The sequence below is a fragment of the Rosa rugosa genome, chromosome 7 (assembly GCF_958449725.1).
Source record: "Rosa rugosa chromosome 7, drRosRugo1.1, whole genome shotgun sequence".
In the NCBI taxonomy this organism is placed as follows: domain Eukaryota; kingdom Viridiplantae; phylum Streptophyta; class Magnoliopsida; order Rosales; family Rosaceae; genus Rosa; species Rosa rugosa.
In genome coordinates, this window is record NC_084826.1 from 1804986 (window position 1) to 1876001 (window position 71016).

Consider the following 71016-nt stretch of genomic DNA (forward strand, 5'->3'; position numbering starts at 1 on the left):
AGAGTTTGGATAATGACTCAGGAAAGCATTTTCCCTCCTATTTCCTTTGCTTCAGGAAAGTATTTCATTTCATTTTGTATTCCAAACGCAAGAAATGAACAATTCTTCTTTCCAAATGCTTATTTTCACGAACCAAACGAGGCCTAAAAGAATGACAGAGGGGAGAGAAAGAGAAAGTCCATGAATGATGCTATCTTCATCTTGTATATTGAAACTCATCAGTTCCCAGCATATTAGCCTGCAAATACTCAATATTTCAAGCTATTTTTTTCTTCTTGTTTAGTCTCAGATAGACTCATAAAAAAGAGCAGAGGGGAGAGAGAGAGAGGCGTGAAGGAAGAGAAGAAAAATAGACTAAGACAAGCTAATTAAAGCTTGTTGTAGACCGTTGGATTCTTTATTTCCACGTGTCACTTTCTAGTCAAAAGTTTAGGTAGGTCACTCTCCGTTAGATTCTTCTTGTCGAACCTTTTCATATCTCGAAATGTATCACTCTCCGAGTGTACATAAATTTGATGACGCCATGAGTTACGTGTTATCGTTTGTGAGACCACATGTCAGCAAAACTTAGTTAGTCACAATTTCAAAAATTGACCAATTCATTTAATGAATTTTATTTTCATTAAATTTTTTGTCTGTAGTCTGTTATCAACGGAATATTTTCATTCACGTAGGTGAATATAAGGTGCAAAAGAATTGAAAAAGCTATGCATGTGTAAATGGAAGATCAACTGCAAATCATTGGCATGTGGATAACACGTGATATACCGCCTTAAGCATAATTACCCGACCAATGATTTCTCCAAACCGGAGCTTGGGTCATAACCCGGACCGTAAAAACAAACCCAAACAGTTATCTTGGTTGATGATGGTTAATGTCAAATTGTCAATCATCATTTCATCTTGAGTATCGTTATGGCTTGGGCAGTTGACCCTTGCCAATTTTGTAATTTTTTATTTTATTGTTTGTTAAATCATTCTTTGTTATTATTATTATTATTGATAACAAAAAAAAAAGTTCGATTACGCATTTATTCCGAATCAGTATCGGTTTCCCTACTATTATACTTTGGGAAAAATTCACTAACGGTGTCTGGACACTTAGGAGACTTTCACAATGATACCTGAACTTACAAAGTTATCAATGTGATACCTGGACTCATTTTTTCATATCAACGTCGTACCTACGACCAATTTCCGTCACGGAGCTGTTAAATTTTGCATGTGAGTCACTTAATGAAGACAAAAAGACCGATTTACCCTCGGAAAAAATTCACCAACGGTGTCTGGACACTTAGGGGACATTCAAAATGATACCTGAACTTACAAAATTATCAATGTGATACCTGGACTCATTTTTTCATATCAACGTCGTACCTACTACCAATTTCCGTCACAGAGTCGTTAAATTTTGCACGTGCGATGCACGTGAGTCACTTAATGAAGACAAAACGACCGATTTACCCTCAAAAGTTTTTTTTTTTCCTTTTGTTTTCTTTCTTTCTTTCTTTATTCTTCTTCTTCTTCTTTTTCGGTTTCTTTATTCTCTCCTTCTCTCCTTGCCAACACCACCGCTTTTGGAGAACCCACCATCGAATATGCAGGAAGAAAAATGGGGGAGAGCCACAACAACATCCACCACCGCGCAATGACGTCGTCCTCCGCTGCTTCTCGATTGAGTTTGGGGATAAGAACTGCTTCTTCCTCTACCGCCAGCGAAATCGTGGAGGCTCGGGGCCACATTCTAAGGGTCACCGGCCGGAAGGACCGCCACAGCAAGGTCTGCACCGCCAAAGGCCCTAGGGACCACCGCGTCCGGCTCGCCGCCCACACCGCCATTCAATTCTACAACGTGCAAGACTGGCTCGGATACGACCGGCCCAATAAGGCCGTCGATTGGCTCATCAAGAAAACCAAGGCCGCAATCGACGAGCTGCCGCCGTGGAACCCGAACTCAATTTCTGTTCAGACAACATCTTCTCTGATGGTGCCGATATCCGCCGTGCAGGACACGCAGAACGTGAGCCTCCATTTCTCGATGGTGGAGGCTCCGAGTTCTTTGTCTGCTAATCGGCGAGGCGCAATGGTGGGTAGCAGCGGAGTGGCGGAGCTGGTGAATCAGAACAGCTCGAATTTTCTACAGGTGAGGATGGTGTGGAGGTCGAAGTTGTTAATCTTTGTCTGCCTACAATTGCCTCTGATCGAAGTTGGGCTAGAGGCCGAAGTTGTCGGCTAGACCGATGAAGTTGCAGGTGAGGATGGTGTGGAGGTGGTGTTGCATGTCGGGAACGACGGAGAGGATGGCGGGGTGTGATTGGAGATGTGATTTGAGAGTGGAGGGCTGGCGGGGTCTGAGTTTATGATCAATGGTGTATAAAAGGGGGTCAGAGGAGAGAACGAGAGTGGTGGTGGCTAAGTCGGCGGCGGCGGCGGCGCGGATGAACTCTGAGTGAGCGGCGAAGCCTCAATGCACAATTTCAATTTGCTGTAGTATTTGAAGTGGGGGGAATCAGAAACATCTGCGGTGCATGAAGGTGGATTGAGACGCAGCGACGGTGTTTGATCGGTGATCGGCGGTGGGAATCGGACGAGCAAGATGATTTGAATCTTGATGATTCAAATCAGGGAAAGAGAAACCAAAAAAGAAAGAAAGAAAGAAAGAAAGAAAGAAAGAAGAATAAAGAAAGAAGGAAAGAAAAGAAAAAGAAAAAAAAACTTTTGAGGGTAAATCGGTCGTTTTGTCTTCATTAAGTTACTCACGTGCAAAATTTAACGGCTCCGTGACGGAAATTGGTCGTATGTACGGCGTTGATACGAAAAAATGAGTCCAGGTATCACATTGATAACTTTGTAAGTTCAGGTATCATTTTGAAAGTCCCCTAAGTGTCTAGACACCGTTGGTGAATTTTTCCCTAAAACAAACTGAGGGCAGAATGTCTTTTTTGCCCTCATTTTTGGGCTCAAGTGAGTCACACGTGACTGGAAATATGAATGATCTAAAAAGCACATCATTCATCAGTTAATTATTAGCCTAAATTAGTAAGCTCTAACGAATAAATGATATCTCTTATTTCATTAATTGAATTTGAGACTTGAGAAAGAAAGAAAAAATTAATTATTGGAAAAATTAGTACCCTCCCTATCAAACTTGAGAAAATCATTGGATCTGTAATCTAGTCCAACCAATGTCGGCGTGTATTCATATCCAACTTGACTCGAAAGCAAGCAAAAGTTCACCGTGAAAAGATGGACAAATTCAGAGCAAGGCTTTGTTGAATATTGAATGATAATGCATTATTTTAGCCTGTTCTTTAGCAATGAATATGGATGTTTGTGTTTATCCAAATTTGTATTTTTTATAAAGTATTTTGTCGATTATGTTTATTTATTTATTTTGTCACAGTTATCAGTACTCATAAAACAAATAATATCACAAATACAAAAGGGTGTCATTTGCTATAGCAAATCACACAGCTACTAACGTGTATCCAAAAAGGGCGTGGCTATTAGCCATTTTTCTAGTAGTGAGGGGAGAAGTACAATGGAAAATCAAAAGGACGAGTTTATTGAATGGTTGGAGAACAGTGTCGACTTCAGTCCATATGACAACCAAATGAGGTAAATGGGTACTAGGTTTTGTTGCAAAATTTGAATGGGTTAAGCCTAATACAAGTGCCTGTTTTAGGCCCATTACCATATCTCTTGAGTCTTCTTCTCACATACTGAGAACAAACGCAGGCGAGAAAATTTGACCTCGTTTCTTTGTTTTTCAATTGATGTTGTGGTGATAATTTTCTTAATGAGGATTAGGAACCTATGAATTTTGAAGATCTTTCTGAAGGGGGGGGGGACTTCTTTGAGGGATTGCCATAATATGTCCCACGTTTTGAGTGTGGCTGAGAGAAGTGTATTATCCCTGTTTCGGCTGAAGAACAATTGTCATATTTGAAATCAACCAGGAAAATTACAATGGGATGAAGAGTATACCTTTACTTGAAGAATATGAAAGATGATTGAAATGGGCATGTCTCTCTATGTATGTCTTTGAGTGGAGGCTTGATTAATGTTTCTCTCAGTTACAGCCGACTTGAGACTTAAGCCAAGTAGTAGTGCAATTAATACTTAACTATGGTAATAAAGATGTTACGGGGCGGTTAAAATTTCTCTTCCCGATTAGATTTTCAACCTCATTATAGTGAAAGTAGTATAGTAATAACTTACTCATAAGAGCCGTCAAAACGAGCTATTATACAGAGATATTATAAGAACACACCTTTAGCACACCCACGTTTTAGGACTACATCCAAAATAAAGAAAACAACTTTTAGAAAGAACCATATTGGTGGATCAGTACTGTTCTTGATCGATCAATTAGCTTTGGTAGGGTCACCAAGTCCTCAAGGCCTTCCCAGACTTCTTCGCCATTGTCATTAGGATCTATTGTTGGTACAAAAACTGGAACTATGAAAAAGGAGAAGACAAGAGAAAGGAGTGTGCTTCCCACAAGCTCTGGTGCTTACGTCATCACAGAATCTTACATGGTCTCTTCTCACGTCATTGTTAGAGAGTCAAAGTCGGTGGGTCCCAACAAATCTGAGGGGAAAGATCAAATTTTAACCCCCATAACGTCTTTATTACCCCGTAGTTAAGCATTAATGCTCCACTAGTTGCTTAAGCCCTCAAGTCGGCTATAACAATCTTTCTCTTTCTCTCAAACCAAGCCTTCATTTGAAAGACGCACACATACACAGAGAGGGAGAGAGACACACCCATTGAATTCTTCATCACCGATTCCAAGTTTCTAGTTGATTTCCTACAGTCGTCCAAGTCCAACCCCATCTTCTTCGTGATATTGATTATGGTTACTGTTCATGCCAGCTTGTGGGTATTTCAAGATTGTAGTATTTTCATGTTCATGTTCTTTAGCATAAGCAACATAATTTTCCTAATCCATTAGCTTCAAGATTTCGGGCTTCTTTTCAATTACAATTCTGTTTCACAATTTTGATCTTCAAGTTGTTGGGTATTTCAAGATTGTAGCATTTTCATGTTTATGTTCTTTAGTATAAGCAATACGGCTTCCCTAAAATTATCATCTAAAGTCAATTTGCCATCATTTTCTCAACAATTACAGCCAAATATTTCTGTAAGTTCACCTCATATGCCTAAACCATGAGGGTATTATCATAGTTTTCATCCTAGCATGATATTTTTGTGATTTCACATCATCGATAAAAATTTCTAGAATCGTGTCCAGCTAACATATTTGAGGTGTTTAAGTTAAGTTTCACATGAAACTTGGATCAAATTACAAAAAATGAGGGTATTATCATAGTTTTCATCCTAGCATGATATTTTTGTGATTTCACATCATCGATACAAATTTCTAGAATCGTGTCCAACTAACATATTTGAGGTGTTTGAGTTAAGTTTCACATGAAACTTGGATCAAATTACAAAAAATGAGGGTATTATCATAGTTTTCATCCTAGCATGATATTTTTGTGATTTCACATCATCGATAAAAATTTCTAGAATCGTGTCCAGCTAACATATTTGAGGTGTTTAAGTTAAGTTTCACATGAAACTTGGATCAAATTACAAAAAATTATGTCAAATTAATAATGGAGAGTAAACAGGCACAAATTAGAAAAGTTATAGTGCAATTTCTCAAAATAGAAAATTTACTTGGGTAGGCACAATTTCAGATATTTTAATTGATAGCTTAGGACGCACCAGTTTATTTATACTTCTAGTTGTCGCACACCAAAATTGTTGGTTTCGTAGATAACTGTGGCACATGGATTAGCTTATATATGTTATTGTGTTATATATACTCCTTAATTTCCATATCATATACCTCTTAACTTATTGTCGCATCATGTACATTAAGGTGATGAGTAACTTATTACCCCGTAGTTAAGCATTAATGCTCCACTAGTTGCTTAAGCCCTCAAGTTCCTCAAGTTGGCTATAACAATCTTTCTCTTTCTCTCAAACCAAGCCTTCATTTGAAAGACGCACACATACACAGAGAGGGAGAGAGACACACCCATTGAATTCTTCAAGGTATTCTTCATCACCGATTCCAAGTTTCTAGTTGATTTCCTACAGTCGTCCAAGTCCAACTCCATCTTCTTCGTGATATTGATTATGGTTACTGTTCATGCCAGCTTGTGGGTATTTCAAGTTTGTAGCATTTTCATGTTCATGTTCTTTAGCATAAGCAACATGATTTTCCTAATCCATTAGCTTCAAGATTTCGGGCTTCTTTCAATTACAATTCCGTTTCACAATTTTGATCTTCAAGTTGTTCTTGTGGGTATTTCAAGATTGTAGCATTTTCATGTTTATGTTCTTTAGTATAAGCAATACGGCTTCCCTAATCCATTAGCTTCAAGATTTGGGGCTTCTTTTCAATTACAATTCAGTTTTACAATGTTGATTTTCAAGTTGTTCTTGTGGGTATTCAAGATTGTAGCATTTTCAAGCTCATGTTCTTTAGTAGAAGCAATATGATTTTCCTAATCCCTTAGCTTCAAGATTTGGGGTTTATTTTCAATTACAATTCAGTTTCACAATTATGATTTTGATCAAGTTGTTCATGATTTTTTTTTTCTTTTTTCCTCAGGGGATTTGTATAATGGAGAATCGAGATGATGATGGGTTTATCGAATGGATGGAGCAGAGGGTAGACTTCAGTGCTTATGATACTCAAATGAGGTAAATGCAGGCCCAAATAGGTTTGAGAAGACGAGGATTTGTATAATAGATTTTCTTGTAAAATATTAATGGGCTAAGCCCAAATAAAGTGCGGGTCCATTACCATATCCCTCCAGCTTTCTTCTACAAAATGTGTCTTCTTTTTTCAAGTGGGGAACATGGAGAAATCCATTATGAAATCCCAGAAAGCTTTAGGTGGCGTTCGGTAACGTTTTCAAGTCATCTTTTTCATTTTATAAAATGAAAATGGCTTGAAAATGCGTTCGTTGGTTTGTTTTCAAAAATACAGAAAATAAAAATTGAAAATGTTTTTTTTATTTTACTCGTAAAACAGGAAAACGACAAATAGACGTTTTCACCTTTTCATTCTCATATTTTAGAAAACACGGAGATATATGTATACATTTTCATTGTTTTTTGTATTTTCATACGGTAGTACCGGACTCGTTTTTACTGTTCTCATTTTTGAAAATTGTTTTCGGAATAAACTACCGGACACATTTTCGGATCTCAAAAATCCAATCTTGTTTTCTCGTTTCCATTTTCAAAATCGGTTTTTGAAAAATCATTTTTAAAAACGTTACCGGACAGGCCCAAATAGGTTTTCATCATGGGGTTCTTCATGCTTTCGAAGTTTTCTTTGATCTTCAATGGGCGATTTGAGATTTTAAGATTAGTCTCGGCAAGTTATCAATGCTAATTTGTTTCTGTGTTGGTGTTATAGCGAAAAATTTGTGAATGAGGAGTGGGATCCTGTGAACTTTGAGGAGCTTACTGAAGGGGGTGACTTACCCATCGAAGAATAAGTGTAAGACCTGATTCATCTATTTGCTTTTATCTGCTTCTTATTTCTGGAGATTTTTCTGTGATTGGGTTAGTAATTGTTTCTATTTATTTGGTTTAGTGCCACAGAAATTGATGCTGTATTCTTTGAGGGATTGCCAGACGTCCCACGTTCTGAATGTGGCGAAAGGAAGTTTATTATCCCTGTTTCTCATGAAGAACAATGGTTAGTTTTGGGTTTTAAAGCTAAACTTTCATGACGTATCTCTTTTTCTGGTTGCTAATTCTATTCTTGCTGTTGGTATTGCATAGTTTATCTAATCAGCTGCTGGCCGGTTATCAAAGGTAAGAACAGTGCTTTGTGAATACGATTTTGAACGTTTTGGTTTATTTGCGTGAGTAATGACGCTTTTTTCATGGTGTACAGTTCTCTGAGTTTAGTTTTACTTTTGGCTGCATACCATTTTCCTTTTATTGCATTCATTGGTATATGTTGGCTAATTGATTTGCTTGGTTCTTGTAGCTCACCTGGCTTCTCATCCCAGACCCAAGACAAAGGGAAGAGAAAAAGGGCTCCGTCCCCGCAGAAGAAAAGGTTGGCTCTTCTCGTAAGAGTGAATATGGCAAGACTGGGGATTCACAATGTGGACTCCATGGTGGAGGTTAATGCATCGGATGAGGTAATTATTCTAAGACAGAAGCTCAGGGATATCATGGCTGCCAACATCACATTCCAATTGACGATGACACTGAGACATTGTCATTTGAGGAAGCTGGAGTTATTCGCGATGGTTCCATTATTCTTGCTGTTTCTCCATGCTTCGCATATCTCCATCCTGATACACATCCTCATCTTTTCTGCCGAGACTGTGCTCCATAATTGATGAAAATGCCCTGATGGACCCATCACCACCTCCTTCTGAAGTTGTGCCCTGCCGTAGTACCCGTGAGCATCAACCATCAGTACTCCTCTGTGATTTTCATTGCTCACAAGTTATTTCTGATGCTCCTAGGTCAACATCTTCTTCGGGGTCAGGTACTCGTTATCCTTTATCCCATTTTATTTCATATGTTGCCTTATCTCCATCTCACCGTTCCTTTGTTGCTAGTATTTCTAGTCTTGTCGAACCTAAAACCTTTTCTCAGGCTGAGCTTGATCCTAACTGGAGGAAAGATATGCAAGCAGAACGTTTGGCCCTTGAACAGAACAAAACTTGGACACTTACCTCCTTGCCCCCGGGGAAAAATGCAATTGGTTGCAAGTGGGTGTACTAAATCAAATACAACTCTGATGGCTCCATTGAACGCTACAAAGCCCATTTAGTTGCCAAAGGGTATACTCAGAAGGAAGGACTAGATTATAAAGAGACATTTGCTCCTGTTGCCAAACTTAATACTGTCAGATGCCTCTTAACTATTGCCTCCGTTCGCAATTGGCCATTGCATCAACTTGATGTTCAAAATGAATTCCTCCATGGTGACTTGGTTGAAGAAGTTTACATGGTCCCACCTCCAGGCCTACGTCGACAGGGGGAGAACATGGTGTGTCGACTCAACAAATCTTTATATGGGTTGAAACAGGCATCTCGCAATTGGTTTTCGAAATTTGCACATGCCTTACAAAATGCAGGGTTTCGACAATCAAGGGCAGATTATTCATTATTCACTCAGTTACATGAAAATTCATTTACAGTTGTTTTGATTTATGTTGACGACATGATCATTACAGGGAATGATGAATCTGCCATCCATAATCTCAAAAATTTCCTGAGTAACAACTTTCGCATCAAATACCTTGGAAATTTGAAATATTTTCTTGGTGTGGAAGTTGCTCATTCTTAGAAAGGCATTGCTATCTCCCAAAGAAAATATACTCTTGATCTTCTTGATGATGCTGGTTTACTTGGTGCACGTCCAGCAAAATTTCCTATGGAGCAGAACTTGAAATTGACTGCAACAGATGGAGAGATTCTAAAAGACCCTTCACGATATAGAAGGTTGGTTGGTCTTCTAATTTATCTCACAGTCACAAGGCCCGACATCACATATTCAGTTCATATCCTCAGTCAATTCATGCATCAACCTTGAAAACCTCATTTTGAGGCAGCATTACGAGTTTTAAGATATCTAAAAGGCACACCAGGTCAGGCTTTATTGTTTCCATCACAAAGTTCTTTAAAGCTAAAAGGCTATTGTGATGCAGATTGGGGTGGTTGCCCCACAACAAGGAGATCAGTTTCTGGTTATTGTGTTTTCCTTGGTGATTCTCTTATCTCTTGGAAATCCAAGAAACAAAGTGTTGTATCTCGCTCATCAGCAGAAGCAGAGTATCCTTCTATGGCCTCTGCTACTTGTGAACTCACTTGGTTCAAATATCTTCTTCAAGATTTACAGGTACATCATCCAGAACCTGCAAGGTTGGTTTGTGACAACCAAGCTGCTCTATATATAGCAGCAAATCCTGTATTTCATGAGCGCACTAAACACATTGAAATGGATTGTCATGTTGTTCGTGAAAGAATTCAAATGGGAGTGATTGCAACAGCCTATACGCCATCTACCCAACAGGTTGCAGACATATTTACCAAGCCCCTAGGTGCTACGCTTTTCCATTCACATTCACGCAAGTTGGGCATTCTAGACATTCATGCTCCAACTTGAGGGGGAGTGTTGAAAGTCACAATGAATATCATTGATTTATTAGCTTGATTACATGAGACTAATTGTTGGGATTTTATTGTAATTGATAGGTTACAAATCTGGCAATTAATATTGTCATATCTTGTTGTAATTATAGGCTGATTGTATAGCTGATTCTCAGCCTCTAGAATTTTCTTTTTCTTTGTATATAATTGTAACACATTCTACTAAATATAGATGAGAAAATAGAGAATTATTCTCTGCAATTTTTATTCTCAATCAACATTTTTAACATTATGCATCTTGGACACCTTGTTCGTTATATATTTTTCCTTTCTATCCTCAATGTTTTGGTTATATCTAGCTAGTTAAAAATCAAAGCTTGATGTTTTTCTATTCGGCGTTTTCTTATTAGCATGCAGAAAAATTTCATGTACCACACCTTCTTTCGAAGCTGTCATAAGAAAGCTGATGATAGCTTCCCTACAATTGCAGTTGCTTGGTCAGCACTTAATAGTATTAATTTCTTCTTAGAGAAAATTTCATGGGAACCACAATATTTTCCACATCTAATTGGGTAATTTTCTCTTATATTCAACCTTATTGGTCCAGGTTCAGCAAAAAAAAAAAAAAAAAAAAACATTATTGGTCCAGGACTCCAGGGAACAGATAAATATGAGCTCGGTTACTCCGCATCACAGAGAAGTATTTACTTCATTTACTTGTATACATACGAATAAGTTCCTACATGTACCGTTCCAAGTTTTTGCCGTTTATTCATATATAGACGCAACCAATTTCTATCCATCAAAAGAGAGTTTCTGCTACCGATGTCTAAGCAGAAAGCTTTCGCCGCAGGGATACCTGATGACGGTGATGCTACCAGAAGCAGCCGCAAAAGAGGTATTACTACCTTAGCTCTCTCTCTCGTTAAAAAGTCCAAGAGATATATAATAAATTCACCACCACCACCATCGACAACCACGATTTGTGATCTATCTGACTTTATAGTTGTCGAAATACTTTGTCGACTTCCTTACAATATTAAGGTCGTATTTCAATGCAAGTGTGTATCCAAGAGATGGTTTGCTCTCATCTCTGATAGTTATTTTGTTAGCCGTTTTTTATGTCAACATGATTGCCAAACGAAGCCTCTTGTGACTTCTCATGTTATAAGCCCCTATACGGATTACCTCGTCTTCCAAACTTCCAAGCATTTTGTCAATGAATTTCCTCCTACCTTTTCGAGCTGATAAGCAACCACAATTACTATATAATGAACCAATTGTGGAAGCAACTTTCAATGACTTGGTCTTGTGCTGCTCAACCAAGCATTATCAACGTGACTACTACAACTGCAATCCACTCACCAAGCAATGGGTTGCTCCCCCTCCCGCCCCTCGAGCTCCCTATTCGAAAGTGCAGGTGGGATTCATTTGTGATCCCTACTATGATCATGGAATTAGTACCAGAAGTAGTAGTAGCTCTATGATGAAGCTTAATACTGGGTATAGGTGCAGGGTTGTGCGAATCCTCCCAGATGAAAGATTTCAACCAGGACTGGGTTTATATGTGGAGATCTTCTCTTCTGAGACAGGTGAATGGAGAGAGTATCAATTACCTAATCTAATAGAGTTAGGAAAGTTCGGTTGGTTCATTAAATGGCAGCCTGGCGTTGCTTTCAATGGCAAGTTATATTGGTACAATGATGGTGGCTTTACTTTTGAGTTGGATCCGTTCAATATTAGTAGTGGTGGTGATATTATTAATAACAAGCGTCGTTTCAATGTAGAACCGAGACTATGCATGCTTCCATTTATGTGTGTGCCAAGGGCGTTTGCGAATGTATCCATTCTCTATAGCGGGATATATTAGCATTTGGGAATTGAATGAAAAATCCGGCAAATCGGAATGGTGCTTGATATTTGACAAAGTTTCTCTGTTGGATATGGTTTCCAAAGATCCTAAGATCACTAAAGAAAAATCACGCAAATTGGACGTGTTAGGTTTCCTCCCAAGCAATGAAGATATCATATATTTGAAATTTCCTGAACAGATAGTAATGTGCAATCTTCGTGAAAACACTTTAGAGAAGAGTCCAGTTGATCCACCTATAAACATTCGATTTGGTTTCAGTTGCTATGTTAGTCAGTTTGCAGTTGATCGCTCTACAACCATCTATCCATATGTGCTCCCGTGGTGGCCTACACCGGTTCCTAGAATCAATAAACCAAAGGTTTTGTTTGGCTCCAAAACCAGTTGGCTTGCAAACTGTCTCTTTTGAGCGTGTGCGCAGGCGTGCCAGCACCGTGGGGTGCAGTCGTCGGGGTAGTCCCTTGACCTGACTTCTTCTTCAAGCGTTTGTGGACGAGGAGAGCACCAACCTCGCCACAGGGTTCTTCTCTAGCCTTACGGATAAGGACTTTCTGCCTTACGGATAAGGGCTTTGGGTGTGATCTCTTCGCGTCACCGAATCGATACTTAGTATTGCAGACTAAGCAGAGCAATCACTGGGAAGTTTGGAGAAAGCACGGGTTGCGCTAAAGCGTGACTTTAGCTTCGCTGGGTTGCGAGGGCGTTACCCTTGCTTCGCTGCTAGTAACGGTGGCGGTTGCGCTCGCAGTCGGCTCGCTGGGAGACTGGGACTGGAAGTACGGTCGCCGGGTTGGTCTGGTGATGCTGACAGTCGGCTCTTGGAGAGACTAGGACTGGCGCACGGTCACCGGGTTTCAACAAGGTTGAAGGTTTGCTCCGGGGAGGCTTTGTAATCGCTAGGATTGATTGATATGAGAGAGGTCCATAATTCGTCCTTGAAACCTGGTATATATACCTAGGGTTTTGACTGCTCCTTGTTGTAGAAGGACTATTGATTGAAGTTTCCTAGTCAATCTCTGCTACTTGACTCCAATAAGGTTTCGTTTTCCTCATGGATTCCGGAATGGGCGAACCTATAACCCAAACCCTAGTAGGCTTATTTTTGGGCCGCAGGTATCGGCCCGCTGTGCTAGATCCACTAAAGGATATTGCCAAAATTACTTTTGGGCTCAAACATTGCCCCCCAGGCCTCGAAATCAGGCTCATGAAAATGTAACTGATTGAAGGGGACTAAAACGACGCGTTCAATACTTGAAACGATGTCATTAATGAGGGTTGCGTCCTTTCGCTCGCGAAACGCCTTTCTGTCGTATCGTTTCCCTCACAAAATCTCTTATTTAAATCCGCAGCCACTTCAGACCTGTCACATCAGAAACTCTTTTAGTCTCCTAAACCCAGAAACCCTCTTTTGCACACATCTTCCTCTTCGAAACCCAGAAATGGCTCCCCCGAAAAAGATAGTTATCGATCAAGAAGAAGAACTGAATGAACAAGCCGCCCATTCTTGGGGAGCCAACATCGGTGCCAGCCTGATCCTCCAGACCATTATCCAGAGACCCCTGCTCCTCAGACTCTCGAACAATCATGCCGGACTGGGTCCAACGCCACGGGATTCTTTCCCGGCCGACGCCATCGCCTTCTATGGCTTACCTGTTCGCCGCCCCATCCCAGTCCTCCGAAGGACTCCTGGGGATTTTACCAGTTGGAGTGCCCCTAATCATCGATCAAAAATAGGGCATTGGCCATCTTTTATCAGTGCGGCGGAGCTTTCCTGGTATCGTGAAGCGCGAGCTCGAGATCTGGCTCGCTGGAACGCAGCAGGTATTACCCATACTATCGATCTTTGTTTTCGTCTTCCGCGCGGTGGCAATCGTTCGCCACTCGCTGCCTTTCTCTGTTTTTGGAACACCGCCACCAACACCTTTGATTTTCGATTTGGCCAAATGAGTATCACTTTATTGGACATTCTCACCATCACTGGCCTACCCATCGACAGCGAGCCTTATCTGCATGGCCAATTCGACTCTGATACCTTTACTTCCACCATGGCCCAAAATGGTCGCAGCGCTCATAGCGGCTCCTATCCGCGGTGGTTGGCTTATTACCGCCAGGAGCACAATGCGACTGGCGGGATTGCTTTCTTGGAGTACTGGCTCTGTAAGTTTATCTTCTGTACTTCCTCCTGTAAGCCCACTGGTGCCTGGACCTTTCTGGCAACGGCCCTCTACAACGGCTGCCGCGTGGGATTAGGACAACCAGTGCTGGGTGCCCTCTATCGCACTTTGTACCAAGCCACAATGCATCCATTCGAGACTGGCATTTCTGGCCCTTTTTGGATTCTTGACTTCTGGATTCAAATTTACTTCCCATATTTTCTTCGCGACGACATCCCACTGCTTCCACCTACTGATCAACTCCTGGGACGATGGCTCAGTCGCGATGAAAGGTACACATCCCCTCCTTATTCTGAGTGCTTCACATACTTGTACCTTCTGCACGAGATGCCATACTGCGACTTAGTGCTAAGTAGAAGATTCACGGCTCCGCTTGAACACGGATTTCTCCCTGGCGCCTCTCGCTACAGTGATCGCGCGCGCTTGGCCTTTCGCCGCGCGATCTCCTGTTCTGACATCAGGATTGCCGCTGACGAACTCAGTTACGAACTCTATGCTCCCAACCACTTTGCTCGCCAACTCGGCCTTGTTCAATTAGTGCCATTCCCTCTGTATGATGCTTGGAACTATAACACCTCTTGGCGTAGATTTGGGCCTCTTTCTGGGCCTCCGCCAGCACAAAGCACACTCGTACTGGTTGACCTCCCTGACTGGGCTAGAGAGATTGACTCTGTGGATGGGACTGAGGAAGGATACGAGGCATGGTGGGCAGAAGTTTCTGTTAACTGCTGGAGGCAACAACATGATGAGCTATTCGCTGCCATTTTCGGGAAACTGCGATACCCCTACCCTGCCGACGTTGATCTACTTGCTCGCGTCCCTGAAGACGCTGCACAAGTTCCTCATCCTGCTGCCGAGCCGGCTCCGCGACCCGCGCGAGCCCCACGTCAGGCCCAGGCTGGTATCGTAATCCGCGAACCCCCTCAAGAGGTAAATATCCTGACTCGTGTTTTGTCCTTTGTTCATTTGCTCTTCCCTTTTAATTCAAAATTTTGCTATTCCATGGAAACGCGCCATCCTCTGGCAGTCGCGCAGCCAACACTTCCCAAGCCACTGGCCAGTCTGGGAAACAAAAGGCAGTAATGACAGAGCCTGAAGAAGAATCCTCCTCTGATGATGATGACTCGCAGACGGTAAGAACTTTTTGTTTGAGTAAATCATACTTCCTCCACTAATCAAACCTAATCTTCTGACCCCAACAGATCGCCGCCCTCTCGGCTCGGAAACGCAGTCGCTCTGATCCCCGAACTGACCTATGGGCAGAAGATGAACCAATCGCTGACCGACTGGTAAGACACAAGCCTACTCAGTACTTGTTAGCAATTTCTTTCCATTCTATGCGACCATGTAACAATCCTCATTCGCAGGTTCGCCATAGGTCCTTGAGACACACTGAAGAAGGATCTTCAGCTGCTGGTGAAGGCACATCTGCTTCCCAAGCCCAAGCGCCAACTATTGTGAACAACTCTCCACCTCCTGCGGGCGCTGCCAGTAATGCACAGTTGGCCTTGATCCCAGTGCAGATCATAGATGATAGCTCGCCTGAGGCCGAAGATAGAGTACCGCTACCGGATGCACCTCACAAGGAACCAAGCGATATACCTGTCCTGGAACAGATAGCGCCTGACTCAATTCCTATTCCCAGCGAAGCTAACCCAGAGGCAATGCCAGCGGTCGTTGTGCGTGAGCCCCCAGCCGAGGAGGTATTTCCTTTAACCAACTAATTCATTATTACTTCCTGGCTTAAATATTCTATTCTGACAATACCTTCTTCCAGAATCCAAATGCCTTCAACACTGAGGACGCTGTAGTTGAAGCTGTAGAGGCAGAAGCTGCTGAGCCCGCTCTTAATATGGTTGGTCAGGAACTTCTTCCCCCTGCCCCCCAAGTCACTGAAGCCGAAGAATTGGGAGACCTTCCTGAACCAATGCCAGAGGCAGCACCTGTCGCTGAGCAACCAACTCCCTCTACTCTGGACAGGTTAGCTCGCGTACTCGAAGTGACCCCTCATGGGGTCGTAGATGAAGCTAGAGAAGGCCTTCGTCGCTTCCTGGGCCCTGATATCTTGATTCCTGGTGCGCCCGTGAGAGTCTTAGAATATTTGAGGGTACTTCTCCGCGAGGGAGCCATCACTGAAGATCAGTTCCAAGAGGTCGATCAACTGCTGCAAAATCTCCCTCAGGGGCTCAATGAGCGGGCAGTCGCGAACGCGCAGGCTAGGCAGACCGAGACGCACTATCAGAACCTCACTCAGCACACAGAGACTGCGCGCGATTTCTTGAGTGACCAAGCTAACCTCATCAGGGAACTGACGCTCGAAAGGAACCACTTGAGGTCCCAGATTCAGGCTTTTCAAGCCCGGTTAACTGACGTTACTACCAGGCTTACTCATGCGGAGCCTCAGTTAGAACAACCTCTCGCTGCCTTCGAGACGCTATCCCAGGAACTGGCTCAGGCTCGCGTGGCAGCCCAACAAGCTGCGCAAGCTGCAGCGGATGCTAGTTTTCGTTTAGATGAACTTTTCCTTCGCCTGACCCATGCAGGCCGCAGACTTTTGGGCCTCTAGAATTAAGCCCATGTTTTGTATGAACAATAATATTATTATTAACTTAATATTTAGCCCACATTGCTTGGCCCAAATACATATCAACTTAACTTCTCAAACTGTTCAGCGCTTTAATTTGTTTTAATGCTTTTAAAACTGTTTGAAAAGATTGAAAAGATAATCTCGAAATGGAGCGGTTACCTCCTTGGAGACTGCCCCGCCTCCCACGCGCTTTCAATTATCTTCATTTCCGAGATCTTAGCATTTAACACCAATTGATACGCTCATTGATGGCAGTGAGAATATCACAACCACCCATCGTACGGTCAAGGCCACTGAGACTGGCACTATAAATACCTGCACTCTGGGGAGATGATATACACAAATGAATATGGGCTTCCCAGAGATAGTATCACAATCTCTACTTCTCTTCCTCCAATTTCTACAATCTTCTCCTCACGATATTAGCCTTAGCCTCAAATTCCTAGGCCTTATGGCTTAACCTCAATACCTGGGTAGGTCTTATGGCCTAACCTCAGGTCCAACCACATGTCTTTGGTCTCTGGAAGTCGCGGTGAAATCCACCGGTTTCATTTAGATTGAAGAACATGTGGTGCTCCGGCCGCGGCGGAACCCGATTCTGAGGGGTCCCCTCTCTCAGATTGCCCGCGTGGAGCAGGAGGAAGAAGGGCGGAAGACCAATATGGGTCGCCTGTTCTTGCTCTGTAGCCTACCTCCAGGGTCTGACTGCGTGACTTATGTTTTTCCCTTGGAGGTAGATGTGGTTGTGAGTCGCACTCTCCGTGAAGACCATCTCCATCCCGGAGGGTAATCCAACCAAAAGGGTTGCGATGGATTATTTCCTTCCTTTTTCTCTGGTACAGACAGTAACGGCTGCAACTCAGATCAGAGGAGGCATGTGGGTGAAGAGAGGGAGAGTATGAATGCCCGAGCACAGCCCCTTCGCTGCCACAAGATCCAGAAACTCTTAGTAGATCTGTAACTTTATGGTTTTTACTCTAAGCCACTTCTGGCCTTGTAAACCGCAAATGTAATTATTTTGATTTGCACTTTGTACTGCTCTTTGGCCGCAAAGCCACTTTATGAATGACAGTTTTTAACACTTTTTGCAAATCAATGTATAAAATAAGGCCTCAGGTATAGGCCATTACATGCATTCTTGACACCATAATGTCAAAGAAAAGAAAAATTGACAATAATAACAAGAAATTTGAAATTGTTGACCGAAAATAAAGCCTCAAATAAGTCCTGAAAATAAAGCCTCAGATAAGGCCTGAATGTACAGAGTGTTGCCCCCCTAGTATTCGTAGGTGAAGCAAGTACAGGATACTAAGGCCACAGAAAAGGCCTGAATATGGATGAAGCGAACCTGGGGAGACTAAGGTTGCCCCCCTGTCTGAGAAGAAGGTTGATCTGGTGGATCTTCAAACTCCCAAACACTAGGGTAATATTTCTTCAGGAACCGCCCGTTAATGGGATTGCGGTGGAGGTCGCCATCCAAATCTTTGAGGTGAAAGGCCCCGCGCTCCAGAATGCGATGAACAACGAAGGGTCCTTCCCATCGCGGAGTCCATTTACCGCGACCGGTCAACTTCTCGCCAAAAGGCAAAACAGCCTTCCAAACCAAGTCACCCTCTTTGTAACTACGGCCATGCGTCCTCTTGTCATAGGCGCGAGCAATCCGTTGCTTTTCCAAAACCAAGTTGTCCAAAGCTGCCAAGCATTGCTCGCTGAGATCTTCGTGTTCTTGCCACATCGCCTGAACATAATCTTCCCCGATCAAGTGATGCTGATCTTGGACGCGCAGAGACTGGACGTTGATCTCCAACAGTAAGATGGCATCATGACCGAACTTTAGTGCATAGGGGGTCGTAGCAGTGGGATTCCTCTTGGAGGTACGATAAGCCCATAAGGTCTCATACAACGTATCGTGCCACTGTCTAGGGTTTTCAACAAGCATCTTCTTGAGCAAGGTGATAATAATCTTGTTACTGGCCTCTGCTTGACCATTGGATTGGGCATAATATGGTGTGCTGTGGACGAACTGGATGCCCAAGTCCTTGACAAGTTTCTCTACCTCGCCGCCCATAAATGCTGCCCCCCTGTCTGAGACCAACACTTCTGGAATGCCAAACCTGCAAATAATATTCTGAAAGATAAACTGGCGAATGGTAGCGCCGGAAGCTTCCTTCAAAGGTTCAGCCTCAACCCATTTCGTGAAGAAATCAGTGGCTACAATGATGAACTTATGCTGGAGCGAGGAATGAGGGTGAATCATCCCAATCAAGTCCAAAGCCCAGCCTCGGGCAGGCCAAGGTTTAATAATGGGTTGCATGGGAATATTGGGAATGTGCTGCACTGGACCATGCGGCTGACAGTCTTGGCAACCTTTCGCGAACGCGATACAGTCCTTCAAAATGCTGGGCCAATAATACCCATGTCTTCTGATAAGCCAATGCATCTTGGGGCCTGCTTGATGGGCCCCACATACTCCCGTGTGCGCTTCGCGCATCAACCTCTTGGCTTCGCGGCCATAGACACAGCGAAAGTCTACGCCATCTTCCCCACGTCGTCGCAGCTCGTCACCTCTGAGGAAATAATTCAAGGAAAGAAAACGAGTCTTCCTGTCTGCTGTAGGGTCTGGTTGCTTGAGGTAGTCAATCAGCGGAATGCGCCAATCGACGTCAATAGGCTCGAGAACCGCGACAACTGGATCATCCGGTGGGTCAGGCCGCGCGAGCCACGAGGGCAGTGTGCGGCGCTCGACCTTCAGGATGCGCTCGCGAACGCCATACTTCAATGTAATGCCTGTAGCCAATTGAGCGAGCTCATTGGCCGCAAAGTTGCGCTCACGGGGTATGTGCTCCAAATCCGCATCATCGAATTGATCCAGAAGCTCAATGGCGCGATGCAAATAAGGTATAAGAAAAAAGCTTTCACACTTGTACTTTCCTTGGAGCTGGTTGATTATAAGCAAAGAGTTGCCGTGTACCTGAACGTCCCTTACTCCCAACTCTAGCAAAACCTCTAGGCCAATGATCAGGGCCTCATACTCTGCTTGATTGTTTGTACATTTGAATTCCAACTGGAAAGAATAAGAAAAACGATCGCCCGCTGGATTCTCCAGAACAATCCCTGCCCCTGCTAACGTTTCCGTTCTTGAACCATCAAAGTACAGTACCCAGGGCTGCAAGGAGATTGTGGCTTGATACCGAATAGCGTATTCTGGGATGCGCGCTAAATCTGGCCGAGTTATGGTCACAACTGCTATCTCTAACTCCTTCACTACGGGGATGTCCAAGGTAGGGTGGTGTGCTAGGAAGTCTGCGATAGCCTGTCCCTTTACTGCCTTTTGTGGCACGTACTGTAGCGAGAATTCAGATAAAGCCAATACCCATTGGCCAATGCGGCCTCTCAGAATAGGCCGCGACAGCATGTACTTGACCAAGTCAGTCTGAGCGATGATGCAAGTGGTAAAGGATAACATGTAGTGGCGCAGCTTGCATGCTGAGAAGTACAATGTGAGACACAGCTTTTCCATCGGAGTGTACCTTGTCTCGCAGTCTGTGAGTGTCCTACTAAGATAGAATATGGCATGTTCGACACCATCCTCATCGTCTTGGGCGAGCAGGCTGCCAATGGAGGCCTCAGCTGCTGAAACATATAGTTTTAATGGGAATCCAGCCCTAGGAGGAACGAGCACTGGTGGGCTCGCCAGGTAGGCCTTGATTTTATCAAAAGCCTCTTGGTGTTTATGCTCCCAGATGAACTCGCTCTGGCCCTGTAGCTTCAACAAAGGAGAGAAAGGCTGGATCTTACCTGCAGAGTTAGAGATAAAGCGTCTCAAAAAGTTGATTTTACCGAGCAAACGCTGCAGCTCTTTCTTCGTGCGTGGCGGAGATGCGTTGATGACTGCGCTCGCTTTGTCTTCAGGGACCTCAATTCCCCTCTGATGGACAATGAACCCAAGAAAGTCTCCTGCTTGAACCCCAAAAACGCACTTAGCGGGATTCATTTTAAGCTTGTGCTGTCGCATGCGCTCGAATACTTTCCTGAGATCTGTGATGTGATCCCCTCTCTTCTGAGATTTGACAACCACGTCATCAATGTAAACCTCCAAAATCTTTCCAAGGATGTCATGGAAGATTAGGTTCATGGCTCTTTGATAAGTCGCACCAGCGTTCTTCAGTCCAAAAGGCATAACCACATATTCAAAAACGCCCGCGAACCCAGGGCAACGGAACGCGGTTTTGTGTCTATCTTCTTCTGCGACCGGAATCTGGTGATATCCTGCAGTGCCGTCCATGAAGGACAATAATTCATGTCACGCAACGGCGTCTACCAACATATCCGCGACCGGCATGGGGTAGACATCCTTAGGTGTAGCAGTATTAAGGTCTCTATAGTCTACGCAGACCCTCATCTTGCCATTCTTCTTGCGGACAGGCACTATGTTAGATAGCCACTGATTGTATTTGGCCACCCTGATAATGCCTGATTTATGCATTTTTTCAACCTCCTCTTTGACGAGGATTTGAGTTTCTGAATTCATTCTTCACGGTTCTTGTTTCACAGGCCTCTTGTCAGGGAGTGTTGGTAGCTGGTGGCAAACCAAGTCCGGTGACAGGCCGGGCATATCCTCGTACTTTTCCGCAAAGCAGTCTTTGAATTCTAGCAATAAGTCGATAAGCCTCTGTTTCTCGCTAGGCTCTAGGTAGGCGCTGATAGCCACTTCCATGGGCTCATCTGCTGTCCCGAGATTGACTTTCTCGGTAGGGTCTCTGACTTTGGGAGGCGTGTCGTCCAACGCTGCCGGAGCGAGCTGAATCTCCACCTCATCCTCTTGTTCCTGATCAGAGAGTTTTTCTTCAACGATTTCCAAAGTCGCGATTCGCTCATAGGCCTCCTTTTCCACTAGATATGATGATAATCTTTCGTACAGCGAGTGGAGGGCCTCTATCCCTTCCTCTGGAAGGTCGTAATCCATTAATCGTTTAAGGGTTTAGGCACAGCGTGGCCAGGCCTTTCCAAGCCTTCTTTTGCGAGCGTAAGCCCCCATTGTGCCAGTTCAGAGGCCGTCACCCCTGTAGGGCGGCCTTTGTTATCGAGGCCACTGACTTGCAATGGAGCAATATGCTCCAAATAGTACCTGGCATCTACATAGTTTGCGGAAACTGGGAATGGACGAGGATCCGCTTTGATCACCTCAGCTTTATCTGTCTCCCTGTTCCACATAATAAGTTCCTGATGGAGGGTTGACGGAACACAGTAGCTCCGGTGAATCCAGTCCCTTCCCAGGATAGCGCTGTAGGCCGCATAGCAATCTGTCACAAAGAAAGCATAAACTCCCTCTGCTGGACCTACCTTGATACGCAAGAAAAGTAATCCCAAGGTCTTTGTTACAGTCCCCGCGAAGTTCTTGAGAGTGAGAGACGTTGACTGGATTTTCTCCTTCTTGATTCCAAGCAAGTGCATGGTCCTAGTAGTAATGACATTAACAGCAGCTCCAGTATCAACCATGATCTTGCTAACTTTGGTACCGCCAACGTCCGCCGTGATGTATAAAGGTCTCATGTGCTGGACCATAGCAGGTGTTGGCCTAGTGAAGCTCATGAAGAATTCTTTACTGCTGGCGTCCTCTGTTTCCAGACAGACAATCTCTTCTACCGGTGTTGTGACCGCTGACGTGATCTGCAGGGGCTGTGTATTACATTCCTCAGCTTCTACGTATTCCTGAGCCGCGACCGGTATTGCATACCGCGCTGGGAGCACATAAACCATATTGCAGGACGTATCTAATTCACCTATGTCGTCCTCCAGGTTGAGCTTGGGTTCGTTGACAGGGATAACTGTGTTGAACTGTTTAGCCAACCTGTCTACTAAGGATTCCTCAGTGAGGCCTTTTACCTCACACTGCTCATGCTCCTGAACCACGGGAGCTTGTTCAGGGGAAACTGATTTTGGTTCCCTAGCAAAATCTGCCTCTAGGGGAGCAACTACTACATTCTGGACTTTTTTAGGTCTCCACTGTAAAGTGTCGGTAGTCCTATCTTTGCCCCCCAGTCTCTCGAAAATTGAGGATTTGGCTTCTGGTTCATCGCGAAACACACGGCGCTTGACGTGCGGTCGCCTGGACGGTGAGCTCTCCTTTCTGGCTGGCGGAAGTGTTCTCTCCTTGGTAATTCTGCAAAAAACACTGGGCTCAGAAGCCCCTATTGCTGAGCTCGCTTGCTTTCGCAAACTGCGAGGGGCCACTAATGGCTTGGCAGCAAGTGCTTCCATTTCCTTCTGATACTGCTCAGGCGATTTGACCAATTGTGAAGGTTTGATCAGGCCCTGATCTAAAGCCTCGAGCGTGCGCTTGGCTTCCCCAAACCTGCGCTGCAGTTTTCGCTTTTTGGAAGGACTTATCTCCACTGCCTTCCCCTTCTCCCTGGTGTACCACTTCCCTTCCTTGATGGTAGCGGTTGAAGCAGGTGGGATGTAGGGTTTTGTCAGAATGTCTTTGTGCTTGTTTGTAGCCTTCGCCTCTGTCTGCTGATCAACCATAGCTGCCCTCAGCTTCTTAAACAGATTGGAGTCCTTTGTAGGTGACCCCATTTCCTCCCTTTCTCTCGGGCTGGAAGGTTGATAGTTTCGCGATGGCGAGGCCCACTTGATGGGCGGGAGAGAGCCAAAATGAAATGTCTGCTCGACCTCTTCGTGCGACACTTGGATGCCACACTCTTCCTTGCACCGCGAGCATAACACTACGGGTGAGGCTTGATCAAATGGTTTAGCCTTCTTCTGGGCAGTGGCCTCGTTAAGCTCTCCTTCTCGCCCCTTTGTGTTCAAATCCAGGGTTGGTTTCCTCTGGTTCTGCTTGGTCCAGTTCACATCGACCATGTTGATCCCAGTATCAGGAAAAGGGTTTAGGTCAACAAGCGCTGCTGCAGTTACTGGAGCCTCCACTTGAAGACTACCGTTATTGAGCCATACCTGAATCTGGTCCTTGAGCTTCACACAGTCAGCTGTATTATGGTTCCACAAGTTATGGAATTTACAATACTTCTTTCCTTTCAGCTGATCTGGTCGAGGGAAAGGTCCAAAGTCAGTCTTCACCATCTTCGCGGCGATCATCTCATCTAAAATCTCGTGTGCCTTGTTGGCATCATAGGTATACGCCGCGAACTCAGGTTTAGTGAAGGCCATCGATTTGAGCTTGACAGGTTCCTTGGAGATTTTCAGTTGCTTCAAAGCTGGGTTCTTTCTCCCTGTCAGTTCATAAGCGGCGATGTCGCTCTCTTCTTCCTCATCGTCCTCCTGAACCAAGTCCTCACTATGATATTGATAGTAAGGATCATACGTAGCCGGCTGGTAGCTCAGGGCCGCTATGGTGCGATTTTTCCCTGGTACATATGTCCCTCTGGACGCATTCTTCCTGGCATCAGTTTCTCTGAGGAGATGTTCGAAGCTTCCCACCTCTGTGATGAGCTCTCCCATTGACTGAATCATGCTTCCATGCTGCTTCTTTCGCTGGCGCGGCTCTAAGCCTTTGATTGCCAACTTGATCAACTCTTTCTCCGGCAGGATCACATTCAGTTTGGCCTTCTGAATCTGGAAGCGCTGAAGGTAGGCCACAGCTGACTCCGTGGGCTGTTGGGCCATCTGGGTGAGAGAAGCCAAGTCTACCTCAGGTTCTGTGGCCCCAAAAGTCTCTCGAAAGAGCTTTTCCATTGCAGGCCAATCTGCCACAGTTCCTGGTCGCAGTTTGGAGAACCACCTAAAGGCAGCCCCTGATAGGGAAGTGCCAAAGATCCTGCACTTGAGGATGTCATCATTCTGGTACTGGCCGCATTGTACCCTGAACCTGGCCAAATGAGTTGCCGCATTCTCGGTATCCTCCCCTGAAAAAGTAGCAAATATGATGTTTTTATAACCCCTGGGGAAGGGCGCGAGCATTATGTGCGGTGGGAAAGGTCCCTCATAGACCCCATCCATCTGGGCTCTAGGGTTAGCCTGTCTGATCATCTCCTCTACCTCATCTCGTCTCACATATTCTGGATCCGGAGGAGGAGGAGGTGGTATTGCCACTGTATGGCGAACAGCCTGCACAGGTATTGCTTGGTTTACAGCCGATGTCCCTTCTCCCATCTGCACAACGCGGGTTGTAGCTGGTTGTTGAAGAGTCACTGCTGGCATAGGCATCTCTTTTGCCAAAGCTGTTATCTTGACCGGGTTACCAGCCTGGTCAATCCCATAATAGCTTCCTGGCAGCTCTTGGTATACATTCTCTGCCCCATCGTTGTCGTACTGAATGAACACAGCGGAGTCGGACGAAGTTTCAACACCTTTCGATGCCTGCTGCTTCTGTCTGGTGGTCTGTCCACCTGACAGTGTGGTTTTTTCCTTGCTGCCGCCAATAACCAGGGTTCGTTCCTTATCTCTCAACTGCGTGGTAGCAACGGTCGCGGCAGGTGTAGCGGTACTGCTGCTACCCTTTTCCCGCTGATTTGGCGGCACATATTTACCTGAACCAGATGGTTGGCCAAGGGAACCAAGGATAGCGTTAGGATCTCCTAACGTCTTATTCAACACTTCTTTAGCTTGGTTCAACTCAGCTCTTTGCATGGCCACCTCGGTTGCGAGAGTTGCTCCATCTTTGCGAAGACCTGCCATATCTGATGCTGTTTGCTTGGTATGATTCGCAAGAGCATCAATGATCTTTTTCTGCTGCTGACTCTGGGCATCTGCAATGCTTATAGCTTGAGCTTTTAATGCACTCTCAGTTTGTGACATCAGTTGCTCAGTTTCCACAGCTTGTTGGGAAATACGCTGGTTTATTTCGCGTAAGATTCTATCTGTTTTCGCGTTTTCCCTTTTCAGATCAGCAGCCATTTTCTTGCGATGGTTTTCAATGTTTTCTGAGATGATCGCGCATGCAGCCTCGACGGTCGCTCCCTCTGGAATAGGTTTCTCCACGAAATCCTCTGATTCTTCACTCTCCACCGTATTGGAGACAGGGGTAGTGACAGGCTCACTGGCCTGATTAGTAATGACAGTTTGACCCTCAATAGCGGTCGAGTGACTCTCTCCCTGTTCAGTTGACATATCGGAGAATTGGGGATGAAGGGAGAATCTTTGAATCACTTGTTCTTCTGACAGACCACGACAATCCGCGCGAGGATGCGGTTTGTAACTGGAGGTCTTGTGTTTTGAGCAGTTAGCGTAGCCCTTTTTGTAAGGGTTTTCGCTTGACTTCCCAATGGCTAACGTTCACGAAGAGACACTTAGTTGGTCCCACTGGGCGTGCCAAAATGTTTGGCTCCAAAACCAGTTGGCTTGCAAACTGTCTCTTTTGAGCGTGTGCGCAGGCGTGCCAGCACCGTGGGGTGCAGTCGTCGGGGTAGTCCCTTGACCTGACTTCTTCTTCAAGTGTTTGTGGACGAGGAGAGCACCAACCTCGCCACAGGGTTCTTCTCTAGCCTTACGGATAAGGACTTTCTGCCTTACGGATAAGGGCTTTGGGTGTGATCTCTTCGCGTCACCGAATCGATACTTAGTATTGCAGACTAAGCAGAGCAATCACTGGGAAGTTTGGAGAAAGCACGGGTTGCGCTAAAGCGTGACTTTAGCTTCGCTGGGTTGCAAGGGCGTTACCCTTGCTTCGCTGCTAGTAACGGTGGCGGTTGCGCTCGCAGTCGGCTCGCTGGGAGACTGGGACTGGAAGTACGGTCGCCGGGTTGGTCTGGTGATGCTGACAGTCGGCTCTTGGAGAGACTAGGACTGGCGCACGGTCACCGGGTTTCAACAAGGTTGAAGGTTTGCTCCGGGGAGGCTTTGTAATCGCTAGGATTGATTGATATGAGAGAGGTCCATAATTCGTCCTTGAAACCTGGTATATATACCTAGGGTTTTGACTGCTCCTTGTTGTAGAAGGACTATTGATTGAAGTTTCCTAGTCAATCTCTGCTACTTGACTCCAATAAGGTTTCGTTTTCCTCATGGATTCCGGAATGGGCGAACCTATAACCCAAACCCTAGTAGGCTTATTTTTGGGCCGCAGGTATCGGCCCGCTGTGCTAGATCCACTAAATGATATTGCCAAAATTACTTTTGGGCTCAAACAGGTTTGCCAGGTCAAGGTCTTGAAACAATTTGAGATATTCCTGGTGCACCATGCTGGGCAGCAGGAGTCACAGATTCAACAGCATCAGGCATCACAGTTTTCCGGCATCAACCAAGCGTTGTTCATCTGATACAACAACTTCAGTTCAAAATGACTTTTTGGAGGCTGACAATGAGCTTGGTGGTACATGTTGTGTATTTGTTAAAGGAGTACAGGGATTACTGAGGCATTGCGGTTGCAAGTGGTAGTTGATTGATGTACTGTCGTAGTCTGTAGAGCGAAAGGAAGTTGCAGCTATAAATTGAAGAACAAGGTCAAAGAAATAAGACTGATCAGAACTAATACAAGCATATGGGTTCTCCAGATGCAAATAGGAAACATATAACACAATCTGTAATCGAAATTCATGATGATTGAGAATCCTGAATTGGATGAAACGTTCAGCAGTATGATCGATCATTACATTGATTTTTTCTTTTTCTTTTTTTTACAAAATTAGTGAGTCTTGTACTCTTTATATATTTCATGAGGAATTTGCTGCTCATTCTCTGTACTAAGTGGGTGATTGCAAATAACAACCTGCTGCATTTTAGTCTATAGAGTAATGTTTTGAACAAATACCAATCATACTGAAACAATATATGCGAGGATCCATGTGTTATGTGCTGGTGTATATATCAGCAGTCTTATCAGCATTTAGCTCCTCAACCTGCAGCTGTCTGGTTAGCTTGGTTGTTAAGTGAGTTGGGAGCTAGCTCCTCTTGTATTCTCTATTACTGAAGTAAAAAGAAGGGCGTTCTAGTGCGTTGTAGATTCTTATCCAAGACTTGTATCATTTGATGATATATGCCATGTGAATCGCTAGAAACATGTAAAGAGTGTGGCTGACCCAATAACTAAAGTTTGGTAAGGAAACCGGAGCAGGCTACCATGAGACAAAAGATCTTCTTTCTAGAGAGATTCTATTCGATTAGAGCAATTTCTCTAAACCACAATCCTCTTCAACCTCGATCACGCCTGTAGTTTGACAAATTCATCAGATTAAATTTTCTATAAAAAAACAAATAAAAAAAAAAAATAAGTCGCGCAGAGGTTTATTGAGAATTCCTCCCATGTGGTATTTGTGCCAAATTGTATAGCTTGTGCTTAGGCCAAGTCGCCAAACACCATCCAACTCCAACTGTCACAACAGTTGATTAACATACTTAAACTCATAATTAACAAATAAACAACACTCCAGAACTCTTCATTTAATATTCAAACCACATACTTAAATTACAATCCTGGGCCGTATGATCGACATCAAATATATGAAGCCAGACTGATATAAACTGAAAAGAGTGAGCGCATGCTGTGCTGACATCAGAACCTAATTAATAATTGATCTGTATAAGGTAGCGTGTAGCGTGAAGTGTTTCTCCAGAAATTGAAATAGCTAGGGGATGAAACCTCGGACGATTAGTACTGTTGATTGATTTAACAAATAAAGACATGAATTATGAGATGTTTGACGTGATGCGTCATGTGTGACGATTCGAAACCATCCAAGTTTATGGCATGCACTAGGTTATTCCCCTTATAACTATACTGCAATAAAGGAAAAATGCATGATTTAGACCCCCATGAAAGTAACCGGTTCGATTCTACAAACCCTTGAAGGAATGCATGAGGACTACAGTTGCTGTAATCTAACTCATGAAATAATGCAGACTCACCTACTTTTTGTTGTCGAATCCACTTACAGTCCGATTATTTCGTCGCTACTAGTAAAAGTAAAGAGGAAACTCATCAATTGAATAGTTTTCTTTCGTTTTATGCTCTTCCACGTAAATAATATAGTTGATCTTCTTGTTCATTATCTCGATGATATGAGAATATTGACAGTATGCATACATTGTATTGATTCAACCCTTTTCAACCTTTGATTATATAAGTGTTTAACACATCAATCATCACAAGCACCATGGTTTTTCAGAAAATGGCATGGCTTTGATGAGCTTGTTAACACTATTACACTAGTCATTCCAAATGTAGTACACAAAGATGGAAAATGAAACAAGATTCTTTTAGACTTTTGTGGTGACACATAAGGAGTGATAGATATATATTATTCCATCACGGCTTGAACATTCACAATTATTAATCACAGTGATCATATGATAATCCAATAATAATGTTTAGAAGCCTGTATATAATACTTATCATCCCGAGCAAATGGATAAATGATAATTTTTATTTCTGAGATTTTAGCTTAAATAATGTACGGGATCTAATACTAGAATATTCCAAAGTTAGGTAGGAAACTGCAACCTTATTTTTTGGTGGGCTCTCCAACAAAAGCCCTCCTGCTTATCTTTTCATGGTTCCTCATCCTATTATGTACTTCCTTAATTAAAGGTGATTCTTTTTAGCTTTACCTTGATATTTGGCCTAAATCGAAGAATCATATCTCAAAAGAGCTCATATAATCTTCAATAACCCCATGAGATTGGCTCCACATCTTTAAATTGATGTATCCTTCTTATAATATGATATTACAGTCCTGATCACCTGGTCAGTTGCTGACCAGGGATCATTTGCTCAATCACCGTCCGATTTCAATCGGACGGTTCACAACTCTCTTCTCTTCTCTCATCACTTAGCTGTGAACCGTCCGATTTCAATCGGACGGTGATTGAGCAAAAATTCCATGGTCAGCAGCTGACCATTGGAACGGGATCGTATGACACACCAGTCCTGATTATATATATTGTGAGCCAGATAATCAAAACCTCATAGAACACAATAGAAGATAACCGTTAAATTTTCTGTAATATTATAACTTCATAAGAACTATTCTAAGTTATTCGAATATCCTTAATTTTTATAACATAAAAAATAGAGATCACCTAGATGAAAAAGAAGTTAAGTTTTAATGCAAGTGCAAACATGTCACAAACTATAGCTTCTTGGTTTGAAGTTAAGCAAATCTTAATTGGTGTCTATTAATTTGTGGTATATATTAACAGTAGCAGGGAAGGAAAAAAGCTTATCCTTATCTTCTAGACCCACCTTGCTTGCTAGAACTCTAGAAGCCATAATAATGGTACGTCGGACCACGGCAGTAGCATATGCTGGACCAATTGGATTCAAACTTGTTTCGTACCATTACTTGGTAGGCTAGGCAACCTTAGTGTACGGCCATGTTTATCTGCTTTTTCATTCATTCACAGTGTAAAGTTCAATAATGCATGTTTTCGAACAATCACAGATGAAAGGGATATATTGTTTCTGTTGCTGGGAACTGTTTGCTTTTGATACCTTTTTACTGTGCAAATGATCATCATCGAGATTTTGGTTCCCGCTATCAAGTAATTTTAGTGGACATAGTTTAGTCTTCTTTCGATTATTGGCTGGTTATATAATGGGAAATTGGGGAATGACTTGTATGCCAACATTGAGTCTCGAAGAGACTAGATAGAGAGTTATGGGCTTACTAGACAATCCTCTTGCCCAGCCTATGTAAACTTGTTTGCTATCTTACATTTTTTTTTATCTTTATTTTGAATGATTTAGACATTGGGTAGAAGAAAAAGTATACCGTACGCAATAATGTTTCGGTATTTTGATAGTAAATTAGCTCCTTAATTACAGCACTAGACCAACTCTTTGAAATCATAAACTATTTTGGAGCCAAAACGAACTTATCTACCACCACAAAAAATGAGCGTAGATTTGTATTAAAGTGATTTACTTGATGTGCCAATTCACTAATTAATATATCTTAATCTAATCCTAAATTTGATCCAAATAATCACACCTCCAATTTTTAATCACCTTCTCTCCCAACTAGGCTAAGTGATGGTATTATACGAATGGCAAATGGCCATATATACTCATATTCAAGAAATGGTCCAGAATTTGAGAGTTAGAAGCTCATAGCACACGATATCTTGTCCACTAAACAAAGAAGCTTATTTTAGCTCAAATCCATCATATGGATAAATAATAAGACATTTTAATTCATCTTGATTAATTTGGTTCCCATTTCACCTTCTTTTCTCATTAACTTATAATAAGTATACAAAAATTAACAAGTTTGCTCTCTATTAAACTCATAATAAGTTCGAAATTGATTTATAATTGTATAAAATCGTGGATGACGAACACTTAACCCGCCGAACTGTATATATTGCATAATTATCATTCTGCTTCTATTTTTAACCTATACGTATTTGTATACACGTATTTTTAAGCGATAAATATAGTAAAACGTTATTCGTATGCGATAGTAATTTAGTATAATTAACAGCAAAATACACTTCACTTCTTTTCAAACTAAATTGTTAACAAATTTTGCACAAAACTAATTGTTAGACCTTGGGGACACTTGTGTCATCTAACTCGAAGTTCCCAAACCAAATCCGAATCCGAATCCGAAGCCAAAACTAAAACCAAAACCCACTCAAACTCAACCCTAAACCCTCTTGATCAAGCAACCACAGCCGTCCGATCTCCCCATAACTGGTTCAAATACCCCCTCCTCTCCCTACTTTTCTATTCAAATATTTTTTTTTTTTTTCTAGGGTCAGAATCATTGAATGGTAACTGACCAGAAAACCTTTACCCACCAACCGAATATTCCTTTCGAGTATTCCACTCTCTTCCTTTCTATAAAACCAAACTAAGTAACCAGAAACCACCTAAACAACCCAAAAACACCAAAACCCCCCAAACCCAAGACTCCTCCTCCTCCCAAACCCAAAGCTCCAATCTTTCACCCCAAAATCCCAAAACCCAGAATCCCCAAATGTACGACACGCTCAAAGACACCTACCAACTCTTCGAAGAAATCGGCCGCGGCCGATTCGGCACCATCCTCCGCGCCTTCTGCCCCGTCTCCGCCGAGTCTGTCGCCGTCAAGATCATCGATAAGTCCCTCCTCACCGACGAAACCGATCGTGCATGTCTTGAAAAAGAACCCAAGATCATGTCCCTCTTATCTCCCCACCCCAACATTCTCAAAATCCACAACGTTTTCGAAACAGAGGACTCCATGGCCATGGTGCTCGAGCTCTGCGAGCCCGAAACGCTCTACAAGATCGCTCACCGGCCGTTGCCGGAGCCGGAAGCCGCCGGTCTTATGAAACAGCTGTTGGGAGCTATAGCCCACTGCCACAGAATGGGTGTGGTGCACAGGGATCTGAAGCCGGAGAATGTTCTTTTTGATTCAAGAAACAATCTGAAGCTGGCGGATTTTGGGTCGGCGGAGTGGTCCGGTGAGGGAGGCTCCATGGAAGGTGTGGTGGGGACGCCGTACTACGTGGCGCCCGAGGTGTTGATGGGGAGGTTGTACAATGAGAAGGTGGATGTGTGGAGTGCGGGTGTGATGTTGTATATAATGTTGGGTGGGATTCCTCCATTTTACGGCGAAACGGCGACGGAGATCTTTGAGGCCGTTTTGAGAGGGAATCTAAGGTTTCCGCCGAAGGTTTTCCGGGGAGTTTCGCCGGCGGCGAAGGATCTGTTGAGGAAGATGATGTGTAGAGATGTTTCAAGAAGACTATCTGCAGAACAAGCACTTAGTAAGTTTCCTACTTTGGTCTGGATTTTTGTGTTGCAAATTGATTTTGGTTGGTTTGGGTTTTCCTTTTGGGGATTGAAGTAGGAATTTAGATTTACTCTCTTTGGGTAAAGAAATTGAATTTGTTGGGACTTTACTAACAAAGTTCTTTTCTTTTTGTGAATTCAGGACACCCATGGATCTTGAGTGGTGGAGAAGCAAATCCAATGGACTGATCTGACTTCAAGAACTTAAAGAGCAGCAATCAGTCAAGAGGAAGCAACCAAGTATATAAGTTCCCAGCCATGTATGTTTGTGAGTGTGAGAAGAGATAATCCCACTTCCCTCTCTTAGAAGCGCATAAGCTCCTGGATGGATCCAGAAGAAGAGCTTGTAGTTTTTGTACTTTTTGTAATGTTTGGAGAGAATCTGAGATTGTAAATAGAAAGGGGTTGAGGATTGATCCTGTCCTTCCCCCACCTTCTCTGTTTTTTTTTAGTCAGAGAGAGAGATTAGGAAGTGATGAGTGAGAGCAAATGAAGTACTCCCAAAAAAGAGAACCAATGCAACTTTAGTCCTTTGTCTATTTCAGAATGTAAACCATGTTTTGTTAATGCAAAATGTTTGGAAATACGAATGTGTTTTGGCTTTGGAATCTGAATGTTTCACTCTTTTCTTTCTTTCTTCTTCCGTTGATGGTGGAATAGATTGGTGTTCTCTGATAAGGGATTTAGCATATACCTTGACATATCCCCAGCCTAAAAATTTCCATGTGCAGGTGTCAATTTTCTTGGCAACCACATCGTTTTGTGGAAAAAGATGTCCCTGCTTTCTACGTGTATATAATATTATAAGCATATACTTTGAAAACCTACCAGTCAATAAACCCCCCCAATAAGGCAATAAGTAAGAAAACCCTTGCAACTTTCGTGCAAGAATGGGTTAGACAAGTCTATGAAATTGATAATTTGACTTCGAGGGCAACAAGTTCAGATGCACAAATTTAAATGCAAAAAATAGTGAATGCATAGTTCTGCTAGAGGATAAAGTCTTTAGTGTAGTCGTTGCAGTATAGAATACGTCCGATTCACTAATTATATTTTGAAAATTTGATATCTGCATATGTATTTGATATATCATTTTCTCTCATCCTTCCTCAGTCGTATATATGACTCCGTCTAATTAATTTGCTTGTCTGATTGATCAGTCGAACCGTTTAACTAAAAGACTCGTTGGAATAAGAAGTTAGAATATAGGGACCAAAGGGGCCAAATGCCATTATTAGAGAGAAGCAGCAGCATGTGAGCTGTCCAAAAGATATTGAAAGCATCCACCATCTGGCCTCCAGGACAAGAAAGGTTTTTGATAAACAAGTGTTATCATATATATTTATCCACTAAGCAAAGTAGAGAAGGACAATCTAATTGATTAACTATTTGTCTATTTCACATCCAGACGTACTAGTCACTGTGAATGAGCCTTGATTTAGGGGCAGGTGGCAGTGGTGGCATCTCCATCAATAATTGAGAAGGGCCACAGCTCACATGGGAAAGGCAGTGGCGCATGGGATATTCCAACTCCAACTGGGGAATTGTTTAAGTAACCAAACCAAGTGAGTATGTACGTGGTTAGAATCACCAGGAAGACTTGGCACATAGATGTTTGATCAGTAAGGCTCCATATCAACATGTTTGGTGCTCATTGGAGAAGTTGGTTTGGTTCCAGAGGCTCGATCTGTACAGTCAACAGTACTTCCCATGTGAGCTCCCTTGGAACATGTAATCTAACCCGAATCTTATTGCTTTTTGGTCTGCTGAACTCAGTCTGACTGTGTCATTTCTGTAAATCTGTATGTAATTAGGATTTTATTTAATTAGGATATCCTGTAATTATGGAAAAAATGTTTTTTATTAGAGTTAGACTACTCTTTTGTACTTGTATATATACCCTCATTGTGGGATGAATAGAATTATCGAATTAACCCTGAATTGAAGTATTCTTTTCTACTTGGTATCAGAGCAGGTTCAATCCTTTGAACTTGCGCTGCATCCTTTGAATCCTGAATCCTGAATCCCGAAGAACACCACAAACCGCTGCGTACCACCACCGTTGAAATCAAACCATCCTGAATTTCAAACCACCATCACCCTACCTTTTTTCAAAAAAAAAAAAAAAAAATTTTTTTTTTTTCAAAAACATTCATATCCATCTTGAAACCCTTGAAAATCCAATCATGCGAAAATCATGAATTCCTCAATGATCCAATTAGAGAAACAGGCTATGGGGCATTCGGTGACTACCGAATTTTCTGTTATGGCTCAACGCAAACAGGGTCCTCCAGGCTTCTCAGGACCTTTTCCACACCGTCCTCTAGGTAAACCAAATCCATATGCAAACAAAAGGTGCATTATCTGTGGGGAATTAGGTCATAGCAAGGAGCGGTGCTATGAAGTGATTGGTTACCCTGATTGGTGGGACTTCACCAAGAAACCGCGAAAGAATCTGGGCAAGGCCGCTGTTGCTACTAAAGAGGAAGTTCACCTAGACAATGCCTCCCCTAATGTAGCGCAGTCAGTTATGAAGGGTAAGGTTACTTTTAATAGTACATGGATAATTGATACAGGTGCATCTGACCATATGACCAATGACCCAAGTCTTGTGAAAAACCTTAGACGTTCCCCTCAAGTCGTTGTCTCTACTGCTGATGGTACTCCAACTCCGGTCACCGGAGAAGATTCTATTGCTTTATCTGATACCTTAACCCTTGAATCTGTCTTAGTTGTTCCATCACTAGCTTATAATCTCCTGTCTGTTGGTCAAGTTATTTTAGCTCTTGCATGTATTGTGACATTCTATCCGTCTTTCTGTGTGTTTCAGGACATTCTGACTCGACGGATTCTTAGTTATGGTGTTAGAAGGGGGAAATTATACTATCTGGATCTGACAGAGACTGGAAAGAAACAGAAGCATCTTTTGGGACAAGCTAATCAGATCAACGGGGTAGAGAATGCGAAGGAAGCTGTATGGTTATGGCATCGCCGTTTAGGTCATCTATCCTTTCGTTATCTTAAGAAGCTACAACCTCAATTGTTTTCAGTTGTTAGTGATTTGGATTTCCACTGTGACATCTGTGAACTGGCCAAGAGTCACCGTATTTCATATTCACCAAGTCTTAATAAAAGTCCTGTTCTTTTTATGAAGATTCACTCCGATGTCAGGGGTCCTGCGAAAATTCCTTCTCTTTCTGGAGCTCGGTATTTTGTAACGTTTATTGATGATTGCACTCTCATCACATGGGTGTCATTACTGAAGAATAAGAGTGATGTATTTGGAATGTTTACCGAATTTCACAAAATGGTGGCAACTCAGTATCAACAATCTATCAGAGTGTTTCAGTCTGACCGTGGTGGAGAGTTTGTGAATGGCCCTATGATTGAGTTTTGCCGGTCACATGGAATTCGTCATCAAACCTCCAATTCTTATACTCCTCAACAGAATGGTTTAGCAGAACGGAAGAACAGGCAGTTGATGGAAGTTGTTCGTGCTTCCTTATTTACATGAATGTACCTCGGTCCTATTGGGGAGAAGCAGTAAAATCAGCAGCATATCTTATCAACCGTACTCCTTCATGGGTGATTGAGTTTCAGAATCCTCATAAGAAGCTTCATACACTTTTGACCATCCCTTCTATGCCTAATTTGGAGCCCCGGGTGTTTGGTTGCACAGCCTATGTTCATATTCCCAAGCCTCAACGCAGCAAGCTTGATCCCCGCGCCCGTAAGTGTATCTTTGTTGGTTATGCTGACTTCCAGAAGGGTTATCGATGTTATGATCCCCTTACTGGCACTATACATGTCTCTCTTGATGTTGCTTTTCGTGAATCCGAGCCTTATTACTCAGGGGGAGCTTCTCAGTCTTCCCTTCAGGGGGAGAGAGGTTGTGAAGGGAATCCTCGTTCTATTATTGATTTTGATGTCTTTGAAGACTTGGAAAATTTGGAGGATACATTTGAGGGTAGAAATTTGGAAACAGAAAATGCAGTTGCCGAACAGAGCATTGTGAATTCCGAAATAGACAATGCGATTGCCGAACGAAGTGTTGCGAATTTCGAAACAAAAAATGCGACTGCCGAACAGAGTGTTGTGAATTCCGAAACAGAAAATGTAACTGCCGAACAGAGTGTTGTGAATTCCGAGACAGAAGAGACGACTTTTCTGGATAGTTTGAATCAAAATCAAGACGTATCTGAAGCTCACACACAAGATATTCCCCCTTCTGCATCACCAACTGAAGATCCCGGTCAGAATGATCCTCCTCAGGTACCCCTAAACTTTAATGAATCTTCTGGGTTAGAAAGTGTCGAACCTAGGAAATCACAAAGGATTACCAAGAGAATTCCTAAGAAACAATATGAACCAGATATCAAAGCCAAAGCTAAATACCCTATAGCTAATTTTATGTCTAACCATAGGATTTCTGGGTCACATGCACTTGTTGTTGATCAATTATCTACTGTATCTATTCCTAGTAACGTGCAGGATGCATTGACGGATCCAAAATGGACAAAGGCGATGAATGAAGAATTGGAAGCTCTTCAAAAGAATGCAACATGGGAGCTAGTACCTATGCCGGTTGGAAAGAAGACTGTAGGGTGTCGTTGGGTATTTACTGTGAAGCTTAATGCAGATGGAACTATTAATAGATACAAGGCGAGGTTGATTGCCAAAGGATATACACAACGCTATGGGATTGATTATGAGGAGACTTTTGCACCTGTGGCAAAGATTAATACTATCCGGATTCTAATCTCACTTGCAGCAAACAAAGATTGGCCCTTGCACCAGTTTGATGTGAAAAATGCGTTTCTTAATGGGAATTTGGAGGAAGAAGTGTACATGGATGTGCCCCCAGGTGTTAAGAATTACCCAAGTGACGTTGGCAAGGTGTGTAAATTGAAGAAGTCTTTGTATGGCCTGAAGCAGTCTCCAAGAGCTTGGTTTGGAAGATTTTCAAAGTCCATGAAAGCCTTTGGGTACAGACAGAGCAATTCTGACCATACCTTGTTTATCAAACGCAAGAATGGTAAGATTACAGCTCTTATTGTGTATGTTGATGACATGATTGTTACAGGGGATGATCCGAAAGAGATGAATGAATTGCAAAAGTATCTGTCAAAGGAGTTTGAAATGAAGGATCTGGGACAACTGAAGTATTTTCTGGGTATTGAAGTTGCAAGGTCTAAGAAGGGGATTTTGCTTTCACAAAGGAAGTATGTCCTTGATTTACTTGCTGAAACAGGGATGCTGGACTGTAGACCAATGGAGACACCCATTGAGATGAATCACAGACTTGCTATTTATCCTGATCAAGTTCCAACTGACAAAGGGAGGTATCAACGTCTTGTAGGAAGGTTGATTTATCTTTCACATACTAGACCTGATATTGCTTATGCTGTGAGTGTTGTTAGTCAATTTATGCATTGTCCTAGTGAAGAGTATATGGATGCAGTCTTTCGTATTTTGAAGTACTTGAAGATGGCGCCAGGTAAAGGGTTACTGTTTCAGAAAAAAGATGAATTGGAAGTTGTTGGGTACACAGATGCAGATTGGGCTGGTGATAAAACTGACAGACGTTCTACATCTGGGTACTTCACTTTTGTTGGAGGGAACCTTGTCACTTGGCGTAGCAAAAAGCAGAAAGTTGTTGCCAGATCAAGTGCAGAAGCTGAGTTCCGAGGTATGGCACATGGAGTCTGTGAAATGTTGTGGATTCGTAATGTCTTGAAAGACCTGGGTTACAAGCTTAAAAAGTCTATGGATTTGCATTGTGATAATACAGCTGCCATTGAGATTGCACATAATCCAGTTCAGCATGACAGAACAAAGCATGTGGAGGTTGACCGTCATTTTATTAAAGAAAATCTTGACAGAAAGGTTACTCGCTTTCCATTTGTAAACTCAGAGGAGCAATTAGCTGATGTTCTTACTAAAGGAGTGTCCAGGAAGGTATTTGACAGCTCAGTTGACAAGTTGGGCATGATAGACATCTATGCACCAACTTGAGGGGGAGTGTAGAATCGCTGTAAATCTATATGTAATTAGGATTTTATTTAATTAGGATATCCTGTAATTATGGAAAGATTGTTTCCTATTAGAGTTAGACTACTCCTTTGTACTTGTATATATACCCTCATTGTAGGATGAATAGAATTATCGAATTAACCCTGAATTGAAGTATTCTTGTCTATTATTTCGAACCTTGGAGAGTTAAGAGTTCAGTGGGCACGGACATGAATCACATGATTCAGCGATCCAGAGTCTAAACAACGCCCCACCAACCCTTCATACTAGAAACCTAGATAAGTCACATTCGCTGATGACAGGGCAACATCGCTCAAGTTGTACTAGGTTTTTCAAAATCAACTCTGATGGAACCCAATCTACCCCATTATGTATGTAGGTTTCTTCCCATATCTAAAACTCAACCCAAAGATTCTCCAACACGGTGTATGTACAGTAGGAGAGACTTGGTTATGTAATGAGGTAGATTGGACTTTGTTTCCACCCTTTTCACTAGGGGTGGGCATTTTGTACCGAAAATGCGGTTACCGACCCGAACCGCACCGAAAAAAGGGTTCGGTAACCGCACTGAACTAAAACGGTGTCGTTTTAGGATCACACCGCACCGAACCGTTTAAAAGCAGTTCAGTTGCGGTTTCGGGTCATAAACCGCCCGATTTAAACCGACCCACACCGAATTTATTTTAATTACATTTTATTTATTTATTATTTCTCTATTGATGGAAATGTTGGTTTTCAATATATAAGAAATCCATTTTTGATTAGGTTTTCAGTTTTTAATATATATATATCTGTGTGTGTGTAATAAGTTGCTATGGTCTTTCTGCAAGTTGCTTGATATTTGGGTGACATTTGCCGATTTGTGTGGACTCTAAATGCATCCAAAATTTATTTATGCCTTATTGAAATTGTTAAGTAAAAATAAACCTGATTTTGGCCCTCTCTTTCTAGTTGAAATTAATAAATCGCTCCAAACCGAAACCGACCCGCACCGCACCGAAAAATTGTGTAACCGAAATAATCGGTTCAACCCTTTTGTAATACGGTTGCGGTTTGATATATAAGCCAACCGAAAAAAGCAGTTTGGTTGCGGTTTGAGCCTCAAACCGAACCGAACCGCACCGCGCCCACCCCTACTTTTCACAATGAACTAAACGAGACATGAAATTATTAAAACTGTTTAATTTCGATTTAAATTACTGATAAATAATTATATCAATCCGTTACTAGTCATTGTCACCTAATCTACCAGATAAAAATATGAAATAGTTCCACTCTAGAGTAGCACAAGTAATTAATAATCGTAAATATGGCTCCCATCATTTTCAGGAATTAACACTAGGTGGCCTAAGGAGGCTCAAGCACTGCATGTATGGTCTCTTTCACAAGCAACAGACACGCACCACCAATCTTGTCTCATCTTCTGTTTTCTTGGAAGCAAAGTTAAGGAAGGGCTGTGGACCTGTGGTCAACCAAGATGCCGCCACGAATGAATGGTCACCCCTTACGTATACGTGGGGCACCAATATTGACACAAATTAATATATACGTACGCTGTAGACTTTGGAGTATTTTGAATATTAAGTCGTCCCTCTCCATTTCTCAAATTCTTTTTGTCAATTTCTTCAAATTTTGTTTGTCAACATTTCAGAAAATATCAATTTTTGAAATTGCAAACGCTGCAAAAGTCAGTTTTTAGTTCTGTAGCAACGTGCTATTCCACCCTCCCCAAAGAAAAAGAATAAGTGATTGGTCAGATCAGAAATGAAGGTCAATTTAGAGGGCATATCAATGAACGAACGTAGCTTTGTCAAACTATCAATATTTCTCCATTCGATTAGCAGTAAGTTAAACTAATTATTTGAATTTACTCATATTTAACTCAAAAGGGGTCGGAGGATCAGCTTCCACGTTGGCTTCAGTTTTGGTAATCGATCAAGTACTAGTACTGTCTTCATTCTGTAGGCTTCACTTCCAAGAGATCTCAGTATTAGGGTTTATAGGTTTCACTTTTTTTTTTTTTTTTTCAAGTGAGCTGTATTTCCTCCTAGCTAGACGAACATGAAATGCAAAGATCATATCAAAAGGTGCATTATGCATGCAAATATATAGTCTAGCAAGATAGTTTGAGCTTAGATGCGTGTTGTAATCAATGGCGGATCCAGGATTGAAGTCTTGGACGGGCTTGGATTTCTTAAACAGAAAACTGAAATCTACGTTGTTGACTCCCTTGTTCGGTAAATGGAAATTCTAACTCGGGTTGAAATGGACCCAACAAAACATAGGTTTTTCGAATGTTCACTGGATATTTCCATATGGCACAACGTAATCCAGGATCACGTTCAAGAGCGTTGATATTATTTTGTGGTTCATAATGGAAGGTTGAGGTTCAACATCAATATTTGGAGAGGATATGGAAGGATCAGAAACCACATTTGAACTTGAAGACTCAACATTTGTTCTTTTAAACCATGTGTCAATGAATTTTAATCGCTTCGGTTTTGGCTCATGATTTGACATTTTACTCTAAGTCTCTAACACCTATAAATTAAGAAATTAACTTTGAATTAACTACTTTTCATAATAACTAATTTAACAAAAACAAAAGCCACAATATAAGCCACAATTTTATATGCACAATGAAAAGAAAAGAAAAAAGTACCTTGGAAAGCATTAGATTGTAGCTACTCTAATAATGGAGTCCAGAAGTACTTCCATCCTGCACAAGATCATACATAGATGCACACATGAACAAGAAATTAAAACAAAGAAACCCCAAGAAAGCAGCGAATCTTGAAGTAGAAATGGTGCAAATCTTCAAGTCACCGAATCAGCCCACAAATCTAACTCAAATTCCAAGAAATTGAAACCAAAGACGAATCACAAGTTGAAAAAGAAAGGGGGACGAATCACAGCCTACCTGATTTCCAGTCTGCAACCTTCATTCTTCAATCCACGACAGCTTCAATCCAAATATCCAATACAACATACGAAATTGAATTTCACATCAATCCTTAACCCTATAAATTGCCCCAAATTGGATTGATTCAATTAAACAAAATTGAACTTACAAAATTAAACAAAATTGAACTTGATCAGTTCATCAGTTGATCTCTGACTCTCTGAGAGAAGTGGAGAAGGGAGAACCGGCTGAGCCACAGGCGGCGAGAGGAGGAGGAAGTGGGAGAGAGTGAGACTGTGAGAGACGATTCTCCAGTTGACCAGTTCGAAACTTCGAATAGGCCGTAGACCCGTAGTCGATGAGTGGACTAGTGGAGTCGGGAGAGCCGGCTGAGCCGCAGGCGGCGAGAGGAGGAGGAAGTGGGAGAGAGTGACTGAGTGAGACTGTGACTCTGTGAGAGAGTGAGAGACGATAGAAAATTCACTGGAGATGACCCGTAGTCGATGAGTGGAGTGGGGAGTTAGTTCAGGTCGGCTACTGAGGGCTTCTATTGTCTGGACAAACCCCAATTAAAAAAAAAAATGCATACATCTAATTTCTTTTTTTGACTTCAAAATCTCGGACGGGCTCGTCCTAGTCTGTGCATGGATCCGCCAGTGGTTGTAATTGTACTTATATATATATATTAGAGAATTGATCGATATTCATATCTTGAGGATTATTTTTTACTATGAGGAACTAACTACAGCGTAGAAAGAGCTATTATGCAACTTAAACTAGATTAGAGTAATAGCTAGATACATATATAGTTTCCCTTACCTCGATCATACCATTGGTTTAATTAAGGATTCATCGCACAAGGTCGAATTGAAGGTCATATACAGAATGCATCTTTTTAATTACAGTCATTTGAAGTTTTCAGTTTTACAAGAAATCAAGGCATGTATATGCACGTGGTTTGAATGTTTGATTCGTAACATAAGCTTTCTCTGACTATAATTACTTGCTTAGTTCTGACATCTTAATAAAGAAAAGAACAGGGCGGCCTTAATCAAATGGTGTGCATGCATGTGGATGTGCTTAGTTACCTATGTCTAGCCCATTTTCATTTATCGAGCTTAGCAACGTGAATTCTATAAGAACAGATTTTCATTTAACGTACATTGCCATTTTCCAAGACAGCTGAAATTGAAAGGAAGAAGGGGATCTAAAGGAGATATTCCAATAATATTATATATGCTGATAAGTGGTTATGCATATAATAACAGAAACATCAATGACTAATGGTCTAGAATGGCGTACGTTGTCAATTCCGAACCAGTCTAGCATAACTGCAAATATTAGTCGTTCTAAGGAGGCGAGGATGAAGCCACTTTGGTTGGTAATGAAAACATGATAATAAAACAACAAATTATACAGGTACATGCCATTGGGTCAATTCTTTATGATAGACGTGTACATGCCATTATATGCATGTGTGTTGGACAGAAATATGTTGAAAGTCTTGATCAATAGTGAACTCTTCCTTAGGTTTAATATATTTAAATTTACGGAAATTTTTGATATGTTGAAGTCTTAACTAATTAATAGTAAATCTTGCGTTATATTATGAATTAAAAATGATCGAGAAAATCAACGCACATGCCTCAAATCTCTCATCAAGAACTCTTGCATGTTTTACAGTTTGAAAAGAGTAAAAAACGGTATGAGGAGTATGAGAGATGAACGTTAGGGCAAAACCGCAGCGCCATGCCTGAAGAGTGATATACAGGAGATAGGAATATAAGATCCATCATTTAGTTCCGGTTATTTTCTCTTCAGTTAGTTTATAAATGCACATTAAAAAAAAAATTAATGTATATATACAAAGACCATGAACATAATTTGCATATTTTCACCGTTATATTTTTTTTAAGTAAATTATTCAAAGATAAAAAATTAATAATAATCTAACTGCAAATAGTGACTAATCTAACGATTAAATTAACAATCACGTAAATAATAATTAACCGAATTAGCTTATTATTTAAGAGCATGCTATAAACAATGACTATTCTAACAATTTCCTACACCCGAAACATTATAAAAATTTTCAAAATATCAACATTATACTTTGCATATTCCTCTTTGTGGAGTAGATCGAAGAGTGCTGAATTTTTATCTCTATTGCCGGCTTCTCAAACAAATGAAAATTATGAAATAAATAACTAAATGAAATAAATAAATATTCAAAGCAGGCGTCGGGGCACGTGTGAACATGTGAGTGTATGGTTAAGCCGACCGTTGATCTGTAGACGTGCAGATCATGAATATATACGTACGCATGCAAACTGGTCCTGCCCCAAAAGATTCTGTTTCTCTTTCTGGACCCGTGACTGGGACTGTGATAAGTCAGTCACCTCTGGACCCAAAAGCCTCTGATAAGTCGTCGTTCTGTATTTGACTTTTAACGGTGAAGAGTAGTTTAGGCTCTCTCTCTCTCTCTCTCTCTCTAGCCAATGACCATGTGACTGCCACCTATGCATCTCAGTTTTCTCCCCTATAACTAATTCAGTTGTCCATCTTACTACTTCTCCAGGTTAATATACAACTTGATACTCAAGATTCAAGAAGAAGATAATTACAAGATATATTGGCTGGGGATTGGGGAAGTTCTTCAAAGTTTCTCTCAACCATATCTAGCCTGGCCAAGTTTGGCTACTCTCTCACCGCCGCCGGAAAATGCACTTGAACGAGAGACCTCCCCCGAGATGTTCTAAAATTTATGTAACTTAATTTGGCACTTTCAGTGGCGTTAAGGGCATATCTTTTTAGTTTGTGTTAGTTTTTTTGTTTCTTTTTTATTTCTTCTCGTATAAGATAAAGAAAATTTCCACCAGGTTAATTAGTTTCCTTGCTTATTTTTCTTCTAGAATTATTTGCATGCATATGCAGACGAACACTCTGTCTTGGAAGAAAGGCAAAACCACCAAAAGAACCAAAAATGCATCACAAGGGCCTTACATGTGTTTTCTGTTAGTTAATGCAAGCAACGCAAAGCATCAACAATTAAAACGTTGTGCGCCCCTGGTATTTGCATTCCTTTCTGGTTATTATTATACGTACTGCATATATATAATACACGTACGCCACAACATAATCGAGTAGCATTTTGCTTTTAGTATAAGAAAGCTAAAACGGAACGTTATTGGACCCTACCCCACTTTTAAACCTAAGATGCTCGATCATACAGAAAATTTATATATATGGTTGAAGAACTAGAAGGAGGATATATATATATACCTACCAGCATGCGTTTCCAACAGCCACAACAGAGTCCTACTCATGTCACAGTGGAATATGATTGTAAGTACATTATGGATAATGAATGTATGATTCAATTTGGTTATGGTCAACATCTTATTTTCGGCAAATATCTTCTACTCAGTGAATAGATTGAATTTAGAATCAGTGAATCATCTATATCTGATATCATCTAATCTCTGTTCATGATCCGACTAATTATTCCTTCCAAAGCTAATCTGTTGCTTCAGGCAGTTCCTTCTGGGGCAGGTTTAAGTGATCAAATCAAAATATCCAATGATGTTTATGTCACCATATATATAATAACCCCCAACCAAATTAAACAGCACGCCAAGAAATTAATTAATGCTCAAAATATAAGTGGACAACCTTTACTAATTACCTGCTTAATTAATCTGTAGCATCACTGTGTCGGTGATAAAAGACAAAAGAAAGAAAACGGACTCAATTAGGTCAATCCTTCGAGTGATTCTTACATACATGCAGCAGTTGTGATATGTAGGTGTACAACCTCCTTTTCACAAGGCCGGTGGCCGGTGTACACAAAGTTTTGTTCGATCATTAGCATTGTAATTATCTTAATGTAATGTCTTTATCAAATGGGACAATTGTTAATGAGGCTGTCCTGTTGTCCTTTTGAATACTTCAATTTCCAGAAAAACCAGATGAAAGCAGATTGGATATGTTGGTCTGTCGACTTCTAAATATATGGTTATGGTTTTTTCCTTTCCCTTTGTTTCTCCGAGTACCTGCCACCCAATTGAGGGGCTAAGGTAAATGTCTATATCAAAAACCAATCTGTTTGTAGTTATTCTTGACCTACACCCACCTTCATAATGGTGTTCGATTTGGTCCACAATGTCTTCCACATTAAGGCCGGGACACCCACCACAATCTCAATAGAGACATATAGGAGGGGGGATGCAATATAGTTTATGTCATGTGGTGCTTATGAAGTTTTGTACAAAAAGAATAGAGTGATATGACATTGTGACTTGAGAATATGACGTCTATATGTCGCGAGTTCGGCAAGTTTGGTCAAGTTTAGCTGGCTTTGATTTTTTGATTCCTTATGGTGTAAGCAATATATCGCCAAATTCGAATTTCACAGAAGGATATTCGAGTGTCGACTCTAATTTCTAATTCTCATGTTTTTTCCAGAAGGAACTTCAGAATATATAAACATAAACCAACTGGATTCGCATTGCAACAATTACATGCAATGAGCAACCCGTGTTTAAAACCATGTGAACGTGCTTATTACTCAAAAGTGGAAATGATTCTTTCAAATGGTTGCGAATCATATTCTTTAGAAGTAAATCGAGGTCTGGGGAGAGATTCCGATTGTTGAGGCGTCCTAGCTCTTAGATGAATTATCTTCTGTAGTTTCAACGAAGTTAGGCTTATACTCGGGATTAAAAACTGACCCGAGTTGTAACCTTATTAGTTACTACATTATACGAATAAATCCCAGGTATTCATTTCTAGAACAACCTTCCAACAAACAAGCGCCTGTCGGCAAAGGATTTTCTTATATAATATTGTAGGACAACTTTTTCCGAGGATTTTCTTGAAAACTGGCTTTTTTAAATAATATTAGTTGAGAAACTTTTGCCGACGAAAATGGCGTCGGCTAAATAGAATGTTATTCCCCGAAGCCCGAAGGATACCAAAAAGGCAAAAACTCCCAAGGTTTAAAAGTAGTTTTGCTTATTGACTAGATATATAACTATGCTTATTGCACATCTGTAGGAATGATTATTCCAAAATATGAGAATGGTTTTGCCTAAAAACACAGAGTCGCTTTGCCTTAACATCTTCTAGATATATGAAAATCAGGTCTGGCATGGTTTGTATGTAAGCATCACTGTTCGGGCTTTACCATCTTTTCTCCTTTATACACACTAGAAAGCAAATCTTGAGAGATCATTTTCTGATTCCAGTAGAAAATTCATTCACATTCACATTCACAATGGAATCAGAAAATTCATTCACATTCACAATATGCTAGCACTAATTAAGGTCAAATATCAAGCTTTGGATTGAAATGGAATAACTTGTAAAACCCCATAAACAAACGACAAGTTGCCAGTTAACACTCATTCCACTATCACAAACTGAACTTTATGCCTCCAATTGAATCAGAAGAAACCAGGAGACAAAAGACGACATAGAATATCAGATCCCCCAAATGGGAAGATGACCAGCAAGCAAAAAGTTCTGCTGTGATTCTCCTTATGCTCTAACAAAAGACCAAGTAAAAAAGGAGAACTTAACACGGTAAGAGAATTGCTTTTGTTAACAAAAAGACTTGGAAGTTTCATTCCAACTCCATCGACTGTTTTGACATTTTTCTTGGTCGTAGACTGACTAATAATTTATCGCAGCAATCAAGCAGCTACTATAGTACAAGGGGAAGAGGAGGCTTCTACCTTCACACCCACTTTATATCAAGAACAATCTTTTCCATTAGTTTCTAATGATTTTTCCTCCCCAATTATACAATTTAAACAGATTACAGTGCAATTGAATTAGACCTCCTCTTCCTCAATGGATACCTTGATGTGCTCATGACAAACTGCAGTACAGCACCTTCCTTAGCCGCCAAATCAGACACCTCACCTCTGCATCAAGGACTGAAAGCGAAAGGAAAACAAAGAAGAGGTTTTTTGAATGAAAACACTGTATCACAACCACATTAAATTACAAAACACAGATACTATCCATGATGACATGAACTCCACAAAGGGAAAGGCATCTACAAGAATGGCTCAAAAAGGCTAAAAGTACATGTTTTCATATTCAATTTACATTAACAGAGTAACAAATTAAGGATTCATGTCAATTATGTTGTACCCAAGGAAAGAAAATGAATAAAGAGTTTATCCTTTTGATTTTCTTGCTAGATGCTTATTCTGCCATAATCATCCAAGGAAATTATCATAAATTATTTCATTGGTTGCAGGTGAATGATATCCTTTGTTCCAGCCATATATCATAAATTTTTTTTTGGATCCTTTTTTATTCCTAAAGAAAATGAATCAGAAGACCAACTGACTGTAATGCACCTTATAAAAAACATATAGTTTTCAACAGAAAATGATGTTTCATGGGTACAAGATTCTGCAACTTACCAGAAGGAAGTTTGTTTTAATGGAAGAATGTAGCAATTAAATCCATATTCAGTGATGATCAGAGTGGTTATTCCATAGAAAAATGAAGTAGAAGAAACAAAAATTACTTTGAGAAAAAATTTATATTGAGCATTGAGGCCTTACTGGTGAAACCTCCTGCAGCCCATTTCTATGAAATGTCCAAAATACTAGACCGGATTTTAGATAAACCAATTTCAAAAGCATAAAAAGCATAGAAACAATATGAGAACTTTAAAGGTTTGAAAGCAAACAAGTATCTACATCAGTCGGTCAGACCAAATGATTAGACCCAGACATATTGTAGAAAGCAAAAGCATGTCTTCCCACATGTAATCTAAGAAAAATAGAAGGAAGAACATGACTCTAGTGCACGTCAAACTTCTTCCTGATACACACCCTAATAATTCTGACACTGAAAAAGAAGAAGCAAGCTAAAAGCCTAAAACCATCAGACACTAATATGATGACAATAACAAACGAGTGGAATATTATAGCTTAAACATCCATTGTACCATTAAAAGCTTCCTTCACCAAACTTAATTTCATTTCTGCTTTGGTGAGAGGTTGCATTTACCTTGACTCCTGCTGGAGTATTGCTAGGCTTAGCTGTAGTTGTGCTCCCAAAAACACCAGTAGAAGAATTTCCAGGCTTAGCTGTAGTTAGGCTACCCAAGTTAAACTTCGCTTTCTTGTCTGCAGGTTTTAATATTTGGAAAGAGCACATTAATGTGTCATCCACACTCATCATGGCACCAGCATTATCGAATTCCCCACAATAATTAGGTGCTGAAAATATTGTCACAAGTTGGCGGTTGGCAAATAACTCGTACCCATCCTCCACAACCTGCCAATAGTAGAGTGAAAGAACATAACTATTTATATGTGGGCATGGAAAACAATTGAAAATCCATATCTTCAATAGTCCTTGTAAGACTCTAGAAAGAACTACACTAGAAACCCAATATCACCATAAGAATCCTGACATGATGATGTTTGGCTCCCAGAAGTGTGTTCTCTACAGTCCTGCAAGTGTAAAGAGGATATGAACACAACCCAGAAAACTTCAATCAATAAAAACCTGGTGAGCACGACAAACGAGATCCAAATCATGCTTCTCAAGAAACTCCGTCACTGTATCAGGACCAAATGTGTAGGACACTCCCCGGTCGTTCCCTCCCCAACCTTGAACATCTTTACTGGGATCAGACCAGAGAAGATCACAGAGTAAACCTGTATCTGGTACATCAGTTGGCCGGAGTAAAGATCTAATTTGATCTAAATTATTCAGCTCAGGAGAAAGACCCCCATGCATGCAGAGAATCTTTTCATCAATCAGGGCTGCAACTGGTAGGCAGTTGAAACAATCCGTAAATGTCTTCCATAGCCTCACATTGAATCTTCTCTTACACTCATCATAAAATCCATATATACGGTTTATAGAAGCACATTCATGGTTTCCTCTCAAGAGGAAAAAATTCTCAGGGTACTTTATTTTGTATGCAAGGAGAAGACATATTGTTTCTAAACTTTGCTTGCCTCGATCCACATAATCTCCCAAGAACAAGTAATTGGAATTAGGAGGTAATCCGCCATACTCAAAAAGCCTTAAGAGATCCGAGTATTGACCATGTATGTCACCTGAAAACCATAAACAGAGTGTACATTTTAAGAATTCATGACATTAAGTTTGGGTTCAAATACTAGATTTATGATCCTAGATCTCAAAACAATATCCAGACTTCAGCATAGTTATGATTAACTTCTGCATGCTTAGCCATTATAGTCTACTTAGCTCTTGTGCACAATAAAAAAACACACTTACATATCCAATCATTTTGGCAGTAGCTAAAAGAAATGAAACTTTCCATACTTGACCCAACCATAAACAAGCTCAATAGTGCCTCTGACAAGTGATGACTTCAATATATCCTCAGGGGGAAAAAGTTATCCGGTAGATATCATAAATGCAGGACAAACAAATTACTATTATCTGTTCTTATATAAGCTCAAAATTTACTTAATATCCAGTGACCTAATAACTTGTCCTAGATACTAAAGCATCAGACTACAAGAAACATGGTAGAACACTTTTCATATGCCTATCCTTCAGCATCAGTTATGTCTTGTAATTAAAAATCACGCACCATGTAGCAAGCGTAGGTCAAAAAGAGCGGCTAACAACCCCTACATTACCTGTAAACCATGCAAATGGAACTAAACATTCCAACTTCCAATTAAAATCGCAAATGACTTAACAAAAAGTTGATTCGTAAGCCTCCAAAACTACGCGAATTATCCAATACGCAGGACACTAAGAAACATAAAGCATAAAAAGAGTCATCGAGATAGCACAGTGCACTCCAAAGCAAAGCAACTCAATCTAAGTTTCATAATAATAACCGGGTTTTCATCATACACGATTCGAATCTATATTGAATTATGCAGTCGTGTCCACACAAAAACACCAAATCTTTTGTCCAGATACAAATGACCACCAAAACAAACATTCCCAAAGCTTTGAAGGGTCTACCAAGACAAAAACATACCCTTTTAAAGTTAACCAAAACTATTCACTCCAACATACAAACATGGGCTCCTCTAAAAACTTTACCACAATTATTATATGATCTTAGTGAATTACCAAAGTACCAACCATGACCAAGTAATTGCCTAATCAAATCAAATAAATGGGTTGCCAAATTAACCACATAGGATTCCAAATTCAACCAAGTAAACAAAACCCAGTAAGCAAAAACCATCAAAAATTGAAACTTTGAAACAAACAAGAACAAAGTTTGGATTTTTATACCACAAATCTTGATGGGTGCTTCAAGCTCTAACAAATTGGGCTGTTGCAAGAAGATATCTTTAGAGGCAGAGCAGAGTTGTCGGATCTCGGACTCGGATAGCTGCACCTGCTTTCCGGGTCGGCCTCGGACTTCAAGAAGACGGCTGATGATGTCATCAAGAACCGATTGGTCCATTAGTCAAACGGTTGAAGTCAACGGCTATGGAAAATAATTGAAAGACTGAAACTTGAAGAAAGGAGGAGAAGGAGAAGGAGAAGGAGAAGAGAGGGAGTGAAAGAAAAGCATGAGACTTTCTTTGGTGGAAAATGGTGGTTGTCGTTTTGTGGAGAAAGGGATGTCGTTTCAGAGTGGTGGTGTTTGGGACTTTCTTGTGTTTTATGAGTGGGAGGAGGAAATGTGGGGAAGTGCTTTTTGAGTTTGAGGAGAGAGGGACAGGAGACCAAATAGGAAACAAGAAATGGGTGGTCCTCATTGCAACTCGATTATAAATTCGTTATTGTATAGGAGATTTTTCTTATTTTTTCCCTTCTTCTTCTTCAGTTCTTCTTCTATTTAACCGACAAACCAAAAAGATTATCAAACATCGAAATCCACGATTATTTGAAGAGATTCACTTGTGGGATCAGAGCAGTCCGTCAATATATGATGGATTGAACGGATGTAGTAGTAAGATTGAAAAGTTGGAAAATAGAAGTAAGTCCACGATTAGTGATCGAGTCTAGCTTGAACTAAATTCGAGTTGTTTCATAAATCAAGACATAATATGAGCTTTACATGTTAAAATGCTGGAGTTAAAGTCCAACTAATTTCTTCTAAACGAAGAAAGCTTAACATTGAATTTACATGTGAATCATTTTATTTTGCAAATCAAGCTAAAACATCCAAACTTGAATCAAACTCAAATCCCGTTAAGCAATCATTCTTTCTTTTCCTATTTTTGGCATTGGTGTCCAGACTCATTCCATTAATCATTGTAAATCAATGACTGACATATCAAATCCAAGATTACTTACCAAATAGGTTAAACCGCCCTCCCCCCTAAAAACAAGGGCATATACCCAAACCGTACAAGGTCACTTCCCACTTTTTCTGACACTTGCCTGGCGGTTTTCCCCAAAACAAAAGACACAACCTGTCTTTCCAATAATACACAATTTCCGATCACCGGAAAAAGAAAACGGTGGCGAGAAAATCCGAGACCCAACAGCAGAAATGAGAAGAGGAGGAGGAGGTTCTTCTGGGAATTACAGAAACCCATGTCTGACTATGCACCAGCCATGGGCTTCTCTGCTCGTATATGGTATCAAACGCATCGAGGGCAGGTCATGGCCTGCTCCCATTAGAGGTTTGAGCCTTGTAAACTTTGGTTTCAACTCAAAATTCAGATACCCATTTTGTAGTGTTGGAAGAACTAGTAGAACTTATCAGTAAAGCTGCAGATTTGAATGTCTTGTTTTTGATTGGTCAACTAGCTCAATTGTCTACCAAAGCTGTGTACTTTAGTGGGATCTTGATCTTTGTGGCTGCAAAAATTGAATCTTGATTATCAAGTACTAGTGTTATCTGCTTTTGTTTTTTTTGATATTTAGGTTCGTATTTGATGTAGTAGTTGTTGTTGTGTCACTGAGTTGTAGCATGCAGAGTTGTAAATGTTGAGTTGGGACAATGTTTCTAATGCCTAGAATTTGTCTTTTGAAGGACGTCTTTGGATTCATGCTGCTGGCAAGGTTCCAGAGGAGGCTACAATCAAAGCAATGGAGGATTTCTATCGGGAAATTTATGCGGTGGATGGAGTCACTGATATCAAATTTCCCCAACACTATCCAGTTTCAAGACTGCTAGGTAGTCAAAGTTTAACACCCTTGTCATTTGTTTTCAATTTGATGAAAGAGAGAAGAAAGTGATGTATCCCTTTTTTCTCGTCATCATCTTTTGACAAATTATGGTTTTGTGCATGAAATAGGGTGTGTTGAAGTAGTTGGATGTGTTAGACGCGAAGAGTTAGCTGGTTGGGAGATGGTTCCTGAAGGGGTGGGTACAATTGCTTACTTAAGCCATTAAATTTCTTAATGGGGTGCCAAAACTGTGCTGACTAACCTTCGAATGTTTCGTTACATAATACATATACAGGTGAGGTTGGAAGCACAAACCGATATGTGTTGGCTTTGCGAGCAGCCACAGGTGTGTAACTCGAAGGATAAACTATATGGCTACTGTTTGATTTGAAGGATAAACTGTGTGTGTTGATTTTGGTTAATGCAGAAACTGTTAATTCCGTTTGAGATGCGTGGCTACCAAGGTGTCTATAACTTGGAAAAGAAGGTGCATATTCTAGGCAAAAATTTGCTCCCTCTCTGTTTCTGAGCCCTTTTTTGTACTGGACCTAACTTATTTACATGCTTCAGATATATGAAGCTGCTATTAGAGGTCTCACCCCGGTTGAAGTTCCTCTCCCAGTTAAATTTCCACTTCCAAATCCAGAAGATCCATTTTCCTTGAAGCCGGGGTCTATATCTGCAAACGTTGATCAATCTAGAACATCTGAAGCGGGAAGATCTTCGAGTCTCAATGCAGCTATAGCTGGTGCACGAGCAGCTGCTACACAGTTCTCCAAAAAACCTCAAACTTTCCCAACTACCTCCCTAAATGATGCAGCCAAATCTGTGACAGTTCCAATCAAGAGTGAATCTTTTGAAGGAGGTAGAGCAATGACCGGTAATTTCAGTGAGAGCTCCAATAAAGAGTCTATGACATCAAATAACAAAGATCAAATCAGCAGCCATAATCAACCTTCTTCTGGAGCTATTAGACCTCATCCTGGTGCACCTTCTAAGGTATGAAGTTTCTTCTCCTGGACTTGCATAAATATATGTGAAACAAATTCATGTACACATTAATACATGGCTTTATTAAGAATTGTGCCTGGAGTTAATCTAGTTAACCAGGCCGGTGTAGTAGTTAATACTGTACACAGACACTGAAGTATGACATGCAATTCGATATTCTGTGTTGTTTTGATGGGAGTGCAGTATGGTTATGTTAATTCCGTTTGAAATGTGTGGCTACCAAGGTGTCTATAACTTGGAAAAGAAGGTGCATATATTGTGCAAAATATTGCTCCCTCTCGGTGTTTGAATGCTGTATTTTGTAATGGACCTAACTTATTTACATGTTTCAGATATATGAAGCGGCTATTAGAGGTCTTACCCCTGTTGAAGTTCCCCTTAAAGTCAAATTTCCAGTTCCAAATCCAGAAGATCCATTTTCCTTGAAGCCAGGATTTATATCTGCTAATGTCGATCAATCTAGAACATCTGAAGTGGTAAGATCTTCTAGTCTCAATACAGCCATAGCTGGTGCACAAGCAGCTGATACACAGTTCTCCAAAAAAGCTCAAACTTTCCCAACTACCTCCCTAAATAATGCCGCGGAATCTGTGACAGTTCCAATCAGGAGTGAGTCTTCTGAAGTGGGTAAAGTGACGTCCGCTAATTTTATTGAGAGTTCTAATAAGCGGTCTATGACATCAAATAACAAAGATCAAATCAGCAGAGGTGATCAACCTTCTTCTGGAGCTTTTAGACCTCATCCTGGTGCACCTTCTAAGGTACGTAGTTTCTTCTCTTGGAATTGCATAAATATATGTGAAATTGTGAATAATCAAGTGCATGTACACATGGGTTTCCATATTAAGAATTGTGCCTGAGTTAATCTAGTCAAGTATTGAACTAGGCTGGGTTAGTACTTAATACTTTACACAGAAACTAAAGTTTGGCATGCAATTTGATATTATGTGTTATTCTGATGGGAGTGCAGTATGTTTATGAACGGAGGAGGCGACGAGATGCCCAGTTTTGACTCTCTGAGAAGTCCTATAGAAGGCTATCTAGCCTAAGCTTTTTCCTCTGTAGCAGTACAAATGAGTGTCCTTTGAGTTTCTACTTGTATTTTGATTCCAACTATAGCCTAGTCTGCCTTGCTAGCTTATTGTCAATTTAACACAATTTCAGTTACTTGTAGTGCAAAGTGGTGTCCTGTTCTATTATTCTCTTCCCCTGTTATTAACCCTGCAAGATAGTGAAGCCTTAATTTTCAATTGGTCTCATTATGCCATTACAACTGGGATTCTCAAATCTCTAACAAACTAGCATTGAAAGGCAACAAGAAGGACAAAGTCTATTTCTTCCTACTGCTTAAGGTGCTGGGCTTTATTGATTCAAACAGTAGGTCTTGAATTTCTGTTTCTTTCTCTATCTTGAAAATCTTTTCGAAAATTGATCTTCAGGCTATGCATAAACTTGCTTAGCACACAAATCAAGTTTAGTAGATCAGCCCAAAATTTATTCACATTTCATTTTTCTTACGAGAGGTGAACGTGAGTGAAACCCTCCTTTTATGTTTCTGTTATAAATGTCACCATCTAATTCATATCATAATCCTTTTAATTTCATTTTATATTCATATCCCCTTAACTACTCGCCATAAATACAAATATCTTCTCATATATATATGGAACCACAGATATAGAATACACTATGTATAGAATATACTATAGTGAAGATCGATATAGTTGCAACAAAAAGCATAGCAACAGCTAAGAAATTGAACTGAAATGGGTGTCAAGATAGTTCCATTTTTATTCATGACTACTTTAGTAGTGTTGATTCTGGAACTAGCAGCTGTATCGGGTTTTAGGGATGGGGACAAGGTCTCTGCAGCAGCTTCTCTACATGTGTTGCTGCCCAATAGGTTTCCTACGAGGGCAAGATCTCCGCCGCCTGCTCCTACGTTCAATAAACATCGAAATTTCAGATACAGATGGATTATCCCTCCTCCTCCTCCTCCTCCATCATCTTCATTGCCACTGCCATTTTCATCACCTCCACCCCCACCACCATCACCACCACCACCACCATCCCCACCACCGCCAGTGCCACCAAGAAAGTCATCACCACGGCCATACTAGCTATGCAATCGCACGTGAATCACAAAGGATGCGGTGAAGGTATGTCCACCACAACATGCACAATTCTCCTTGGTTCTTATGATTGACGTAACATCTTGTGCCTTTCGTTGTATTCTTTCACCTTTTGCATCTAGGTATTCTTTCTCAATTGAACTTGATATTTATCATAAGATTAGACGTAGCTGTGGTGAATTTCTGGTTCTTGTAATGCCGCATATAAATTAAAGTGACTCTGAAGTGAATGAGAATCCAATAATGTCTTAAGCATTGAAGTGTGCGTTCTATCTCTGGTCTACTTGCCATTATTACAGAAGTGGTCTTATACCAAACCATAAATATACTCTAACATGTGAGAGTTTCAGCAGAAATGTATCAAATAAAAATGGGTGTTTATTTTGTTTCATACTTTTTCATGACTACTTAGGGTTGCTACCCAACAGGCTACCTCTTAGGGCAAAGTCTCCCCCGCCACCTCCTACCATCAATCCACGTTCATTACCACTGCCATATTCACTTCGACCACCACCACCACCGTTCCCTTCTTCACCACCACCAGCATTGCTGTCTCCACCGCTGCCTCAATTGCCGTCTCCATCATCTTTAATACCACCACCGCCGCCACCGGCCATTTCCATCGTCTCCATCAACACCACCGCCTCCATTTATGCCAATTCCACAACCTAAATTATGTAAATGACAAAGGAACGATGTGCGTATTTATAGTATCTGGTTATGGTGTATCCAAATCATGCGCATTATATGTTTCACTTTTTACTACGATATGTATCATTTTAGTTCGATCTGAATCGATCATATGATTCCTAATTTCCTATACCATTTTTTATTTTTAACAGTCAATTTGTGAAACCCTATTATATACGTATAGTCCAGTCTTGAACTAATAGACTTGCAGATATTAGGGCGGCTCAATTTTCCGGCGGCATAGGATTTAATCTATCAATGAATCATGTGAGGCCGATCGAGGCATTATCATCATCTTCATTGATCCCGTACCTTCCCAGAGGCCTTTTAATGCAATCAACTTGACTTGTCCACATAGCTGGATTGAGTGGCACAAGTTTCTAACACCTGCATCCATTGATTTTAATTTTCAGCTACCCTTTTGCTGACGACTTTACTGTTTGGAGCATCACCTACTCTTCTCTTTGGTCTCGAATTTCTGGTTCTAGCTTTCTGCGCTCATCTTGAAAATCTTTGTGAAAATTGATATTCAGGCTACGCATAAACTTGCTTAGCACACAAGTTTAGTTTAGCAGATCAGTCCAAAATATATTCGCATTTCATTTTTCTTAGGGGAGGTCAACGTGAGTGAAACCCTTTCATGTTTCTGTTCTAAATGTCAAAATAATCTAATTCATAACATATGCTTTTAGGGTAATCTTATATGCATCCCCTTAACTACTCGCCATAAATACAAATACGGTCTCGTGTATATATATGAAACCAGAGATATAAAATACACTATAGAGTGAAGATCCTGTAACAACAAAAAGCAGAACAACAGCTAAGAATTTGAGACTGAAATGGGTGTCAAGATAGTTTCATTTTTGTTTATGACTACTTTAGTAGTGTTGATTCTGGAACTAGCAGCGGTATCGGGTTTTAGGGTTGGAGACAAGGCCTCTGCAGCAGCTTCTCTACATGTGTTGCTGCCCAATAGGTTTCCCACAGGGGCAAGATATCCGCCGCCTGCTCCTACGTTCAATAAACGTCGAAATTTCAAGAGGGATATCTCTCCTCCTCCTCCTCCTCCTCCTCCTCCATCATCTTCATTGCCACTGCCATTTTCATCACCTCCACCTCCACCACCACCACCATTCCCGTCTCCGTCACCACCAGCATTGCCGTCTCCACCGCCGCCTCAATTGCAGTCTCCATCATCTTTAATACCGCCGCCGCCGCCATTTCCATTGTCTCCATCAACACCACCACCACCATCTATGCCAATCCCACCTTGAGATGACAAGGATCGATGTACGTTTATATATAGTATCTGTTTATGGTGTATCCACATCATGCGCAGTTATTTGCTACGTATTCATATATAGAATCGTTCAAGACGTGTTTCCTTGTATTATATTTCACCTTCAGTTCGTTCTGAATCGATCTTATGATTCCTACACCATTTTTTACAGTAAATTTGAACTTATAGACTAGCAGATATTAGGGCGGCTCCGGCATAGTCTATGAATTTTTATCTATCAATGAATCATTGATGCTGCACCTTCCCACAGGCCTTTTAATGCAATCAACTTGACTTGTCCATAGCTGGATTGAATGGCACAGTGGATGTGATTTTAACGTTCATCTACCCTTTTGCCACGGACTTTATTATTGTTTCTTGTCAGCCGTGTTCCCCTGGTCAGCAGCTGACCATGGGGAATATGGTCACTCACCGTCCGATTGAAATCGGACGGTTGACAGCTAAGTGATGAAATCTGAGATGAGAGCTGTCAACCGCCCGATTTCAATCGGACGGTAAGTGACCATATTCCCCATGGTCAGCTGCTGACCAGGGGAACACTACTGTGTTTCTTGTATCACCTACTCTTCTCTTTGGTCTCAGTTCTCAGAATCTAGCGGTAGCATCTAGCAAGCCAATTAAACAGAAATTTTCTTTTGGGACAATAATCATGTGTATATATATATAGGTCATTCTACTAGGGTTTTATGCTTCACGCGTCCATTCTCTCTTTTGTAACGGACTGAATGCAGTCCTTATATCCTGTAGCTCATCTGCCTCATCACCAGAATTGCTAGGAAAAATGATGTTTGAATCTCGAACTATCTCTCTTTCAATTTACCTACACGCTTAGTATCCTAATTTTTTTGGACCAGTTCTGTACTACATCCGTCATATTTTGATATATAACTCTCTTCCTTTTCGGACCATTTCTTCCCGTTTCAACTTTCAACACAAAAGAAAAAAAGAATAATTTTATGTAAGGAATATATGAGGCAATACATACTAATCCTTCACCAAGAATTTGGACTTTGGGTAGTTTTTCCCCCAGATAAATATTTCCTTAGTTAGTCAACAATATACGTACAAAGAAAAGAAGATGGTATTTCGTCAGAAAGATAGACATTGTCAAAGTCTTCATCCCTCTATCTCTATAGTACTCACCGATTGATTGATGATCAATAGTTGGTTATAAAAACAGAGTAAGCTCATCAGATATGATCAATATGGTCGTTCCACCCCAATTAAAATTGTTAAGGTCCTATACCACAAAAATGAAAGCCAATCCCAGTTTGCTAAGTTTCTTGTTAATTTGTGGACTACTGCTATCGCACTACTCTTGTTACAGCCATTCCATTGGAAAAACATCTGAAGGTTTTTCCAGCCATTCCATGAATAAGCTAAAAGTGGTTTCAATCAAGGTTAGCAGTAGATCACCACCACCACCACCAAAACCCGGTGCTCCAGTTCATTTCAAATCACCACCGCCACGACCACCACCGCCTCCACCACAGCCATGATCTTAGATCTTCGTTAGTATATCCCATGTTTGTTTACTTTTATGATTTATACTTTGTTTATATCATTTTTAGATATACTTGTCATCCCCTACATCAATGAGTGTGAATAGGTGGTTAAACATATTTCTGTTGTTCCTGTGGTTATCATATTTTAAATTTTCAGTTGTAAATCAAATAAACCTGGCCGCCAGTGGACGGTGCATGGCTACATAGTTGCAATGACAACCATGTATTCATATCTTTGACCGACAAGAAAAGGTTCATGTATTCATGCCTCTATAAAAATTAATCCATATGTAGTTGTGTGATGTTTTATATATAAACTGTAGTGTGAATATATATATAGCCAGTGCGCAGTGGCAGTAGCAGACGGTGGATTCGTCAATATAATGGGCAGTGATCCTGATTTTTAGCTACCTGTCAAACAAAATTTAAGGTAGTGATGAAGATGAAATCATCAGTTTATGTATCACTATAAAAACAGTACTTAGATCTCATGACTTAACAAAATGAAAATGGATATGAAACCTAGTTTGCTATGTAATTTGTTGTTGATTTATGGACGACTTCTGCTGTCGCACTGCAATAGTAGAAAAGAATACTTCAATTCAGGGTTAATTTGATAATTCTATTCATCCCACAATGAGGGTATATATACAAGTACAAAGGAGTAGTCTAACTCTAATAGGAAACAATCTTTCCATAATTACAGGATATCCTAATTAAATAAAATCCTAATTACATACAGATTTACAGCGATTCTACAATCCCCCTCAAGTTGGTGCATAGATATCTATCATGCCCAACTTGTCAACTGAGCTGTCAAATACATTCCTGGACACTCCTTTAGTAAGAACATCAGCTAATTGCTCCTCTGAGTTTACAAATGGAAAGCGAATAACCTTTCTGTCAAGATTTTCTTTAATAAAATGACGGTCAACCTCCACATGCTTTGTTCTATCATGCTGAACTGGATTATGTGCAATCTCAATGGCAGCTGTGTTATCACAATGCAAATCCATAGGCTTTTTAAGCTTGTAACCCAAGTCTTTCAAGACATTACGAATCCACAACATTTCACAGAATCCGTGTGCCATACCTCGGAACTCAGCTTCTGCACTTGATCTGGCAACAACTTTCTGCTTTTTGCTACGCCAAGTGACAAGGTTCCCTCCAACAAAAGTGAAGTACCCAGATGTAGAACGTCTGTCAGTTTTATCACCAGCCCAATCTGCATCTGTGTACCCAACAACTTCCAATTCATCTTTTTTTTGAAACAGTAACCCTTTACCTGGCGCCATCTTCAAGTACTTCAAAATACGAAAGACTGCATCCATATGCTCTTCACTAGGACAATGCATAAATTGGCTAACAATACTCACAACATAAGCAATATCAGGTCTAGTATGTGAAAGATAAATCAACCTTCCTACAAGACGTTGATATCTCCCTTTGTCAGTTGGAACTTGATCAGGATAAATAGCAAGTCTGTGATTCATCTCAATGGGTGTCTCCATTGGTCTGCAGTCCAGCATCCCTGTTTCAGCAAGTAAATCAAGGACATACTTCCTTTGTGAAAGCAAAATCCCCTTCTTAGACCTTGCAACTTCAATACCCAGAAAATACTTCAGTTGTCCCAGATCCTTCATTTCAAACTCCTTTGACAGATACTTTTGCAATTCATTCCTCTCTTTCGGATCATCCCCTGTAACAATCATGTCATCAACATACACAATAAGAGCTGTAATCTTACCATTCTTGCGTTTGATAAACAAGGTATGGTCAGAATTGCTCTGTCTGTACCCAAAGGCTTTCATGGATTTTGAAAATCTTCCAAACCAAGCTCTTGGAGACTGCTTCAGGCCATACAAAGACTTCTTCAATTTACACACCTTGCCAACGTCACTTGGGTAATTCTTAACACCTGGGGGCACATCCATGTACACTTCTTCCTCCAAATTCCCATTAAGAAACGCATTCTTCACATCAAACTGGTGCAAGGGCCAATCTTTGTTTACTGCAAGTGAGATTAGAATCCGGACAGTATTAATCTTTGCCACAGGTACAAAAGTCTCCTCATAATCAATCCCATAGCGTTGTGTATATCCTTTGGCAACCAACCTCGCCTTGTATCTATTAATAGTTCCATCTGCATTAAGCTTCACAGTAAATACCCAACGACACCCTACAGTTTTCTTTCCAACCGGCATAGGTACTAGTTCCCATGTTGCATTCTTTTGAAGAGCTTCCAATTCTTCATTCATCGCCTTTGTCCATTTTGAATCAGTCAATGCATCCTGCACGTTACTAGGAATAGATACAGTAGATAATTGATCAACAACATGTGCATGTGACCCAGAAATCCTATGGTTAGACATAAAATTAGCTATAAGGTATTTAGCTTTGGCTTTGATATCTGGTTCATATTGTTTCTTAGGAATTCCCTTGGTAACCCTTTGTGATTTCCTAGGTTCGACACTTTCTAACCCAGAAGATTCATTAAAGTTTAGGGGTACCTGAGGAGGATCATTCTGACCGGGATCTTCAGTTGGTGATGCAGAAGGGGGAATATCTTGTGTGCGAGCTTCAGATACGTCTTGATTTTGATTCAAACTATCCAGAAAAGTCGTCTCTTCTGTCTCGGAATTCACAACACTCTGTTCGCAGTTACATTTTCTGTTTCGGAATTCACAACACTCTGTTCGGCAGTCGCATTTTCTGTTTCGGAATTCGCAACACTTCGTTCGGCAGTCGCATTGTCTATTTCGGAATTCATAATGCTCTGTTCGGCAACTGCATTTTCTGTTTCCAAATTTCTACCCTCAAATGTATCCTCCAAATTTTCCAAGTCTTCAAAGACATCAAAATCAATAATAGAACGAGGATTCCCTTCACAACCTCTCTCCCCCTGAAGGGAAGACTGAGAAGCTCCCCCTGAGTAATAAGGCTCGGATTCACGAAAAGCAACATCAAGAGAGACATGTAAAGTGCCAGTAAGAGGATCATAACATCGATAACCCTTCTGGAAGTCAGCATAACCAACAAATATACACTTACGGGCACGGGGATCAAGCTTGCTGCGTTGAGGCTTGGGAATATGAACGTAAGCTGTGCACCCAAACACCCGGGGCTCCAAATTAGGCATAGAAGGGATGGTCAAAAGTGTATGAAGCTTCTGATGAGGATTTTGAAACTCAATCACCCATGAAGGAGTACGGTTGATAAGATATGCTGCTGATTTCACTGCTTCTCCCCAATAGGACCGAGGTACATTCATTCCAAACAAGGAAGCACGAACAACTTCCATCAACTGCCTGTTCTTCTGTTCTGCTAAACCATTCTGTTGAGGAGTATAAGAATTGGAGGTTTGATGACGAATTCCATGTGACCGGCAAAACTCAATCATAGGGCCATTCACAAACTCTCCACCATTGTCAGACTGAAACACTCTGATGGATTGTTGATACTGAGTTGCCACCATTTTGTGAAATTCGGTAAACATTCCAAATACATCACTCTTATTCTTCAGTAATGACACCCATGTCATGCGAGTGCAATCATCAATAAACGTTACAAAATACCGAGCTCCAGAAAGAGAAGGAATTTTCGCAGGACCCCAGACATCAGAGTGAATCTTCATAAAAGGAACAGGACTTTTATTAAGACTTGGTGAATATGAAATACGGTGACTCTTGGCCAGTTCAAAAATGTCACAGTGGAAATCCAAATCACTAACAACTGAAAACAATTGAGGTTGCAGCTTCTTAAGATAACGAAAGGATAGATGACCTAAACGGCGATGCCATAACCATACAGCTTCCTTCGCATTCTCTACCCCGTTGATCTGATTAGCTTGTCCCAAAAGATGCTTCTGTTTCTTTCCAGTCTCTGTCAGATCCAGATAGTATAATTTCCCCCTTCTAACACCATAACCAAGAATCCGTCGAGTCAGAATGTCCTGAAACACACAGAAAGACGGGAGATTATTTAACCAACAGACAGGAGATTATAGGCTAGTGATGGAACAACTAGGACAGATTCAAGGGTTAAGGTATCAGATAAAGCAATAGAACCTTCTCCGGTGACCGGAGTTGGAGTACCATCCGCAGTAGAGACAACGTCTTGAGGGGAACGTCTAAGGTTTTTCACAAGACTTGGGTCATTGGTCATATGGTCAGATGCACCTGTATCAATTATCCATGTACTATTAAAAGTAACCTTACCCTTCATACCTGACTGCGCTACATTAGCGGAGGCATTGTCTAGGTAAACTTCCTCTGTAGTAGCAACAGCGGCCTTGCCCAGATTCTTTCGCGGTTTCTTGGTGAAGTCCCACCAATCAGGGTAACCAATCACTTCATAGCACCGCTCCTTGCTATGACCTAATTCCCCACAAATAATGCACCTTTTGTTTGCATATGGATTTGGTTTACCCAGAAGACGGCGTGGAGAAGGTCCTGAGAAGCTTGGAGGAGGACCCTGTTTGCGTTGAGCCATAACAAAAAATTCGGTAGTCACCGAATGCCCAATAGCCTGTTTCTCTGATTGCATCATTGAGGAATTCATGATTTTCGCAGGTTTGGATTTTTAAGGGTTTCAAGATGGATATGAATGTTTTGGAAAAGAAATTTTTTTTTTTTTTTTTTTTTTTTTCGAAAAAAGGTAGGGTGATGGTGGTTTGAAATTCAGGATGGTTTGATTTCAATGGTGGTGGTACGCAGCGGTTTGTGGTGTTCTTCAGGATTCAGGATTCAAAGGATGCAGCGCAAGTTCAAAGGATTGAACCTGCTTTGATACCAAGTAGAAAAGAATACTTCAATTCAGGGTTAATTTGATAATTCTATTCATCCCACAATGAGGGTATATACCAAGTAGAAAAGAATACTTCAATTCAGGGTTAATTTGATAATTCTATTCATCCCACAATGAGGGTATATATACAAGTACAAATGAGTAGTCTAACTCTAATAGGAAACAATCTTTCCATAATTACAGGATATCCTAATTAAATAAAATCCTAATAACATGGTTGAGGACGATCATGAATGTTTGGCCATGAAAGGAAAATCGTGTCGGAAAGGGTCCAACAATTAGATCACCACCACTATATATCACCGAAAAGCAACATACCAGTTCATTTTTCACCGTCTCCACGTACTGCCGCGGTCACACTGCCACCACGACCTTATTCAGCAGTGAGCAGTGCATGCAATCACACTGCCACCACCACCATAAGAGTTGGTTGTACTAATGTCATATCCAATAATTTGAAATTTTGAATCATCTTTCATGCATAAAGTATTATTTGCTTATTTAATTTGTAAGGACTAAAGGCCGTAGACTTTTCTTCTCTTTTGACTTTGGACCTAATATAGTAATATATATCTCGTTGCTTTTTATACAGTTTCAATCGAGGAAAAATATGTGGTGCACTGAGAGTCTAAGATTGTGTGGCACTAGTGAAATTTTATGTAGAAGGATTAGAAGATAAGAGAACGTTTGGCTATAAACTCGGTGCTAAACTGAAATTGTGGTGAGGCCGTGAATGTACTACGACAAAAATGGATGCCACTCCTAGTTTGATAACTATCAGACCAAAAAAAAAAAAAAAAAAAAAAATCTTGTTCATTTTTGGATTACTACTATCGAAGTACCCTAGTTGCATGGTTAAGGACACTGAAGGGTTTTCCGACCTTTCCATCAGCAGATTTGAAGTGGTGTCAAACAGGGTCAGGCGTAGATCTCCACCACCGCCACCAAAAGTCAGTCCCCGGCTTAATCAGAAGCGGCCAAAGCTACAGCCGGCGCCACCACCACCTCTTCCCTGAGTGCAGCTAGCAACCCATGCAGCCAAGTAGATCAATGAACTTTAGCAAAGTACTTAAGAGGTTCCCTGCTCCACAAGAACGCCCAGCCGGCATACTCCACTAGGAGTTTGATATTGTGTGTTATTTTGATGGAAGTGCAGTATTGTTATGAATGGAGGAGGCGAGGCGATGCCCAGTTTTGATCCTCTGAGAAGTCCTATAGAAGGCTATCTAGCTTTAAGTTTTTTCCTTTGTAGCCGTACAAATGAGTATCCTTTGAGTTTCTACTTGTATTTCGGTTCCATCTATAGCCTAGTCTGCCTTGCAAGCGGTTTGCCATTTAACACAATTTCAATTACTTGTAGTGCAAAAAATTAGTGTCCTGTTCTAGTATTCTCTTCCCCTGTTTTTTCGACTTTATATAGTATGCAGTATTGAATTGAAGTTGGCTCATATGACCATAGAAATATATCTAGTTTCAGAGTGCAATACCTTCTTTTTCATGAACAATGCATGGGCGGGGGGGTGTTCCACCTAGAGGGAAGCATATTAATTAAGCGGAAGCAAGACTGTCTGCTAGAGTAATGGAAACAACGGTGCCCAAAAACATAATCATCAGAAAGGGCTCCTGAAAAGTGGAACAGAAGGCTGTTACATATGATATATGCTAAATGTGGTTTTATTAATCTTGTACTCACACTACTTTCCTTTTTGTTGGAGAATATATATTGTTACACATCATTTGTAGCACCAAGCTGTTATGGCAAAGGGGAATGTTTGCATATTGATAACCCTGCAAGATAGTGAAGCCCTAATTTTCAATTGGACTCGTTGTACCATCACGACTGGGATTTCTCAAATCTCCAACAAACTAGCATTGAAAGGCAAGAAGAAGGACAAAGTCTAATGATTCAAACACTGTTTATTTGTTTAAGCTGCTGGGCTTTCTTGATTCAAACACTAGGTCTCGAATTTCTGGTTCTTTCTGCGTCTTGAAAATCTTTGTGAAAATTGATATTCAGGCTATGCATAAACTTGCTTAGCACACTAGTTTAGTAGATCAGTCCAAAATATATTCACATTTCATTTTTCTTAGGAAAGGTGAACGTGAGTGAAACCTTTCACGATTCTGTTCTAAATGTCACAATCATGAATAATCTAATTCATAACATATGCTTTCAGGGTACGGTAATCTTATATGCATCCCCTTAACTACTCGCCATAAATACAAATACGGTCTTGTGTGTATATATATGAAACCACAGATATAAAATACACTATAGAGTAAAGATCCAGTAACAACAAAAACCAGAGCAACAGCTAAGAAATTGAAACTGAAATGGGTGTCAAGATAGTTTCATTTTTGTTCATGACTACTTTAGTAGTGTTGATTCTGGAACTAGCAGCTGTATCGGGTTTCAGTGATGGAGACAAGGCTTCTGCAGCAGCTTATCTACATGTGTTGCTGCCCAATAGGTTTCCTACAGGGGCAAGATATCCGCCGCCTGCTCCTATGTTCAATAAACGTCGAAACTTCTGGAGGGATATATATCTCTCCTCCTCCTCCTCCATCATCTTCATTGCCACTGCCAATTTCATCACCTCCACCACCACCACCACCATCGTTCCCGTCTCCATCACCTCCAGCATTACCGTCTCCACCGCTGCCTCAATTGCCGTCTCCATCATCTAATTTAATACCGCCGCCGCCATTTCCATTGTCTCCTTCAACACCACCACCACCACCATGGCACCATCTATGCCAATCTCACCACCATGAATGACAAAGGATCGATGTACGTTTCTATATATTATCTGGTTATGGTATATCCATTTGCTACTTAGTCGTAGAATCAAGACGTGTTTCCTTGTATTATATATTTCACTTTTTAATACGATATGTATCATTTTAGTCCTTTTTGAATCGATCTTGTGATTCCTATACCATTTTTTACAGTAAATTTGAACTAATAGACTAGCAGATATTAGGGCGGCTCCGACATAGTCTATGAATTTGGCACGTTTACTTATTTGGAATGGAAAATAATCACGAATCGGAGACAAACTGGAATGGGAGAAGAAAGAAATCGGTATTGATTCCGGAGGAGTTGATTCTGAAACCCATCTCCCCCCTTCGTAATCAAATTCCTGAATATTCAAGAATCGATTCCTTATAAGAAGGTGAGACCTACACCAATTCCGATTCATTCATGTGTTAGTAAACGCATGAATACTTTTATCCGGAATTATTCCGATTCATTTATGTGTTAGTAAACATATGAATAGTTTTACCCCGTAATCATTCTCTCTCATTCCAAATAAGTAAACGTGTCCTCGTATCTATCAATGATTCATTGATGTTGTATCTTCTCATAGGCCTTTTAAGCAATCAACTGGACTTGTCCATAATGGATGTGATTTTAATGTTCATCAACCCTTTTGCCACAGAATTTATTATTGCTTGGAGCATCACCTACTCTTTTCTTTGGTCTTAATTCTCAAACTGTACATGTGGCAACTAGCAAGCCACTTAAACAGAAATTATCATTCTACAAGGTACCTTTACATGCTTAGGGAAAGGATTCTAAATTCTTAGGACTCCTAGTGCACTATCTATTTTTTGCTTAAGTTCGAAAGGACTAAATAAGGCCGTAGATTTGTCTCTGTCTTGATTTTCGAACTTATAGCAAATTCGAGTTTCTAGTTGCTTTTCATTTGAAAAATGATGTGGTACTAAAATCCTTCATCGATCATGCGGTTTTTTTTTATTTTTTTGGGTTCAAAAATTCTGTGTGCTTGTTAGAGATAGTATTGAAGACAAGAAAAACTATTGGCTATAAAAATAAAGTTCAAACTCCTATTGCATGCGATGAAGGTACTACTATTACAAAAATGGACGCTAATCCAGGTTTGCTAACTGTCTTGTTGATTTTCCGGTGATTACTGTCAAAGTACCCTAGACTTTCCAACATTTCCATGCATGAGTAAAATTGTCAGCCGTCGATCTCCACCATCCACACCAAAAGGCAATCATATTCAGTTCATTATTGGTGAGAGGTGTCCACCGAAAAGTTATCCACCACCTACAGCAACCGCAGCGGCCTCTATTGCAAACTCTTCCATGAGGGCAGCCGCCGCGTACAGCCATGCATGTTCTTAATTAATTGACGACCTACTTATACATCATAGATTCCTAGAATACCATCTTTTGCTCATCATGATCTCCAATTTTAATTATGGTCTTGCTGGAATGTCCTTTTAATGAATCAGTACGTCAATTATTATGTAAGAAAGTTTTTGTGTACCCAGCGTTTTATTTGCATGAACTCTGAGGAGTTGTTGTAGTGTTTTTTCCGCGTAGTTTAATTTTAGTCATAAGAAAAACGTCGAAGAAGGTCCTTGGGCGGCATTCAAACAGTTCAACCCTAAAAATACAGGTGGGCATAGACTAAATGGCATAAAGACTTTGTCTTTCTCTTGACTTTTAAGTTTTAACTGTGATATAATTTTCATTAGAAACTTGAGGTCTAATTAACTAGCTAAATTGGGCGGGCAACCGAATCAAAGTACATGGGTGCAGACAAGTTTACTATTAGGCTTTATTTGGTTCACGGAATTGGAGTTTTAGGAAAGAAAACTTAATCTTTTCTTATATTTGGGATGGATAGGAAATTAAACATTTTTCTGAAGGAAGAGAAAATATGTGGAAAAGTGGTTTATTCCATATTGAATCCTCATTCTTTCATTACATTTATTACTTACTTTTTCTTATATTAATACATTAATTACAAATTTTTTAACAATTTTTCTGATAACTTTTATTCTATTACCAAACACAGAAAACGAATGTTCATGAGAAAGATGGGAAAGACTACAGAAATACTTTTCTTTCCGCGATGTTGGTGACGAAAAATTCCGCAGAGGAGTTTGACTCACCAATGAATGCGGACTGGAGTGGGAGCTGACCGGGAACAATCGAGAAGCTTCCTTGGAGCGTTGACCTGAAGTTTGATCGTCGGCTCGAGGAGAAGGGAGGGTACATGCAGAAAACCCTCTGATGCCTAAGTCAGTACGTTTCTTAGTAGTGGAGCAGAGAGAATTGGAATTCGATGGATTACCTGGACGTCGAGCCTCCTTTATATAGGCGATGACTTACTTCGGGAACAAGCCGCCATTATTTCTGCTTTGATGGCTGCATTTATTTACACACTTATAATGACAATTATTGCTGCACTAATAACAGTTAATCATTGCGTACTTACGACCGTCATTCATTGCGTATTTATGATAGTCATTCATTGCGCACTTATAATCATAATCATTGTGCGTAGTTATTGTCGCAATAGTCGCCGCATTCATGACTGAAATTTAACGTCATACTAACTACGGAGTTAATCGCCTTAATTACAGGCCCAGCAGAATTTGACCACTCCCAAAATGCCCCCAAATTTTCTCTTTGGACACTCGTCCTAAGAGGAAATTTCCATTCTCTGGCTGTTTCGAATCTTGCCTTGAATATTTCCTCGAGCCCTGGCCGTCCCGATTCTTTCCTCGAGCCCTGGCCGCCCCGATTCTTTCCTCAAGCCCTGGCCACCCCAATTCTTTCCTCGGGCCCTGGCCGCCTCGATTCTTTCCTCAAGGCGAAGATTCATTTTCAGCATGAGACATGGAATTGCCCCCATTTCCCTTTGAATCTGATCAACAACTGTTTCTGGTGGCTTTCTCCGGGTATCTCACGCAGAATGTTATACCGTCGGGGTACTGATCCAACTCCTGAATCCTGTACCAATAACACAGCGTCAGAGGAATAAACCGTACTGGACGGTTTATACCTCTCGGATGCTAGAGTAAGGTACCGATATACAAATGGACGTAGTAATAGTATAAGAAAGGGGTTCTTACCCTAAAAAAGGTAGTTGTGTTGGTCCTTTATACTCGAGCATGGGAAAGGAGTTCCCCATTTCTTTGATGTGGGAAGCGGCTTGTCCCTTTGCTGTCATATCAGCTTTCTGGTGTAATTAGATGGACTGCACTGGCCAAGTCCGGGGCTATTGGCGTCCGAGGTGTTACCTCCGATGAGCACCATCATGGTGGGTTGTGAACCCGACCCATGGTATGGTGCCCGAGTTCTCCTACGGGGCCCAGCCGATAGTGCTAAACCTTAGTGGTGAAATATTCATTAGTATATACAACAACACTTTATTCTCCTTGGCCACCGGCCTTGGGTATTTACTCTGGCCACCAGCCTTACACATACATTTCAACAACACTGACCACAAATATATTTCAAATATAAAAGGAAAAAATCAGAATATGATTACTAAAGGAAAGAACGCTACTCTACATTACCCAGACTTTTATCACTTCGGGGCTTGTATTCCATCACTCCCAATCCTTAGTGACAGAAATGAGATTTCTAATGGTGCAGCTCCCGCCATCACTTTTTAGGGAAAAGTGCTTCCCACAGACGGCGCAATTTGTTGGTGACGAAAAATTTCGTAGAGGAGTTTGACTCACCAATGAATGCGGACTGGAGCGGGAGCTGACTGGGAATGCTCGAGAAGCTTCCTTCGAGCATTGACCTGGAGTTTGACCGTCGGCTCGAGGAGGAGAGGGGTGGTACCTGCAGAAAACCCTTCGATGCCTATATAGGCGATGACTTACTTCGGGAACAAGCCGCCATTATTTCTGCTTTGATGGCTACAGTTATTTACACACTTATAATGACAATTATTGCTGCACTAATAACAGTTAATCATTACGTACTTACGACCGTTATTCATTGCGTATTTATGATAGTCATTTATTGCGCACTTATAATCATAATCATTGTGTAGGGGTGGGCGTCCGGACCCGAAAGACAGAGGACCCGACCCGAACCGAGGAAAAAAGACCGAATCGGTTCGGTTTTAGAATAGAAATTTTCGGTTCGGTCTCGGGTTGCATATTTTCAGGGCCCGAAAGCCCGACCCGACCCGAATACTGTAGCACATGCCACATGTCAGCCCATAATTGGGTGTTATAATAATAAGTTTAATATTAAAAAAAATATATATACACAACCCTAAACTCCTAAAG

At 41.1% G+C, this 71016-nt stretch overlaps 7 protein-coding genes across 8 annotated transcripts; 6 read left to right on the forward strand and 1 right to left on the reverse strand.

Moving 5' to 3' along the window:
• The first annotated feature begins 10923 nt into the window (after nt 1-10923).
• On the forward strand, nt 10924-27435 carry LOC133719920 (uncharacterized). The gene is made up of 2 exons (XM_062146114.1): nt 10924-12382; nt 26871-27435. The coding sequence occupies exons 1-2, from the start codon at nt 11990-11992 to the stop codon at nt 26997-26999; spliced, it is 522 nt and encodes a 173-aa protein (XP_062002098.1). The 5' UTR covers nt 10924-11989; the 3' UTR covers nt 27000-27435.
• LOC133720756 (uncharacterized) lies at nt 15533-17631 on the forward strand. The gene is made up of 3 exons (XM_062147224.1): nt 15533-15898; nt 15973-16175; nt 17625-17631. The coding sequence occupies exons 1-3, from the start codon at nt 15533-15535 to the stop codon at nt 17629-17631; spliced, it is 576 nt and encodes a 191-aa protein (XP_062003208.1).
• A 4103-nt stretch (nt 27436-31538) lies between the features above and the next one.
• LOC133721849 (phosphoenolpyruvate carboxylase kinase 1-like) lies at nt 31539-33044 on the forward strand. Its single transcript, XM_062148590.1, has 2 exons — nt 31539-32433; nt 32601-33044. The coding sequence occupies exons 1-2, from the start codon at nt 31659-31661 to the stop codon at nt 32645-32647; spliced, it is 822 nt and encodes a 273-aa protein (XP_062004574.1). The 5' UTR covers nt 31539-31658; the 3' UTR covers nt 32648-33044.
• Nucleotides 33045-46968: 13924 nt separating this feature from the next.
• LOC133723480 (serine/threonine-protein phosphatase PP1-like) lies at nt 46969-51067 on the reverse strand. Its single transcript, XM_062150299.1, has 4 exons — nt 50661-51067; nt 48930-49489; nt 48426-48695; nt 46969-47332 (listed from the first exon to the last, which is right to left on the reverse strand). The coding sequence occupies exons 1-4, from the start codon at nt 50833-50835 to the stop codon at nt 47315-47317; spliced, it is 1023 nt and encodes a 340-aa protein (XP_062006283.1). The 5' UTR covers nt 50836-51067; the 3' UTR covers nt 46969-47314.
• A 531-nt stretch (nt 51068-51598) lies between these two features.
• On the forward strand, nt 51599-54706 carry LOC133723478 (uncharacterized). Of its 2 annotated transcripts, XR_009853065.1 has the most exons (9): nt 51599-52006; nt 52360-52503; nt 52625-52692; nt 52792-52842; nt 52924-52983; nt 53067-53495; nt 53840-53983; nt 54105-54268; nt 54478-54706. XR_009853065.1 is itself a non-coding variant. In XM_062150298.1 (8 exons), the coding sequence occupies exons 1-8, from the start codon at nt 51874-51876 to the stop codon at nt 54517-54519; spliced, it is 1356 nt and encodes a 451-aa protein (XP_062006282.1). In that variant the 5' UTR covers nt 51600-51873; the 3' UTR covers nt 54520-54706. The 2 variants fall into 2 exon arrangements, 1 of the variants encoding a protein (XP_062006282.1); XM_062150298.1 differs by having other exon boundaries at nt 51600-52006; nt 53840-54268.
• A 188-nt stretch (nt 54707-54894) lies between these two features.
• On the forward strand, nt 54895-56647 carry LOC133723481 (lysine-rich arabinogalactan protein 19-like). Its single transcript, XM_062150300.1, has 2 exons — nt 54895-55666; nt 56052-56647. Exons 1-2 carry the CDS (start codon nt 55480-55482, stop codon nt 56309-56311), a joined length of 447 nt encoding a protein of 148 aa, XP_062006284.1. The 5' UTR covers nt 54895-55479; the 3' UTR covers nt 56312-56647.
• Nucleotides 56648-57171: 524 nt separating this feature from the next.
• LOC133720894 (leucine-rich repeat extensin-like protein 3) lies at nt 57172-57606 on the forward strand. Its single transcript, XM_062147378.1, has one exon. It carries the CDS (start codon nt 57172-57174, stop codon nt 57604-57606), a length of 435 nt encoding a protein of 144 aa, XP_062003362.1.
• Nucleotides 57607-71016: the final 13410 nt, after the last annotated feature.

Bases quoted from the DNA above. Each gene is read 5' to 3' on its own strand.
- LOC133723480 (XM_062150299.1), bottom strand. From the start codon at position 50,835: ATGGACCAATCGGTTCTTGATGACATCATCAGCCGTCTTCTTGAAGTC. The intron at 49,490-50,660 runs GTATAAAAATCC...TATGGTTTTCAG, and splicing joins AGCACCCATCAAGATTTGTG to GTGACATACATGGTCAATAC. The intron at 48,696-48,929 runs GTTTTTATTGAT...TACTATTGGCAG, and splicing joins TCGTTTGTCGTGCTCACCAG to GTTGTGGAGGATGGGTACGA.
- LOC133723478 (XM_062150298.1), top strand. From the start codon at position 51,874: ATGAGAAGAGGAGGAGGAGGTTCTTCTGGGAATTACAGAAACCCATGT. The intron at 52,984-53,066 runs GTGCATATTCTA...TACATGCTTCAG, and splicing joins TCTATAACTTGGAAAAGAAG to ATATATGAAGCTGCTATTAG. The intron at 54,269-54,477 runs GTACGTAGTTTC...ATGGGAGTGCAG, and splicing joins ATCCTGGTGCACCTTCTAAG to TATGTTTATGAACGGAGGAG.
- LOC133723481 (XM_062150300.1), top strand. From the start codon at position 55,480: ATGGATTATCCCTCCTCCTCCTCCTCCTCCATCATCTTCATTGCCACT. The intron at 55,667-56,051 runs GTATGTCCACCA...ATGACTACTTAG, and splicing joins TCACAAAGGATGCGGTGAAG to GGTTGCTACCCAACAGGCTA.
- LOC133720756 (XM_062147224.1), top strand. From the start codon at position 15,533: ATGCGACCATGTAACAATCCTCATTCGCAGGTTCGCCATAGGTCCTTG. The intron at 15,899-15,972 runs GTATTTCCTTTA...ACCTTCTTCCAG, and splicing joins GTGAGCCCCCAGCCGAGGAG to AATCCAAATGCCTTCAACAC.
- LOC133720894 (XM_062147378.1), top strand. From the start codon at position 57,172: ATGGGTGTCAAGATAGTTTCATTTTTGTTTATGACTACTTTAGTAGTG.
- LOC133721849 (XM_062148590.1), top strand. From the start codon at position 31,659: ATGTACGACACGCTCAAAGACACCTACCAACTCTTCGAAGAAATCGGC. The intron at 32,434-32,600 runs GTAAGTTTCCTA...TTGTGAATTCAG, and splicing joins ATCTGCAGAACAAGCACTTA to GACACCCATGGATCTTGAGT.
- LOC133719920 (XM_062146114.1), top strand. From the start codon at position 11,990: ATGTATCCATTCTCTATAGCGGGATATATTAGCATTTGGGAATTGAAT. The intron at 12,383-26,870 runs GTTTTGTTTGGC...GGGCTCAAACAG, and splicing joins CTAGAATCAATAAACCAAAG to GTTTGCCAGGTCAAGGTCTT.